A 54,767-nucleotide genomic window follows, 5' to 3' on the forward strand; every position below is an offset into this window, starting at 1 on the left:
ACTGGTGGCCAACCACCAGAGCCCTGTACATGTGGCATCCAAACTCAGGTGACATGTCATGAGTTTTCAACGACTACTATTTTTTATGTATTAACTACTTTTTTTTAACTATTTACTACATTTGTTTTTAGAATTTCGATAACTATTCTTGTGTAGCTATTGACTACTTTTATTTTTAAAATTTTTATGACCATTTTTGTTTAACAATTGACTAATTTAATTTTATTGTTGATTACTATTGCTTCAAAAATTTTAAAAATATATTAAGTGTTGTTAGAGATCTAGTGACTAATTTTTGTTTAGTTATTTACTATTCTTGTGTAGTCAATATTATATAAAAATAGTCATCAAAACTTTGAAAAAAAAATAGTCAATAGTTATATGAAAGTAGTCATTAAAAATAAAGACAGTATTGTCATTTCATAATATTTTAAAATTCTAAAATAGTATAAAGTGTCTAATTTGGATTTTGAAATTCACCTACTTTATTTATCTTTTAGTATTTTTAGGATATTTTAATATTTTTTTAAAAATCTAACTTTACATATAACAATAAAAAAGGCAAAAAAAAAAAAAAACCCAATGGATTAGTACTTAGCATCTTCCGAGAATCCAACAGGCACCGACGTTGTTAAGCTGTCGCTAAATCACGGGGGGCCCCTTTCCGCTGTTTGCCATCTTACCCCCGGTGTATCTTCTGTGGTGATTGATCTAACGTCTGTGACGCGCGCTACACTGATGATTTTCTTTTGTCATAACAATATTTTGGCAAAGATCTTTGATAGAATATTTTAGCGAAGATCTAGACGGAGGGAAGTAGAAGTAAATTAGATGAATCCACATTATTCGGTTTCTAAATTTTTTAATATAGCTTTTATATAAATTAATTAATATACACTGTCCCTCATAAAACCATCTTAATTTATTCCACCAATAAATTTTTTAAATAAAAAAAAAGAGAAAATCCTTTGTTAATGGAAACTGCTAAAAAAGAAAAAAGAAATAAGAAAAACGCAAACGCGGAAAACCCAAAATAAAAAAAAAGAAAAAGAAAATGGAAGACGGCGTCGGTATGCGACTTTCTATGGGGGATAGCGGACACAGAAGAAGGCGAGCGCAAAACCATTGGCGCCCAACTCTCTTGCGCCTCAGAACAATTTTCTTTTCTCGTCCATCAAAGACTCTTCTTCCCCAATTGTTTCCTTCTTCTCTATAAATAAATGGCCATCTCTGTTAATGCTCTCTTGATTCCAACCGAACCAAAATGGCCAGGCTTCATCTTTTGCACTCCCCTCTATCTCCCACCAAATTCGTCTTCTTGATATGGTGCGGCGCCATTCTGGGTGCCACTCTCGTTGCATCTTTCTTCTGGGCCTCATTCTCTTCTGTGTATATCCCAATTTCATCCAACTGGGTCATTGGACGCCCTGCCCATCTAGTTGTTCCCAATGCCTCTTCTATCCCACCTCCCAAGGTAAGCCGCGTTCTGAAATTGGATTTGTTTTCCCTCTACCCCTGAGACTTCGAATTTAAGCTTCTGTTTTACGTTGATGAGCAAGAAAATGAAACGAATATAGAGAGAGTAACGCCCAAGTCTTACTACATTGTGGTCGAAGTGCCATATCAGTTACTACATTGGATAGGCGCATGCAGCAACATTAGCAATCAATCAATCTTTAGTTGAGATTTCCGTTCTGTATCCTTAATTTCTTTCAAAATTATATGCCCTTATTGACTCTACATATATTTATATATAGAGGGCGCAAGGTCATGATTCTCACTCCCTCAGGAATCCCACTTCCATTTAATCCCCTCCCTGAACTAATGAGCATAATGAGCATTTTAACTTTTTTCGTTAGTCATGTGCGATGTTATGATTTTACAGGGAGAAGATACTATCACCGCGAGGAAGCTTGGTTCTGAGAAATCTCTACCACCAACTTTTGCCGATTTACCGGCACCTGATTTGCTCTGGGAGAAAATGCCACCAGCACCAGTACCTAGGTTGGATGGAGCATCTATAGTGATTGATGATCTTTTCTACGTATTTGCAGGATATGGCTCGCTTGATTATGTGAGATTTTCTTCCGTTTCTGATATTTTTGGCTTACTTGATGCATTACATTTCAACTGTATTGCCATATAATATCACTGGCAATTTAGATCCCCTTTTATCCATGACTTTGATATTGTATTTTTTTTTTTTCCAGTATTTGTTCCTGCTCGATTGATAGAAGAATCTACTTGAATTGAATGCATGTTTTGATTTGTTACAGAGTCAATTGAGTTTGTTTTCTTGTGAGTTTTAATTGCTCGCTCCCTTTAAAATTTGATGTATATATAAAATATTCTGTGAGCTAATAAACCTTCGCTTCTTGGATACCTGGGCGTTAACTTAGATGATTTAAGTTCAATAATCCTGATGGATCCTTTGGGGCCTATGTTTGTCTTCCAGGTGCACTCTCACGTTGACGTCTACAATTTCAGCACTGACACATGGGTAGATAGGTTTGACATGCCAAAAGATATGGCTCATTCTCATTTGGGAGTGGTAACTGATGGGAGGTACATATATGTGGTATCAGGACAATATGGTCCCCAGTGCAGACCTCCTACTTCTCGTTCCTTTGTGTTAGATACCCAAACAAAGACGTGGAAAAGTTTGCCACCATTGCCAGCTCCGAGGTTTGTTTTGCCTAGTAAATATGCTTGAAATATCCAACTGCAGATGTTTAACTTGCTCTTGATCAATATGTATTGCATTTTAGACTTTTTATCTTTCCACATGTGTATATGTATATGGGTATAACTATGTTCCGGTATGCTACTGCCTATTCACTTCATGATAGTTGGATATAACATGCTGCTGCAAACTGTGTATTTATCCAAGCTAGAAAAAGCAGCAGATTAATCTGAAGCTAAATTTATCAATAACTTTATTAACTTAGCATGTCAAAGATGAATTATAACACAAATTTTACAGGTATTCTCCTTGTACTCAATTATGGAGAGGAAGACTCCATGCCATGGGTGGCGGCAAAGAGAACCGCCATACACCTGCATTGGAGCATTGGAGCCTTGCTGTAAAGGATGGTGAAGCTTTGGAGAAAGAATGGCGGTCTGAAATTCCTATTCCACGCGGTGGACCACATAGGTTTGAGGACTAATCAGATTCTAACAGTAAACTTGGACTGTGTTCCTTTTCAATATGAAAACTTGAAATTCTGTTCTTGTCTAATTTAGGAAAAATGATTTTCATGCAATAAGACATGCGGATTTTCTTTTGAGATCCATTTATCAGGAAAGCCAAAACCTCTGTGGTCAATGGTCAACTGTGTGTGTCATATTTGAAGAATAGTGCCATATCTTTCTGTGCCTTCTGAAGGAGGTTGTATGACTGACTCTCATATGTATACCATTTTTCTGGCAGGGCTTGCGTTGTGGTCAATGATCGACTATTTGCAATAGGTGGGCAAGAGGGTGATTTTATGGCCAAACCCAATTCACCTATATTCAAGTGCTCCCGCCGGCATGAGGTATCAACAGCTTTTTTGTTGGCCCCAGAGCGAATTGAATCATTATGGCTTGATGTGGTCATCAGTTATACTTCGATAGTTAAACTAAGTTTGGACATTTGGTATGTGAGTTGTTTTATATCGTATTATAAATAGTCTCTTACACTACTTCTATGTGCCTAATATTTTCAGGTGGTCTATGCTGATGTTTATATGCTGGATGAAGAGATGAAATGGAAAACTTTACCACCTATGCCAAAACCAAACTCCCACATTGAGTGTTCGTGGGTAGTTGTCGACAATTCAATTGTTATCACTGGGGGTACAACAGAAAAGCACCCAGTCACAAAAAGGATGATCCTGGTCGGAGAGGTCTTCCGCTTTAATTTAGACACGATGGTATTATGCATATCTTTTTACTAGTGGTTTTATACCCGATGGCTGGTTTTTGTTATTTCTTTCCGTTCTTTGTGGGTTTAATTTGAAATTTATTTCCCCTCATTTACTAATGATGCAGACATGGACAGTGATCGGAAAGCTTCCTTTCCGTGTGAAAACCACCTTAACTGGTTTTTATAATGGATGGTTGTACTTTACGTCAGGACAGAGGGACAGAGGACCAGATAATCCACAGCCAAGGGAAGTAATTTCAGAGTTGTGGAGAACCAAATTAAGCATTTTAATGTAGCTCAAGGCATAAACATGCTTCAGCATGTCGAGCTTTCCCATTTTTGATTCAAGTTTGTTGCCTTCGGTCGATCAAATTATTTTTCCTCTTTTCAATATAGCTTGAATACCCCAATTTGAGTAGGAATTCCATAATTTTGTTCATTATAATGTACAGAAATTTATAAATAGGGAGACATGTAGTCAGTTGCATTTTTTTTGCCTATTGTTTATGGGATAAAGTTGCAGTTCCCCTTTCTTACAAATGAATCTGTGTCAATGTGTCCGTTTTGGTTCAAAAGTGTCAATGTGATCTAGTGACACTAATGGTATCGTCTCCCGGCCTCCATAGACTGTCCTGGTCCTTACTCATGAACGCCTCGCAGTTCATTTAATTACTTTTGACGCTCCCAGAAATGCATGAAGATTGGGATTTGATCATGGAAATCAGTGGGATTGGCGCGCACGGAAATCCAATTTATGGATAGAGATCAAAACGATGATGGAGCTGACGGGCTACAGCTGTTGGGACCTGATGCCTGCTTGAGTCCTGGAACCTTGCTTCAGGGGCTTCGGAATCTTTCCTGGCTATTTTTCGTTTTCCATATAAAAAAAAAAGGTAAAAATAAATGCACATGTGCCTGCACTAGGGTAGCAATGTAAATGCAGATTAGCTCGTGACAAGTTATGATTAAGTGAAATGGGTTAAAAAGACCCTATGTGATGACGAGTTAGTTTTTAGTCAATCTTAACCCGTTATTATAGGTTAACGGTTGACTCACCAACTATTATTATTTTTTTAAATTTTTTAAAAAATTTTTAAAATTTTTTTCTTATACAACATAAAAAATATAATGAAATTTTTATCTTTTTTTTAAATACTTAATTAAAAACACCAAATAAATAAATGATATAGGTTTTTTTAATTTTTTAGATAAAACAAAATATAATAATATACATATAATAATTAATAAAATTTAAAAAAAAAAAAAAAACACATTGTGGGTTGCATGGGGTTGAAAAACTTTGTTTTCTAACAGTAAGAGTTTTAATCAACTCTAACCTGTCATTTTTAGTTCAATCTTTCAAATGTATTCAAGAAACTTGAAAAAAAAAAAACCATCTTTCACGGTTCAAATTTGAAAAAAAAAAATAGTGATTACTTTTTCCCCCCCAAAAGCTACAATTTAATACATAAAATTAAACCAAATAATAGAATAAAAACTCATTTTGCAAACACTTTTTTATATTTCAAAACAAAAATAATAAAATGCGAATATTATTATATAGAAATGACTAAAACATAATAGTTAACACCCTTCTATTCTCATTCAATTAACTTCTAATCCTTAAATTTTACACAAGACTTCAATTTAATTTTTAGTCCTTTACTCTTAAAATCCGTTAAAAAAAAAATAATATTGAGATCTCAAATTAATAAGACATTATCAAATACTAATATATTAAGTTTAATTTTGAAAACAACAAAAAATTATCATTTAATATTAATGACTTCAAGATTATAGGACTAAAAATATGCCTTTTAAAATTAATAAACCAAACTGAAACCTTGTATAAAGATAAAAGACTAAATATATCTTTTAGCTTCAAAAAAAAAGAAAAAACATCTTCCATCTACCCCACCAAACGGAGCCTAGGACCCAACTTCAGGTGTTGGGACCAGATAGATTGAGACGGGCTAAAACCAAGAAACTGTCAGAAAACATATACACAATTGAATCATAGGACTTCTTGAAAATGGGTTCCATTTACAAAGCATGATTTTACCGTACATACAGCCAACCTCAGAATATCTGTGCAAACCCTCGATGAAGACAATTAAATCTTTGCTGGACTGGCATACTCCTTTGTTATCAGACTTCAGCAACACCCAAAGTGAAGGAAGAGCAAAGCAAAAACGCTCGGTTTGAGTTGCTTGTAAAACAGACACGAACCATCATCTATATAGCCAGCTTGAAGTCTTGCTTCGTTATCTCTAGGTGTCTACTCATATACCTGAAATGAGATATAATTATGTTAAATCCAGCACAAGAGGCCCCATCATCAGAGTAGAAATCAGCATCTCTTCGTCTCTTAAGCCATCGTTCAAATAAATGACTGGTGGTATCCTACGGCCCCAACATAGTATTTTCAGTCTCTATTTTATGCATAAGCCTTTTGAGCGTTAAACTTCACGGCCTCTGTCAATAATGGTGCCGAAACGCATTATGCATAAGCATCTACTTGAGCAGTGTGAAAAATGTAGAGACAGGGACACTGACTAGAATCCAGATAATGCTGATCAAAAGAGGACAGTAATTTCCTCTCACTAGTCGCCCGCATAATTCTTAAGTTGCTTTCTTGATCACCATCATTGTTTTCTTTTTCTTGTGTTTTGTTTTCCACTGATGCACCTGGGTTAGGCCTCCCTCACACTTCGTTGGAAGTAAACTCAGGGCTTAGAAAAGAAAAAAAGCAAATGCCGCTTTGGCTGTTCCCAAATGAACAGATAATTATTACCCAAAAAAAAAAAAACAAAAAGAACAAATAATACAATAAGCTTTTGTCTCTTTCCACCTGAAGCATTACCACTGGATCTATTGATTTACTTTGGAATAAGTAGGATAGGATAAAGCGACTTAGTTTTAAATTTATTAACTTCTATATGGAGTTCTATGATTTTTTTGGGACCAAAAGGAGTTCTATGATTGAACACGTTAGATTTATATTAACCAGATTTCCATCTAATATGATGGTTACAAATTCCATCACTATCATGAAACTTCTATTGTACTGACCTGGTTCATGTAGTTCATTTTGTAAAGATGTATCCAATCCATCACAGAGGTCCAAGACTTCAACACAGGAGATTCATGAATTTCTGCAGAAAGTTTATCTGAATCAATACAAATGTGATGAGGATTTTAACAATCAAAATGCATATGCATGTAGAAATGACCCGAGAGAGGTGGACCTTTTAATTCAATGAAGGCGCATAGGGAGCAGGGCATGGAGATATGCTATCATCAGGTAGTTGGTTAATCAAATCAACAGTTGCCTGCAAACACGCGTGGAGAATTTTCTTTTCCAGCCTAACCAGTTGTGCAGCAACTCGCTTTTTGGGATTTAAAGAACCATCTGCCAACTAATATAATATACAGATTATCAATAAAAGGTTGCCAAGTCATATTCTAATGCACCCAACTTGGTATTTTGACAAATCAGTACCAAAGACTCATCCTCAGCCAAGGTGGTGGGGTAGCCAGCCAGCCGAGCCTCAAAATAACCAACAAGCTGGTCCAGCACAGCCCGTTCCATACAAGGGCTCACCTGTAACGTAAAATAGGCATATGCCTTTACTTCAGTAGATTCATTCTCTGTTCAGCTGGTTTATCACATGATAACAGGGCAATAAAATCATGCTTTAATTATCAAATAATCACAAGACTTCATCACCAGAGGCTACAGAAATCGCATGAAAGCAATACACGAAAAGAGCAGAGACAAGAAACATGAGCAGATACTGAATTATGGTCTCTGGCAGTTTCAGAAACTCTTGGTCAACCAGGAAAAAGACAAAAAAAGAAAAAGAAAAAGACGAGACACTTACAGGACAAACTGGGCCCTGAGAGGACATGACAGATTGCATGTCAGAAGGATCTGAAACATAACCCAAACGCAGATAAGGAAGCATGTCTGAGACAGCTTCTCTTTCCTTCCCAACATAGACCTGCAGATAGGACGAACTGTGGAATTAAAGAGAATGACCACTCTGCTCCCCTCTCAAAGTCGATTTGACCAAGTGGCAAGTGGGAGGACCTCATCCTCTAAACCAACACGCCACTCAAATATTGACAAAGAGAATGACCACTGAATAACCAAGAACATGAAGAGTTTAGTAATAATACATGAAAAACTTGAACTGATAATTTTCCATTTCTTTGAGCAACCATTCGTTTATCTTGATATTGCGGATCTTCAGTATCCAAAGCTGCCTGTGTCAGATGTACCAGCTAGGTTAAATTAGAGACGGTAAAATACCAGAAGCAGGAAATCAAGGTTCCACCATATACCTTTACCACTAGGCGGTCATAAGAATTTTCTTCATCAACAAAACCATAGTTTATAAGTAATTTTGAGTTAGGCTGTGGGCCACACCTGAAAATCACCAATTTTAAATATTATAGTGAAGAAACCAATAAAGAAGAAAATAATGCAAATATTCTTTGACCCAGTTACAAGCTGTGATATGAAACAAGTACACACCAAACAGCAATAGGTTCCCCAGCTTTATATGGACGATCAACCACTAGCTGAACTTCACCGTCAACAGCAGCTAACATTGCTTTGCAATTACTTCCGTAGGCCAGCAAAGGAGGTCCAAGGGGAACCAACGCAAATCTCCGAGCTAAACTAACCTTCTGCTTTTAAAAGGAACAAAAGTTAAATCTGCACCATTTCATCTAACAATGGATCTGAATTATATTCCCAATTTAGGTTGAATTGAAATGTTGTGTAGCTCTTCATCTAACATTCAATTGTATGATGATGGAGAACTGCGATGCTTCAGAGAGTGGTATTTCCATGACCAAATGTGACCCTCTCATCAAAGTTTAAATAATATATAAGATAAAAATCAGCCAACAAACAAATGTACTTTATAATCATTTATGCATATTTCATGCACAAGAGAAGAAATTTACCTGTAAGTGGACAACACATGATTGAACTGCAACAAAGGCTTGTTTGAAAATCTCAAATGAAAAAGCCTCAGTAGGGATGTCAAACGGGTATTGCTGCATAGTGCATCATGCAAATAAGGTTAGACCAAACATAAGAAAACTTATGGTACTTCTATTGATAGCACAGATTGGTATTGCTGCATAACGCATAATGCAGATATGGTAAGACTAGACATTTTTTCAAAAAGATATTACAAAAAATTTTTTGGGCAGTTGTATTGCTAGTACAACTTTAATTATTACCTGAAACAGTGAACCGGCCATAAACCAGACAGTGTCAAGTTCATTATACTCTCTTCTAATTCCTTCAGCCCTTTCAAGGATTTCAGCCTAAATCATAGCCTCAGGAGATTAGTCTCAGGATATTTGAAAACATCGAGAATGAGAACAACAAAAAATATGCATCTCTCAGCACTATGGTAACAGTATTCATCTTCAATCAGAAGAGAGAATGAAGATAGTCACCTTTGTGGGACTGCCTGTAAGGTGAGATAGCTCAGATTCTGACCACAGAAGGGGTGATTCCACTGCCAGCTGACCCCTACCTCGCTGACGATCAAGTTCCCTGATATATGGATACCAGAAGGACTTCTTCCCTTGTTTTTTCTCATACATCAAATACAATGCCAAGCATGCCAATTCCGACAATTTGTTTGTAGTCAACAATTCAGCTGCAAGAAGGATGGAATATGAGAAACAGATTAAAATTCTTTGAATGCCTCCACAATATGTCAATAAGTAGCTTTCCGATGCTTACATAATAAATAAATCCTATTATAAAAATCCAAGCAGCATGAAAACAACTTTGCCCATTCTACTGAAGACTCCGCTGATTTAGCTATCATAATTCATCAAAGCTTATTTTAAGTTGAGAGATGTCAAAGCATAGTTTATCATGGAGTTTAACCACCTCCAACTAACAGCCACAAAATGGCAACCAGCTGAAACAAAAAACCTCAGGCAGCTACACAAGTCACATTGAATGAAACTAACACGAACAGCTCCGAGAATTCTATAAACTGTAAATGGTGTTAAGATTGCCGTTTGTCCTTATTTATTTATACCAAGAGTTCTGCTTTGCTCCTAGGATCTGAACCGCATTAAATACGACTATTAATATATGATGTTAGTAAAGAAGGTCAGCCACTAGAAGGCAAACATTCTTGCTCACAAAATCTCTTATACATTATGGTATTCTAAGTCAATCGGCCACATAAACCCAACACAAAACCCCTATTTTCCTTTTCATTTAGGGTTTTTTTTTTCTCTGAAAAAACCCAAGGACGCTATATCCAATCCGAAAATTTGAACTTCGGGACAAGACAAAGGCATAACCAAGTTAAAACTCAAAACTACTGCACCTTACCAATGGTCTCGTTTCCTAACACCCTCTCTAGGGTGACAACCAAGGAATCAGGAACCGAGAATGCAAGATCACCCGCCTGAAGTAAGATAGTTCAAAAATCAGGAAACCCACTACAAAAATGAACACCTCAATAAAGAAAAGGACAACGAGACCAAAATATTTGGCCAGCGAACCTGAAGATCTTCACTAGCAGCAACATAATGTATAGGCTTATGGTTGTCATTGTAGGAAGGCCGTTCCTTTAGAACAACCTTGCACGGAGGAAGCCCATTCTTGTGCATCCAGGATTTCAAATCACCAGAATCCTCCTCTTTCTTGCTAAGAATAACCTCGGGGTGATGTTTATCATTCTCCTTCCGCGATCCAGCAAGCAAAGTATCAGGATTGGGGGCCGAACAAGAACATGGTCGTCGAAAGGGTCTGACAGAGCAAGAAGCATGACCTGGGTTCTTGCAGAAAAACAACGAAAATCTGGAGAAAGGTGGAAGAGGATGAGCCAAAGAATAACGAATTGGAGGGGAGAAGCATTTGTCCGAAATTAGTGAGACTTCCATACGATTAGGGTTTTGGCGCGAATGACAGTAATAAGAGAATCAGTGATGAGTGTAGCAAGAAGTGGCGATCGTTGAAGAGAGATATTTTGGAGTGTATTGAAGAATCCACGATGCGGAAGATAAGGAGCGCGAGACGAATTGGGCTGATGCAGAGAAAACTAGAATGTGCTTCTCCCGTGCGTTGCACGGGGAGCTTCTCTAACCAAGATGAAAATTTCTAACGATGTCCAAAATATATTCATATAAATTATGTGATTCATTTTCAACAGTTACAAAAGCTAATTAGAAAAACTTGTATTTTTGTAAAGATAAAAATTACTTTCTAAATATAATTTAAATGAAACATAAACTTAATATTCATGTTGAAAAAAAAAACCTTCAAAACTTTTAGGAAAACAACAAAAATAAGTAATACTTAAATACAAAAAATTAAATGACACGAAGTATTTCGGAAGAAAAACTTGTCATTGCATCTTATATTTATTGTTTTCAACTTTTATAAAAATAGATTAAAGCCATCTGCATAATATAACAATCCAATAATATCAACTAAAAACATTCACACGATGACCGTAACAGTAGAAGACTTTTTCAAGCAGTCCCCCCCCATGGCATTGGGCAGTGTATATTTGCATCAATAGCCGTCTAAAATGCTTTTTATTACCATGTTCTAGGAACTTGCTTTTTTTCCATTTTCGTATGACAATATCCTTTTCCTTCATAATACAATACATCCATTCATTGAAGGATTGAAGAATTACCAAAAAATCTTAAAATTTAGCTTTATTATAACGCCAAAGGTGGTGAAAAATCTTAAAAGCAACCTCATCTTAAAATTTAGCATTATCTTCCCGATTATACTTATCATGCATATAAAAAATTAACAAATTTAATTCTCATTTGAGGCAACTTAACTACACATTACAACAAAACTGGAGACACAACAAATCATAAATGTGGCATGTAAACCAAAAAAAAATAAAGGTACTTGAACAGCAATAAGGAGAGCTTTCCTCCCACGTGCAACGTTCAGACCAAGGCACCTTCAACCTTGTATCATCATTATTTTCTCCAGTGGCTGTATATTCTACAAGTTCCTCTTTCTTCCCTGCTTCTTCCAATTCCTTCAACATCCCAACCTTTCGTTCAATTTCCTGTCAACTCCTCTTGCGACGAAGCTTCTATACCTTTTGCTTCCATTTGTCCTTGCTGCACAATGCACAACAAAAATACACACAAATTTGTTTCAGATATTCCCTTGTTAAGAAGACGCAGAGAAAATAATTTTTCACTTTATATGAAAAATGATGGTGAGTATGACAACTATGAAACAAACGAAAGGTGAAAACCCCTTACAACTTACAATTATTAGAGAGAGAGGCCGCAAGATATGTCTATAACACCAAAATAAAAGGAAAATGCAATGAGAACATCCAACACATAAGACAAAAGTTCCATTGTACATGTTTTAAATACCCCAGTAAAATTAATGCTCACTATCTACAAACATCTTCGACCATGGCCTGGGCACTTCTCCCTAAATAAAGAACTAAAGCCCACGATTGGAAAGACGGCCCCACCCCCCGAACTTGTATGTTCATTATTTTCATGCAATGGAATATATGCAAGAATTATAATAAAAAGAAAGCTGCAGGGCAACAAAAATACCATATGCAAAGTGATTAAAATGAAGACGATGATTAGATAATAGATACCTACAATATACAGTGAGCGGATGTCTGACCAATATATTCCCATCCACCGCTGCTCATAGTCATCTTCATTCTTTGCTCCCGTTTATCTTCCAGAAAGAACAGAGATTAGGCCCACCTTATTGGTGAAAAAACTATATAAAGAACAGAATAGATGGCTTATCTCACTCCAAAGGTGCCTTCTTACTCTGCTTCAACATGGATTTAACCCAAAAATAGAAAATCATTAAAGAGTACTGGCAATAGGAAATGATTACCTTGACTCAATAATTTACTGCTTTTCAATGAGACTGAAACAGCGGAGGAGAAATCTGAATCGGAGAAGAAAATAATAATCTGAATCAAAGAAACACTTTGTCTTCGCACTATTTTGCTCCAGGGCATGAAACTTACCGATTGGTTTAAGGAGATCTGATACTCCCCTTTGCTTAGACAGTCAGCCAAAACCTCACGACGTTGGCCTCAATGAACCCGGACTCTGTTCTTCCATCAACGTCATCCTCTTTCTCCATTCCTCATCACCATCTACATCCACCTCACCTATCTCCTTCACCGTAACCAACATTGGCGACCTTTACTATTCATGTCCAGCATCACAGTCGGCCAAACCAGAACAGAAGCCTTGCGAACTCGACCCCATCTTTTTCAATGATCACCAACGAATTTGCCTCCTTTGTTCCTCACCCTCATCATTTTCTTTCGCCGTTCACCAGCAAGGAGAGTTGGAAGCCATAACATTGAACCTGGTTGGGAAAAGAAGGAATTTTGTAGCATGAGAGAAAGTGAAAAGCTAAAGCCATAAGGAGATGAGAGGGGAAAAAAAAACCTGGTTGGGAAAAGAAGGAATTTTTAGATGTCGTCCATGCTTCTTTCAGGGTAAACTTGCAAATTGTAAATGAAGAATGAGAATGTATGGAGAGAGGGATGCATGAGATTTGAAGAGGACAGATAAGGATAAAATCTAGAGAGGTGTTTTGAAATTTGAAGGAAAAAATTTATAGAATAAAACTGTAAAAGTGACACAGATATGGAGGAGATGTATCAAAAAAAGACAGAGATACGGAGGAAGAAAAAAAAAGAGGGAAAGTGGAGAGATGAGAATTTTGAAATTTGAATTTGAAGTGTCATAGGAAAGCTTTGTGGACAACGAAAAAAGTGATAGAGATTTTGGGAGCTCCTTAACTTCATAGTTTGATAGCCGGCACCAAGCCATATGAATAATTAATGAACTGTGCAGCTGATAACAGAGCCCAAAGCCTTTTTTTTTTTTGGTATTGAGCCATGAATCTCTTGTGAACAGTGTTTTGAGTGTGGAGCCATGATTGAGCCGTCTAAAAGCATCGGCTTGAGTGGAAGAGAATTAATAGATATATTGATTGCGAAAATCGGATATGTGGAATATCACCAAAAAAAAAAAACGATGTGTGGAAACAAAAAGGGTGTGGCAATAAATTAGGGAAATTAAATTTACAAAATAGTCGCAAAATATAATGATTTTCTGAAACAAAATGGGGTGGGACAACAGATTCCTTTTATTCATTTGTTGTGCGATTTTTTTTTTTGATGATTGAATTACTTATATGAAACTTAATTTTCTCAACTTTCTTTATTAAAAGTAACAAGCAGCGGGTCACTGAAAAAGGCATTGCAAGTTAAGGATAGATTTAGCGGAGAATTGAAGTATTCGCGAATCGCGGGTGAAAAAAATAGTTAAGTCGCAGCCGCCTTAATTTGAATATGTCAACGTCTTATTTATTAGTGATGATCAGGCGCTCCTCTGTCCTATTTAACACGTATTAACAAAAACTTCAAAATTTTATTAACTTCTACTTCTCTGGTTCATGCATAAAATATTTTTAACATATTTTACGCAGATAAATTTTTTTAAAATTTTATCAATTTTTATTTAAAATTTAATAACTTTTTAACTTTATTCCTATTTAATATACATTATATCTCACATAAACAAAATCCACACAATAATAAATAAAAGATAAAATTATACATTTATACAAAAAAAAATTTTAAGGTCCTATAAATATAACAAAAAATTTCTTTTCTTTCTACCTTATAAATAAGACCAGATGAGTATATAAAATTTAATAACTTTTTAATTTTATTTTTATTTAATATATATTATACTTCATAAAAACAAAATCAATACAATAATAAATAAATAGTAAAGTTATACATTTATATGAAAAATATCTCTCTCAGTCGAACAAAAAAAATTTCCTTCTCTCTGCTTTATAAAAAGACCAGGGGAGTATGAAAGTCGGGTCCTATGTGATACATAATATTTTCAGCAAAAATAGTAGAAATTATTATTTTTTGTGAACAAATTATTATTTTTGAGTTAGGAAGGGATTGTATAATATTCCTCGAATGTCTTCCTTCATCAGGAGTTGTTTTGAGGTGGGGAGAGTATGAGAGTCGCTTGAGGTGTCTATAGAAGTAAACAAAAATGCAAATGACAGCAGCCATTTGGTTATTTTCGATTCCATATAATACAATTCAACCCTCACGTACCTGTATTTTCAAGTGAGAGATGATTTGAATAATCGGCATGAAGCCTTGACTTCAAATAAATATATACTGGATTCAAGTCATGAATCAATATAATAAGGAGCCAAGTATCGGGTGGGTGTTGACTGCTGGAGAAGGTTACTCTGCTTGTCATTTCACAAAGGGAATGCAGAAAAAGGTCAATGCATTGTGTGATCGAGAGCAGAGAAAGGTCTAAGACTTTGGAAATGTGGGGTGGCGGAAGAAGAAGCATGCAAGTGATGACGGTGGCACTGGTGTTGGTGGTGGTGGTGGTTCAGTTATTTGGAGGCTCTTACTCAAATGACGACGGCGCTGTTGTCATGGACGACAAGAGCTTCCAGACGACGACGATAGGAGTGGTACTTGATTTAGGGTCGCGCATGGCAAAAGAGCAGAAGACAGCCATGGAAATCGCTGCCCAAGAATTTAACGGCCTCGCACCTGGCCTGCTCTTCCATTTCCACCATTCTCACGGCAGCTCCGCAGCTTCTGTCGCCGCCGGTAACTTTAATCCTCTGAGCGAGAATAACTTCGGCTTTTTCCCATTAATCATGGATTTTTTGTTAGGTGTTTAGAATTAGCTTATTTTAAGTTATTTTGCAGAAGCACGTACGTAAAAAGAATTTTGTCCGTAAAACATAGAACTTTGTTTAAATGATCATAAGATGAGAGTTTGCCAAACAAGCATTTCAATTCTGCTGTCCTTCACATTGGCGCTCGCACCTTCATTTGATTCCCTTGTCTATGTTAGTTATGGGTCTCGCGCGCAGCAAGCAAGTGCGAGCTATCATAGGGACGATATCACACGGCGAAGCGACTATGGCAATTGAAACTAACAGCACATTGAAGAACATTCCTATCTTATCCCTGACTTCGCTCGCAGTGAGCAGAGACACAGAGATGTCTTCAACTCCATTGCCATACTTCATCCAGTTGGGCACCGATATTACCTTCCACACGCGATGCTTTGCCGCCATTGTCGGGGAATTCAAGTGGCCCAAAGTGACAGCAATCTATGAGCAAAATAACGGAGTTTTCTCTGATCCAAAGACATTAGCTCTCTTTTCCCATTCGCTTCGCCTTGTTGGTTCTGAGATTGTTGACCATTCAGCTCTGCCTTCTCTTTCTTCTCTGTCCAACCCTAGAGTTACTATTGAAAAAGAACTTAGCAGGCTCAAGAGCAACAATAACAGGGTTTTCTTGGTTGTTCAAGCTTCTTTAGAGATGGCGAATCTTCTTTTTGAGAGGGCAAAGCAAATGGGTTTGATGGAGAAAGAATCGGTATGGGTCATACCCGATGAGATTGCTGGTCTCATTGATTCGGTGGATTCCTCTGTTATTATTAACATGCAAGGTGTTGTTGGATTTAAAACCCACTTTCATGAAATGAGCGAGACATTCAGACGATTCAGATACAAATTTCGAAGAAAATTCTCGTTGGAGTACCCTGAAGAAGAGAACATTAACCCGAGTATCTTTGCACTTCGGTCATACGATGCAACTTGGGCTATTGCTCTCGCTGCAAAGAAATCACAAAGGAAGTTCTCCCAGAAAGAATTTTCAGAAAGCATTCTTGCCAGCAACTTTGAAGGACTAAGTGGCAAGATTCGCTTTAAAAATGGAAAAATATTGTGGCCACGAGCCCTTGAAATAGTTAATGTGATCGGGAAAAGCTATCGAGATTTGGCATTTTGGCCTCCAGCATTTGGTTTCTCTAAGAACCTTGCCAGACATCAGTTAATGGAGGTGACGAAAAATAACGGTTCTACTGGAACCTTAGAAACAGTTTACTGGCCAGGAAATTTACTTTCAGTTCCCAAGGGTTGGACTTATGGTAACGAGGGAAAGACATTGAGAATTGGTGTGCCCGCACAAGGTGCCTTTACCCATTTTGTGAATGTGACTTACGATCAGAGTCGGAATAAAACTTCTATCACAGGTTTCTCAATTGATGTCTTCAAAGCTGCTGTTAAACGTCTTCCATATCACTTGCAATATGAGTTTATACCAGTCAACTGCTCTTATGATGAAATGGTTCAGAAAGTCTACAAGAAGGTGTGATTGCCATTTATTATGCATTAGGAAGCTATTGGAATCTTTAATATACCACAAACCCATATTTAATATGTTAATTCTATTGAAAAATTCATGTGCTGATACAGGAACTTGATGCTGCTGTTGGAGATACAGAAATAATGGCATATAGATATCGTTATGTAATATTTTCTCAACCATATGTTGAATCTGGCCTTGACATGGTGGTAACAGTAAAGCCCAATAAATCAAAACAGACGTGGATGTTCACGAGTGCCTTCACAAAAGAAACGTGGCTGGTGATGACAGCAATGCACATTTTCATTGGATTTATCATCTGGCTGATGGAACGGCAAGTGAATGAAGAATTGAGGGGACTTGGGGCTATGCTTTGGTTTTTAGTCACTATAATCTTCTATGCTCACAGTAAGTCCTCTAACATGAAACCCGACACATTCAGTCTTTTTTCCCAGAAAATGTCAGTCTGACATATCAGTGTGAGCCTAATAACGTCGCAGACACCATCAGTTTGCCACAAACAATTTATCATCGCGGCTAAGATGGAAGTCAAAACCTAAAGTGCATTCCTATTCATCAAAATGCATGTGGCCTAGTTAATTACTCTCTTTCTTGACTAAGAAAGTTCTCTATAGATGTGTTCTAATTTTAGATATATTTCTCTGATAATCAGGAGAACCAATCAAAAACACTTTTGCTCGGATTGTGTTGGCACCATGGTTATTCATAATCCTTATTCTCACGACAAGTTTTACAGCTAGTTTGACATCCATGATGACCATCAGTCATCTTGAACCGTCTGTGTTGGACATCAAAACCCTTCAAAGGACTAATGCCCCTGTTGGGTGTAACGGAAATTCATTTATCGTGAGATATTTGACAGACGTACTAAAATTTAAGCCTAAGAATATTCGTAAAATTGATTCCATAAGTGACTACCCTACAGCCTATAAGAACAGGGACATTGAAGCAGCTTTCTTTGTTGCACCACATGCTAAAGTCTTCCTTGCCAAGTACTCATGCGCAGGCTTCATTAAAGCAGGGGATACTTTCAAGCTTGGAGGATTTGGATTTGTGGGTTTGTCTTTTCCTTGTCATTGTGATCACTTTAGGATTTGCTTGGTGAAGTGAATATTGGAGTCCCATAGTCAAGATTTTCATTCATTGCTAACTTCTATGGAGTCTCCAATTTTCACTCTTACTAAACAAACGCTTAAATTTGATGTTAACTTTTAAATTTGATGTTAACTTACACACACACAGGTTTCCTCTAACTATAGTTTGAAACCTCAGGCTTTCCCAAGAGATTCCTCCAAACTTGCTAATGACATATCAGAGGCAGTGATGAACGTGATAGAGGATGGAGAAACACAACAATTAGAAGATGATATGATATCCACGGCTAGTTGCTCCTCCTCGGATGACAAGATCCCGGGCAAAGGATCATTGGGAATTCAACCTTTCCTTGGCCTCTTTTACATCTCTGCAACTGTTGCTGTTCTTGCCGCTTTTGCATGGTTGTATTCCATCAAGGACTTGGTTACAAGCGAATTGCGGAACTTGATGAGTCAAATGCAAGAAACATTTTCACATTTCCGGATAATATTACTATGGAGAGGGACGAAAGCATTTCTGGCTCACATTTATTCAGAATTCCAAACTGGGATAATTAGAAGTTCTATATCAGGAACGAATAATCTAGAGGATACAGCTTCTTCTGGTAACGAGCAAAGCCTGGGGGGTGCCGAACTAGTTCATGCAGTTACGGTTCCTCATGCTCCCAGCTAAGTTTTTCATTTGGGGGGGGGGGGGGGGAACCTAGTATATAGACATTGAAGAGGATTTGATATGTACGATAGAAAATTTTATACTTGATGGTTTATGTACAGTTATTTGCAATCTGTGATGTTGTATATTAATCTACCTAGAAAAGAATTTCCGTGCGTTACCAAGGAATGACAAATGCTGTATTTAGACGTTATTATTTGTGATAAAGTTGCAGAATTGCATAAAGAGAGAGAGAGATTGTAAACTTGCGGAGTGAACTGAAAATTCGATTACAAGGAAATTAAAGATGGACAGATATATTTCATCAAAAAAAAAAAAAGATGGACAGATATAGACGGCAATTTTTTTTTGGGCACAGTGATCATTAAAAGGAAGGGGAATATTACATTTATTGAACAGATGGGCTATCAGAGGTTGACTTGGGATCTGCTTCCTCCTCTTTTTTCTTCTCCACCTGCCTATACACACACAATTTGATAATCTCTGCTTAGGTATGTATTTTTAAATTTTTTTTTTTGGTTTCTATAATTTAACCAATTCATTAATTTCATCCTGATCAGTTAAAAATTCGGAGTTGAATCTTTTTAAATTTTTTTAATCAAAGAATCTTTTTTAGTTCGAAATATGCAAACTGCGTTACTGTAAGACAAATATATATTTCGTTGCATAAGCAAAATTCTAGAAACCTTTATAGATGCCAAAATAAAATATATAAACATATAGACATACCTGTGAGCGGAGAGGTACCTAGAAAGCTGATAGAGTTGCACAGACTCGTTAGACATATGGCAGAGCATAAGATGAATGTTACGAGGTCGTACCACCCAAGCAAACCTCATGAACAACGCCGAATATCCACACATCACTGCATCCACTAATTTCTAATTATTAATACTACTAAATAACCTCCATGAATTATTTTCCGAATTAACATTAATATCATAATTCGAATTAAAATAAATTATCCATTAAATTGGAAGCACTATTCAAACAAGCAAGCAAACAGAACTTAACCTGCAGTCATGTTGAGAGAGATCATCTCTGGGGGTTTCTTTGTGTCCAGTGCTGCCTGTTATTTTATACCATTTTCACAGTCATTTCTAACGCATATCAGATTTTTTGTTCCTGGTGCATCCTATATGTGTGTGTGTGTGTGTGTGTATTTCATATGTTTGTCTTTTTTAAATTTCGTTTTGAAAATACAAACTTCCCCTGTTTTGGCCTTTCCTTTCGCATTCCCACCCATCAAAATTCAAAACAAAGTGCAGGTATAGGTGGGTATTTGTCGAGAAGCCAGTAAGATATAAATATAAGATAAAAAATTTTAACACAGAAGCATTTGATTTGAAAAATTAAAAGTCAAAGGTACAAAATGGGGCCGTACCGCTATGGGAAGGCTCCAGTTGAAAGTAGGACCCCAAAAGTGAGTCGTTTTTGGTCCGATGGGACTGTTCCAAAACTTTCGGAGCATTTCCATTTCTGGTATTCATTCATATATTTCATCGCAATAATTAAAAAATATATATATACACACAAAACAACAGAACTAAGATAAATGAAATCATCAAGTTTAGGCGTAATCTTCTCCTAAAATACACAACCCCGCAAGTGCCAAACGATCACGCATCTATAACATGCAACTCTGACTAGTTTTTTTTTTTTTTTGACTCTTCACTGATTGTTTTTCTGGGTTGTATACCTTAATTTTGAACGTACTCTGGAGGTTTTACAGATATATTTTTTTTTATCTGATTGCTATGGATTACGTAACAAGGGATATAATAATCTTTTTATCTCACAAATTTAAATCCGGTCTCTCTTGTAAAAACCTGCCACATGTTAAACAATCAGAAAAAAAATATTTCCCGATGATGTTGTGTAGGTATACAAAATCACAAAAAGATCATCATCGATCTACTCAGCACAATAGAGGTTTTTTCTTTCCTCTTCTTCCTTCCCTGTGCTGTTAGATAAGTGTGTGTATCAAAGCAATCATTTACCTCACCGTATCCCCCCGTTCAATGTGGATATCATCAGATTACAAAAGAAACGAGAAGGAGAACATTATAATGAGCGTAGGAAGTTTGGCCGTATTGACGTGAACGAGAAGCAGAAACGTACGTACTAAGAATCGCAGCAGAAGCAAGCAATACCTGGAAAAGATAATGAGATTTTGCGATGAGACAGATATGAACGAGAGAGAGATTAATCACAGAGGAACGCCCACGTCAACGCCTATATGTCTGGACAGTAAAAGGAAGATCGATCGAGCCGCCAAAACACGTTAAGATACAACGTCCGATCAGCGATGCAGGCTGAGGAAGCTGATAAAAAACTGGCCTTATCTAGGAAGTTACGAAACTATCCCTTCTTAAAATATTTCTGGCTTCGATGTTTGGTCTTAATTCTTATCCTGTATGTGAATCTCCATTATTCATCCCCCCTTGGCCTCTCCTCTTAATATAATAACTGTTTTCATGAAAATATGATTCTATATTGAGCGCACTAAAAAACAAAGGAAATGTGAGTAAGACGTTCTTATCTCTACCTTGCATTCTCAGTGGATAAGCTCCTCCATCCATGATCGCTGATCCAAAGCAAGTTACGTACCAAATTGAGATAAGGCCCCACAAATCTTTTCCTAGCTTCCTATATGCATGCTGATACAGACGTATGGTGGCCTTCAATTCTTGTTTCCGCCACTTTTATCCCCCCTTATTTATCGCCCGACTATGGGCATCGCACTTCACATAATCACATTTGATCATGAGATTGCCAAGTTTTTTTGTTAAAGAAAGAGATTAAACAATTGGATTTTTAAAATTTAGTTGAACCATCCAATTTAGGTTGAAAAAAAAAACATGGGCAGCGAACTCTGTCACGATCCAATGTTTTATCCTCAGAATAATTCTTTGGTTTTTATATTAAAAAAAATTCTTTAAACTTTCCATCAAATCTGTAATGATTGTATTGATAAGAAAAAGTTGCGAATTTTTTTGGTTCAATCCCGGGTCCATAGATGTAATTTGCCCAGGTTATTATCGTTCCTTTCATACAATCCGACGAAGTATCAATTCATATTCAACAAAATGATTCCTACGTCGAACAGCGAACACTGGTCATCATCATCATCGATATATATGGCTGCAGAAAGCCCACATTATTCTCACTAGTGAATAATAAGACTTGTAATTTAAAGATATTATAGAGAACGAATAACATTACCTACTTGGAATTTCAGTAGCTTCCCGTATACGAGGAGTCTGTCAACTGTACAAGGAACCTACAGCTGATAACTTGGCAGCGCCACATCTAACTAAGAAACTATAAACACAAATAATGATGTACAGTGAAATCGTCCCTAGAAATATCTACTAAAACCCCTATATTCCAATTAATCTGTTACTTCCAACACTCCTCTCGAATCAATTTGGCTGCAGATGCAATCCAGCAGTGTCGAGCTATCAGAAAGTTGCTCAACGTGTATTGATGTAGCATTGAACAGATGTAAGATTGGATCCAAAGCCGACGAATTTGAGGGTCCACTATACTAAAAGTCGTCTTCAACTACTGCACTTGGTGGGGTATGATCTCCTCCTACTGTGCTTTACTGTGAACCTATTGTGTCTTTCCTCTTTGCTACTACAAGAAACAAGACAAGCCAAGCAGCAAAAGAAACATAGAAACCATTAGCAATCATGCCTGTAAAAACAGTCAAGTAGTTCTACAATAAAGAAAGATCATCAGCAACCAATTGGCACAGATATGCATGCGTGTCTATATACACAAGACATAACAAGGTTCACCAAAACTTGCCAGCAAGTATATGAAAGGAGCACAGAGAAGCAACATTTGCAAGACTCTCATACATTTATTGATATTCAGAACTAAGTGCAGCGTACAGAGGAAACAAAATATAATGCTACGCAGTAGAACATCCTTTAAACAAACACCAAAAAACTCTTCTTTTAAAATTATAAATAAAGAGTCATATAAATTTGTTGCTTCAAGCAAATTACCTCCAAAATTTACCTGTGATTCTACGGGTCATCAACTCCAAAAGATTGATCCAGTTTTGGGAGCTTCTGGATGGAAATATCACCATAAGCATTATTTTGCCTTACATCCAAACAGCTAGTAGTTCTCAAAACCTGCACAATCGTTACACAGAGATAAATGCTACAAAATGTTCCTTTCCTCTTCTTCTGGCAAGGGTAGTGCTCAGAAAACAGCACTAAAAGAACCCACTCAAGAACAGTCAATTTCGAGGCACGATCACACCATGAACATACAGTTCTACTAACTAAGAATAGGCTGAAAATTCTCTTAATCTGTTTCTCCCTTGATAAAGCCATTGAAGCAACGACACGGTATAGTGATGACAATGTCACATGCTGCAACGTATGTTAAATCAATTTGTTTCACGTGACCAAAAGACATCGATGTCATAATAACTAAATGACGCCAAGAGCAAAAGGAGTTCAAAACAAATCACGTCATCAGCATTATAGATGCATATTTTCCATTATTTCAGATTCACGATCACCAATTGAAGGGAAAACAATGATTCAACTTTTCACAGATGTGTAGTCAGATAACATGCACCAATGATAATTGATGACAGATTCCCTTCCCTTCAAGAGGGCAAAATTCAAAATCCTAAGAAACTAACCCATATGCCTCATTCTGGCCAAGAATCGATACGGAAGTTTGCCACGTAAAAAGTCATTGAAGACATTGTTATGAGCATAAATGTGATTTTGAGACACAAATTGGTCATACCAATATTTCATAAAATAGCCTTGCACATTCTTTCTTGGCCCGTCCTAGCAGAACTTGGGAAAAATTCAGAACAACTTCTTCTCTTTGTTTCCTTAGATCCAGAAAATGTCTTTGCAAGTATCTGGCAACTTTCCTGTATCCAATAGCAGCCAGTCAATAGACAAATATTGCAAGTATCTGGCGACTTCCTGTATCAATATTGCAAACAAACATTAAATTATAGATCAATATAAAACATTCCAAGTGTAACAACTAACTTACGTGGTTCGCCTAGACCATCCACCTATAGTAAAGAAAAGAATCAAGAAACCAGGCCATTTTAGAGAGAGCACAAAATTTAACCAATAAAATTTAGCAAGTTAACAATGAAAATCTGCAAGAGTTCTTACATAAGTCTGAATTCTCAGTTTCAATTGAATTTGTCTCCTGACAAAAAGGATCAATTAGTTTGCAGCAAAATCAAGAACAAACGAAAAATAAACTAAACCAAGAATCTCTTAGCCCCACAAAGTAATAATTATCAATTGAGATTTGGATATTTAACCACTAAATTTAAAGTAAAGACTTGGTTTAAGATAACTTATTTAGATAGGACATTTGTCTCTGGAACATGTCATCCAAACTATTTTTCTTACAGGTTCACTCATGCTTTTTATTCTCCAAAGTGGTGGGTGCAATTTAAGAAGTCAATCGAGAGATAAAATCAATTTTTCCAAAGCAAATATTTCTAACAAACTCCAACATAAAAAACGCAACATTGCAAGATAGTTCATGGGTTGACTAGCTTGCAACTTATTTTAAACTAATGCAGTAAATCAACACAATTTTTAACATTTTCATAATAATTATTCTATACCTCAATCATCAAATCAAGTTCTTCATCCCTTCTAAAACATTGTTCTCCTGCCATGCTTGCATGTGGACTTGAAGTTTCCACGTTACCCTGCAAAATGGTTCATAAGGTGAATTGTAAAAATAATTACTGTCGTGTCTAAAACTATTACTACTACTGTGAGCCCCATGGGTATATGACACAATTTCCAAAGTTTCCATAATAATTATTCATTACCTCTTTCACCAGATGAAGTTCTCCACCCCTTTTCAAAGATTCGTCTCTCTCAACACATTCAAGTCGACTTGAAGGTCTTAAATTGTCTGAGTTTTGAGTTGTTTTGCTGCTTTGAAAATAATTTGGCCGAGATGTTGAGAACTGAGGAGGGGTATTTGGAGCAGGCCCACTAAGCTCTAGCTTGCCAACAGTTTGAGACTCTGATTCATCTAATTTCCTCGGGGTTTCCTCAATTTTAATGGAATTTAACATCTTGATTTTCTTTTTAGAGAACAGAATTTGGAGCTCTAATGAATCGCCTGAAGCAAAGAAATGTTAGTGAAGATAGCAGATTTTATAAACAAAAAACAAATGATAAATTTTGAACTCACAAGGCAAGAAAGATTCATAGAAGCGCTCAGGAAGACTGTAAACACGAGAAGCTTTCCAAGCAGGAGGTACAGGACGGGGAACTTTTCTCCGTTTGGAAATTAAGTCACTGGCATCATGTATGCTCTGTCGAAGCACCCTGAAACAGTTCCATATGATGGGGTCCATTAAGTCAAATTTCAAGGCATCACTATGTCAAGCAAAATCCTAAGAATTGAAAGTTCAAATCTGAATTTAATATCCATTAACTATATAACAAGTTAAGTAGCTGCTATGCAGTTACAGGTAAATCACATGAACTACAACTAGTGCATGTGAAAAAGAGGGAGGCTTCAAAGCAAACAGGTGCAGAGGTAGCCAAAAATTGCAAATGTCAGTATTCTCTAACCGAAAAAAAATAAAAGTAAAAACAGTGAATGGACAAGTTTTTCGTTCCCAGCTATTACTCAAAGTAAAACTAGTTGTACCTCATAACACACTCCATAACACATAAAAGATTATCGCCATTATCAAATAAAATGACTGCCATTAGATATCCCATTCAAATTTAGAGATGCAAAAGAACCTTGATTCCCAACATTATTATTGGCAAAACTCAATATGCATTCTAAATAGCTTATACCCCCAAGACAAATGCCAACTCTATCTTTTGATCAAGCTTTGTGCAAAAGAGACATGAATAGTATCTATTGCAAGACTTGTATTCCATAAAAAGTACTTCAAACATGAAGTAATATCAAGAGAAAATGGTTGAAAGAAGACAGGGAGACCGGAGAGTGTTCAAGAAGATTATCTAAATTAATTATCACATACTCATTAGGCAAGACTATCAATCCATCAAAAACACATTTTCTCTTCCTTGAAAAGCGAGCACGCTCTTTCACAGCTGGTGTAGAAATACGCATAGACTCTGACATAGTAGCACCTGCCATAATAACAGCCCCCAAAGCAAAAAAGGTTTAGTACGTCAATAAAGAATACATAAGAATGATTAAAATAATTCAGCTTTTGTATTTTCAGGGTTCTAAGCAGAATCGTCCTAAAAACCTCGTTTTGGTTTTGCAAGTGAATCATTCTGAAACTTAGTTTGAGGAGTTATCTCAGGAATGTTTGACTCCGGTGGAATCACAGGAAATTTTTCATCTTCAACTGAAGCTTCTTGTAACTTTAATCTGCCTTTCTTATGATGCTTTTCAGCAGACCCTTCAATGAGTTTTTCAATCTTCTCCCTGGAAGGTGTAGACTTATCAGGGTCCATGCAATCTTTTTTATTAAATATATCATCTTCAAGACTTTCCACGCTGACTGGTGAATCCCTTGCCTCACGAACTTCTTCAACTTCCAGATGCTTTGGGCATTCTGAGTTTGCTGTTTCATTAACTTTAATCTTCTCTTCATCAAATTTTCCGTCTTTTCTTGAAACTCTTTCTAGTAAATTTGGTTTTCCTACATCATGAAGTTTTTCAGCAGACTCTACCATAGGTTTTTCAATCTTCTCCTTGGCAATGGAAGACTTGCCATACTCCAACCATTCTTTTTTATTGCATTTATCATCTTGAAGCCCTTCCATGCTTCTAGGTGAAATTCCAATTTCTTGATAAATTTGGCAGTCTGAGTTTGCTGTTTCCCTCGCCTTAACACGCTCTTCACCAGCCTGATGGGATACAGCAAAAGAGACTTCAGGTTCCTCCTCCCTTCTGGAAAACATTCTCACATCCTCAAGCTCCTCTTGAGAGATCCCACATGATATAATCTTCTCCAAACTTCTTTCCTCATGCATACCATCTTCACGTGGTGCAGTTTCGGCAACTTTCTGCTCTTTGTCAATTTGTTGATCTTGAGATTTGATAGGTGCTGTGCGTACTCCTTCAACCCCAGAAATAGGGTCCAAATTCACTGGTTCCTCCTGAGAAAATAATCTCTCTTGAAATTTACCCTTTCCTACCTGTAAATTAATTGGACTATTTGGTGGGCTGACCTCATAGTTGTCCATCAGTTGACACAGTTGAAGACTGCAAGGCTTATTACACATCATATCAGTTCATAGGAGAAGATGAAATTTAAATATCCAGAATCAGCATACTATGATGAAATGGAAATTTTAGTTGTCCTCAATAAATTGATTTACGAAATATAGTTGACATACTCTTCCAGAATATGAGGATCAGCAGAGCAGGTATTTGGACAGAAATCAAACTCCTCGTATTGATACTGCAAGTAAGAAAAATGAAGGTATTGGGCAATGCAAGATTCCAAAAAAAAAAATAATAATAAAATAAAAACTACTTACACAACATAGACATAACGAAAACTATCCCTATGCAAAGGTAAACAATAAAAAATATGCCAATATCAACCATCAATAAGTGTCACATTATAGCTCATTTGACCAGAGTTTAATCTGTTATAAGATTAGCCAATGACAGCAATACATAATTTAATTAAGTCATTCATTGAAGATTCAGCAGTGGCCCTACCCGCTGCATGTTATTCCAAATTCCAAACTGATAATGTTACAGTCACCGTACAACATGATAACTTTATTAGTAAGCATAATATAAAACCATCCAAAATAATATTGATGCTTCAGAAGAGACCAAGTGGGAAGCATAAATTTGAATGAAAAGTAGGATCTATATACTTTTGATATTATTGCAAACAAACATTTCTGAAAAAATTGGTATAGTGGATTTACGCTTGCATGAGGTAATTGATAAATCGATTATTATGAGAATCAAAGTTTGCAAATGACAAGACAACCAATTTGCAGGTGCATAGGAAAGAAGAGAGGATTTTCCGACAAAAGGTGCATATATAAATCTCTAACACTTGAAAAATAAGAAACGCAAGGCACATTGTACATGTTAGGCTGAAAAGATTTGAAAAATTTTAAGAACTACTGAATGATATATAGCAAGAAAAAGGTAACAAATACCTTGTCTAGAGAAATCCGTCCAATTCCCTCATCTTTCCATAATACATCTGTAAAATATTATATTGCATCACATATAACAATAGAATAAGAAGAAAATGTGAAGGAAACTATATGACATGATTTTATATACCTTTAAGAGTGATGTCCTCCTTGGGAGCAATGTTGCCTCTGAATTAACAGAAGATTTAATGAAATAATTATAAATTCATACATTAAAAAAATCCATAACAAATTAAACTGTTATTCCAAAAGAATAGTTTACCCGCCCACATCTTCAACGATCTCCAAATCAAAAGCATCCAGTTCAAATCTATCTGGTACAGTAATAGACATACGCAAGGTTTCCTTGCGTGCATTCTTTTCCGTATCGATTGTAAATTTCTTAATTTTGATGAGCACCTCATTGCAATCATGGAAAAGATACTCAACCTTCTTTGAATATATTCTGACGACACCAAGAAGAAGATAAGAAAGCACTCTATATGAGTCAAAGTTCATTTCATTTTGCAAGATCTTGTCTGCATAAAACAGAAAAATGAAAAAAATGAATATATGTATAGATATATAAATCCAAATTTAGCCCACAAAGCTTTCCTAATTTTTCATAATAGAATTCAGTATAGTTTGCCAGTTGAACTAATATGTACATGCTGAAACTATAATATAGCTTCTGGCAGAGCCTCTCAAATCCCGTGAATGAACAGATTATTAGATAGGATTTACACAAATTTGTGCAGCTGGACGGAGGAAGATCTGTGGATTTCAAGTGTTATTATAAACACAGAGCTTAGTGACACTACCCAATCTTTCTTGCAAATGATATAAAAGCAGTCAATGATAATTCTGTTTTAAATTTTGCAATTACGAAGGTTGTCATGAGGCATAGATTATTGTTTTTGAAACAAAAATGTTGGCCGTTAAGGTAAACAATACAGTAAAATTATGCTCCACCAGTACGACCTAATTCAGTTTCATCATATTGTTTTCCATTTGTAGAGAACAATGCCAAAGGAGGTCAGCAAATATGCATTCATGCCTCACGGCTAATTAAAAGGCTATACTGTTCTGCTACTCCAAAGGGCAGCGGTTATTTGGAATCACATACTCAGCATCTGACACACAAACGAATGTATATGCTAATGCCTTCCATGGCTAATATCGTTCCTCACGGCGAAGTACAAAGACCAAAAAGGAGCTCATACTCATAAACGAGAATATATGAGACAGAAATCCAAATTAACAGAATTAAGGTAAACCCCATTAGAGGCGCCAGTTAAACAACCCCCCCCCCCCAAAAAAAAAAAACAAAGCAGAACAAAACAAAGGGACGGTCAGAATGCAGTGTCCCCGGTTAGTCTTCGTGAATGCTTGGGAAGCAGAAAATGAGCAGAACAAAAAACATTTGTATCTCTTCAGAAAGAATAATGAGAATACCTACCAAAAAAAAAAAAGGGAACGCTAAGCAAGGGCCAGAAATGAAACCATGCCAAACACTTCGGTTCTTCGAGTGAACAACTGTATTCTCTCAAATTTTTCCCCAAACCCCCAAAGTTGACTCGCTGATTTAAGATAAGGGAAAAGAGGAGACAAAGGAAAGAAGACAAACCGACGGAGGACGAAATGTCAGTCTCTTTGACCTGAGCTTTCTTGAGCCTTTTGAGACAATAAGCCGCAACCCAAATGGCACCTTTTCTAGAAACGAGGCACTTGGAGTAGCACATGTCTGTATTTTTGCCTCTCCAATTTTCCCTATTCTGTTTCAGACTTCGAGCTTGAAGTTATAGAAAGCCTGCTGCTGCTGCAGCTGCTTCATGGTATGAAGGAAATGGCTTGCTTATAAACGGTCGCCTGGGCTCCGTTGCGCCCCAGGGACCAGGGGGAAGCCTCAGGCCAGAAATTTCCAAAAGCGCCACCAAAATAAAACAAAACAAAATAGAAGTTTTTTTTGCTTTGAGCTAAAATTAAAATAAATAAATGAGAAGATTTGGTGTTAGGATTTTTTTTTTTTGGCCGGATTGGTGTTAAGTTCCTTTTTATTCCGCCCTGAGAAAAGCTAGATAATTAGTTGTATACATTTACTTGTATGTATTATATGAAGTTTATTTGGTCAAAAAATATCACATGAATTTTGATTTAGATGTGATATATTCCTCCTGACTCTTAAATTGTGCCTGTGTAAATAAATATGATGTTAATGAGATACTATTTCCGGTTCTAATTATAAGAGCTAGTTGATTAATTTGAGGATATAAAGGAAATAAGTTAAGTTAGTTATTTATAATAAATAAGTGTTGTTTTTCCTAAAATATTCTTACTAAGCAAGTATGTTGGCTAAAACTACAATAATTAAAAGGACTGTCTTGAAAGAAAAATGTATAAATATGAGTGACAAAGTGAATTGAGGTCTTATATTTAGAACTAAAATAAAAATCAAACAATATCTTATATTAACAATCAGAGATAGTATTATTTTTATCATAAGGTGAACAATAATCTTTATTCTGGATATTCTGCTTCTGCCTCTCGGGCCAGGGAGGACAATTCAAGGAGAGGATATCCATCGTGTTTGGTTCGGACGGAACCCAGGAAGTTTGATCGAATCTATCAATCTTTTCTTTTTAAGGGAAAAAACTGAGTTGTTTAACATAATTTTAGAAAATGATTTTACACAGGGAAAGCGTGATCCTTTTTTCTTTTTGTCACAAAATGCAATTTTGTTTGGAGAAAAATAAGCTAGCTGGAAACTCAATAACAAGTTTAAAATGATTAAAGTTGCATCGATCGACATACTTATTTTTCTTATCAATCATGAATGAAAATTCTAGTGATCTAATATAATGGTACTTCTTCCTCCGAATACTCAGGCGACGCTGAAGCTTTTTTAGACTTTTATTTTCGCGGTCTAATATAACAAATTGCAAATTTTTAAATCACAAAGTATACCCAATCAAGATAATAAAGCATCTTTTAACCTAAAATTCGACACTGTAGCTTTCTAAAGTGGCAATTTAGATGTTAAAATCCGCATTCCACGAGCAGATGGTGGAAGAAACCATACGAAGAGAGAAAGTAGCACATTTACAACTGACGGAGATCAAAATCTTTACAATAAAAAATTAAAAAGCAGCTTCATACTTTGAGAAAAAGTATGCTCCAAACATCCATACATCCTATGTATTCACATTAGTGCTAACTATATCCCTCCCTGCTTACTACACCTAGCCTCTCTTGTCACAAGTTTTATGCCCCTCACCCAAAGCTCGGCAGTTTCAAAACCCCCATCACACAAAAAATGCACTTCCCTGTTCTTCACAGTAACCACCCTAAATATTCCTGGATCGTCAGCATCACCTCTTCTGTGTCTATTTCTACGAAAAGATAAACTTGGTCCCAACTCTGCCTCACGGCATATCACATTTCTCCGGCTTGACTTACCCCAACAGAGCACTCCCACGGATCCCAACATTTGTATCTTTTTTCCATGAGGAGAACCCTTCCCTCCTTTGGTATACTTTTGCACGAAGGTGCCACCTAGTACTAACTTACGAGCAAGCTCGTTGAGTATGACAGCCTCCGCGTTGTTCTTACCTCCAGTGAATTTTCTTGCAAGTGAAAGTGCAGTTTCACCTCTAGCATTCTTAGTATTACAACGAGCCCCGTGTGAAATTAAGAGCTCACAAATGGAACCATGGCCTTCTCTTGCTGCTAACATGAGTGGTGTGTAGCCTTCCTGGTCAAGAACATTCACGTCATAACCCCTATCAGTGAGCAATTTCACTGCATCCAAGTCGCCACGGCGAGCTGCACAGTGTAAAGCATGGAAGCCAGCATTACGATTGCCCTTTTCAAGTGCAAATTCAAGCATGACCTTTTCAAATAAATCGTGATTATGGTTCAACTCAGATAGGGCAATCGCTGTTTCACCATATTTATTGCATAGCTTTACATCAGCTCCAGCATATACAAGCAACCGGAACGCTTCTACGTGACCCTTCAATGCAGAAACCATAACAGCAGAGAATCCGTTATCATCTTGATAGTCAAGATCGAATCCTCCATAAGCAATTACAGTTTTCAATGCGTCAGTATCCCCAACTTCAGCTGCAAAGTGAAGGGCTAAATACACAGAGATATTGCTGGATGTGGGTATCTTTCCTTTTCTGATTGTATCCAGTAACGCCTGCTGAAAACCAAGTGACCACTGGCTTGACTCGGCAATTGAACTTGCACAATGACCAGAAGTGTTGACTAAGCCGAGATCGGCACCAGCCATTGTGAGTACTTTGAGACAGTTTTCTTGTTTATATTTTGCACAGATCATCAAAGCTGTGTCACCAGCGTCTGTAATAGAGTTCAAATCACAGCCAAAAGCAATAAGGCATTGAACAATTGTTGAAAAGCCAAGACGAGAAGCCATGTGTAACGGACGGAATTCAGTCTTCTGAGTTGTTTTAACTGGGGATTCAACATCTGCACCGCATTCTAAGAGTATTTTCACACCCTCAACATTGCCGCAAAGAATGGCATGGTGTAAAAGGGTTCTTCCACAGTGAGGGTTGTTGAGGAAAACATTCTGCAGGAGCATGTACAGTATAGAACCATTTTTTTCAAAATACTCAACTGCACACCATGTGACAGCATAAGTTTCTCCCAGTCCAGCACCCACACGAATTTCTTCACCCGTTGTGACATCCCATGACCATGCTCCTAGCCTCACTTTGGTGTCTATCCTAGCACCTTTCTGTAGTTCATTTAATGTAAAAAAAAAAAAGCAAAGTCATATAGATTTAATGCCCCCTATTTTAAAAAAATAGATAAATAAACAAACAATTAAAAAAAATTATTGAAGACCATATCATCACGAATTATCATCATGTAACTAAGCATTTATGAATTATCATCATGTACTGTCCAATTGAGCGTGTTTCTCGAATAGAATCTAACCACGTTATTATAATAATGGAAATTTCAGAAGGGGAAAGAAAAGAGAATACCTGCAGTAGCAAAGCGACGACTGGGACCTGCCTATGAATCACAGCAGCAACAAGTGCGGTGCAATCAACATTTGTGTGGAGAGCAGGCTTAACTGACTGCAAAAGTACTCGATCTTCTGCATTGACATCCACACCACGCTGCCATAGAGAAGACAATCTTAAGTTTAGCACATGCAAACAAGCATTTAACAAAAAGTTGAAAGTACCATAAAGACAAATATTACTGAAGTTTCTTAGGAATAGCATGGAAAAAACAGATGGATGTACCATGTTTCTCTCATGAAAGTGTCAATTGGACAAGATATCCAATTTTAGGATCAAGACAATTCATAATATAAGTTTCCTTTCTAGCAAAACAATAGAGAACTAATGAAGCGTTATAGAGAGAATTTATGAAAACAACTGATATAGGCATTTAAGAAGTTTACAAAACCATGAAGAACAGGAAGAAATAACATCTGACCGAAGCAATATCTTCGAGATTATGCAACATTAATCAAACAAAAGAAAGATGCCCATGAGGTCGTCAATGACCTTTGGGTTTTAGGGGAAAAAAAAAAAAAGAACTTCCACCCCACCTCTGAAAGTATGTTTTATGTCATGATAGAAACAAATAAAAAGGGAGACTGAATTCTTGAACTTACAAAAACAACAAGACTCGCCAAATGTAAGCATCGTATTTTATTCTTGTTTTCGTTTATTCCTATTCTTTTTTGAGTTGATGTTAAATTAGAAGTTATGCAATATTGTGATAATAAAGAACTTGGGTACTTGCAAGTGGTATTTATATTCAGCCCTAATTAAGAAAGTAGAAGATAGGTTGAGGCCTAATTGTTCATAAATTTCAAATAAAACTGAAAAAGTAAGCTTGGAGTTTACTGTGTTATTTTTAAATTTTATAGTATATTCACTTTTTAAGTACGAAAAAATTAATTTGCTGATTAAGGTTTTGACCCCCCCTTCCCAGCCCCATTGAGCTCCTACTTGGAAGTCTGAAACTGTCGCTATGATGCCTCCCAAGATGTATACTGCAAACATATACCTTTATGAGAGTATCTACCACATTTACAAACCCCCTGCAGCATGCCCTCACAAGAGCATGTACAGCAACGTGGGGTCGGATTAAATCAGAGCTCATGAGCAATTCAGCAGACTTGGCTTGCCCGTGGCAGCTTGCCTCTAAAAGAGCTTCTTCACAAGCTGGCTGTGATGCCCCAACTTTGAGCAAGATCTCAAGAATATCAACGTGGCCCTCCCTTGCTGCTGCAGTTGTTGCAAAGCCTCTGAAGAGTTTCTGGTTTACATCAGCTCCCATACTCTGTCAATTAAAAAAAAAAAAAAAGTGCATTAAAAATTTTTATATGGAGACAAAAATACCAAGAAAATTTTCTTTCCCTCTGTCCTTTTAGTTATACATTTTCTTCCCATTGCTTTGGATGCTAGGATGAAAAATTACAAGAATGTAAGAAGAAATCAGAAACAATTTCTTTCATTCAGGACGAAAGCCTTGACTCCTTTATCATTTTCCCCTTTTACCTTTTTTATTGAATAGTACTATGTGTGTGCGCGAGCGATGTGATAGCCAAAGCAATAATTGGAAACAAGTAAAATCAAATAGAAGAGACAGAAAGGTTATCAAAAGGGAATGGGTAATGTATTGTAAGTGGTATCATGTACAATGGTTGGGGACAACACATTTTGGGACAGATAAGACGTGCTACAAAAAGGACCAAGAAAAATTGGATGACGCTCATATGTCTTTGGAGCAAAATGGCTAGCCATGCATAATGTAGCCCACAGATTAATTAGCAGCAGCAATAATTTGAAAACCTTAAATATTTAACATAAATTATCCTTGTTGGTTAAATTAAAAAAAGAAAAAAAAAGCTGTGGCTAATATTGAGAGTCCCGTTAGAAACTAAACTCGAAGAATCGAAGGTAATATATTTTAAAATCTACAAGTATATCTCATATAGATACAGGAGAAGTTTTCAAAAATATGACGAGGGAAAATTGACCAAAGTTAACATCTAAAAGAAATGAAGGATTAAAAAGGGGGTGGATGCGTGGGGGACCATCGATGACAAAAGCAGAGCATTTACTAGAGAAAAAAACACCATTAAAATCTGAACAGTTCGAAATTCAAATTGATCGGGCGTCTTTACTCTATTTTCTCAGAAGATCATATGTGCTTTTTTAGTTAAATTTTTCCTTCATAGTCGAATAATTAACTTCGAGAAGAGACTTAAGTCAACACTACCTAAAATTAAAAGAAACATCTGAAACCAGTTTTCGAAGAGAGATTTCAATTGTTGGAGCTTTCTTCAATCCTCCTCCATTTAAAAGAAGACAACCAAAATCCGAGGAGCAGTATAGAGAAGAAGAGGCACTATTGAAACTCTTAATTATCGACAAATGTCACGAGTATCGATTCAAAACCAGAGAAATAAAAAAATCGAAGACACACATTTCGCATAATGTCCACTTAAATTGAGTGTATGAAACATTTTAAAATCAGTACCATAAGTAACATCTCATTGGACAATGTTTTGAGAAGTTATTGACCAGAATGTGAGAAAACAATCAAGTAAGAGAGCGCGAAATGCGTTTTCGAAATGATAAATAACGCCTTGGTGTCAGATAAAACCAGAAATACCAATAGAGCAGCAGAAATTAAATCGATTACAGAGATCTGTGATATCACACAAGAATGAGTCTCCGAACAGTTCATTACCAGTAGCTTCTTCACGAGGCTCGCATTCCCCGTATGAACAGCAAGAAACAAAGCCGTAACGTCGGTCTTGAACTCTTCGAACTCGATGCGAACTTCGCTAGCCGATTCCTCGTGCAGAAAAAGCTCGGCCTTTCTGATCTTCAAGCTCACTGCGCCGACGAAGTTGACGTCCACGAATGGATCGGCAATGCACTCTAAAGCCAAGCTCTGATCCCCGGAGTGACAAGCTTCGAGGAGGCGCTGCGACACCTCCGCCTCGTAGTCAACCGGAAACACCTGCTTGCCGGAAAATACCGTCATTGTCCGGCGAACAGTTAGTGAGCTCGAAGCTTCAGCAGAGTCGCGCCTTCACTACTACCACCTGAGGCGAGGGTTCGCGCGTGCTTTGTACGACTCTCACTTCAGTAAAACGGAATGCTTTGTCGCTCTAGAGAATGGAAGCTCGCCGCTCTAGGGAACAAGCAAAGCACTTAAATAAAAAGGTGAAACAAGCAAGCGCCACGGGGGAAAGAAGCTCGGGAAGGGTCGCTGGTGCAAATACACTGGGATGGTTTAACTTTAATTCTCACAGTTAATTATATAAATATCTGGTAGTTAGACTTAGATCTAACTGAGCCTTTTTTAATTTAAAGTCAAATAATTAGCATAAACAACATGCTTCAATGTGACATTTGCATAATTTAACATGTGTGAGGGGGGGGTATGCTATATAAATTTAGGTGTCATTTCGATATTTGCGTATGTGATGTGTTACGCTTGCATACGACAAATACAGTGTACTGGATATGAGGTGAGTTTGGAACATTAAACTTCGAGGGAGTTAATTTAATTGATGGAATTTAAAAAATAAACAAAGGATTTAGAAGAAGCAAAAGTGGCATATTTTTGTTGAGGCATTTTCCAGAATGGCATGTGGGCTGCCACACAAGGTCGCCTCATGGCCCGACAAAAAACCTTAAATACACAGGTCGAGACCCACGATGCTGACGTGGCTGCCAACAGTTTGGCTTGTTCCTCAGAAATCTCAATCCCCAACGTAAGAGGAAAAGGCTTAGGAACCATCAACCACGCTTCCTTTAATCCTTTCTCTCGTATTTTGATGAGCAGCAATGCGGTCGCAGTAGATCTGTTTTTTTTTCCCCCCCAATTCGCTTTAACTGGGGTTTAATTTTAAAACCAAAATAACGAAGTCAGGGTTCTGAACATTTTAATTGAATTAAAAACTGGATTCAGATATCAATACTTAAAAGCATGCATATTTTATTTGGGACGAGACAAACAGATTCTTCAATGGGGCCATAAAAATTTCAACCATTCTAGAAATTGACGCCGATTATACGAAGTTGACACTTAAAATAACATAAAAATGAGATACAGTACCAGAGATCAAAGAAGAAGATCTCCCAGCTACAGCAGCAGCAGCAAAACCAAGCAGTGGCGTGGCGTGTTTAATTTGGAGGTTGCACTGCCATGCATGCGTTTCTTTGAAGCCAGCCCTGAACTAGTAGTTAAAACAATGTTAGATTTTGTTATAAATATAAGATATTAATTTATCTTACTCGTCGTGTTATTATTTTTCTCAAATTAATTTACCTAACTTGCAAACTTATACATAATACTCTATTCGGTTTTTATTATAAATTTTAAATAATTAATTCATGAATAACAAATAATTAGTTATAATTAAATAAAAACAATAAATAGGTTAAAAATAGAGTTTTGTTTTCAAATATGCTCTTATAATATATAAGAAAAAGAATGAAAGAGAATGTGTGGGAAAATGTGATATAAGAAAAATAAGTAAATGTAACATTAGAAAAAATGCATTAAATGTCAAGGAAACACAAGGTGAAGTTTGTAAAATGGATCGTATCTCTTCCCAAATTTAAAGCTTATATATAGAACCGAAAGAATATAATATTATGAATGATATTTTAGAAAAACTCATATGGCATATCTTAACCAATCTAAATCAATTAAATATCTCTTATATTGAACATGGAGGGAGTGTGTATATATATATATATACACACACACTTTGAAAGTAATTAGGTGAGTGGGTGCGACCAAGTGGGTTTAAAATGTAACCAGTTTGTTTATAAGTGGAGATGCCAGTAATAAGATTATGCACTCAGCTTGCCAAACGTTAAAGTCAACCTGGTTGGGGAACGTATATGGGACCCTATCAACCATTACCTCTTCCTGTCTTCCACGACAGAGACACCATTGATGCCCCGCCCTCCCTCGCTTCCCTCCCTTTCCTTCCCTTTCACAACAATCTCTCTTCATTCTCTCTTTATGCTTTGAATTTCTTAAACTACCAACTAACCCCATAATATTCCACCACCCTCCCGCTTTTTCGTGTTCTCACTTTTCCCCGATTAAATTTGAATTCAGTTTAACCAACCGTGATTGAGTTGAATATATAGAATGGGTTCAATTCTCTTCGAATCTCGTGAATAAAGATCATGCATATTCAATAATTCATATCTGAGTTTGATAATATTTGGATTTGACTGTGGATGGTGGCATGGTATATGTAAAATACTACTACCTCCGGTCCTAATTATAAGAGCTAATTGATTAATTTGAGGAGATTAAAAAAGAAGTTAAGTCAGTTATTTGTTATAAATAAATGTTATCTTTTCTAAAATTTCCTAAAATACATAAATATTAGAGACAAAGTAGATTGTGATCTTATATTTATGACTAAAATAAAGTCAAACAAGATCTTATACTCCTCCGTCCTTAATATAAGACCCATTTAACTAATTTGATTAGATTAAGGAAGTTAGGTAAGTTAGTTAATTATAAGAAAAGTGACACATTTTTCTTAAAACACCATAATCATCTTTCTTAATACCTCATCTCCCTCTTCTACTTAATTATGGCTGAGGGAGTATCCATAGGGGTAATTTAGAGAAAATTGATAAATATAAGAAATAGCTCTTATATTTAGGACTAAAACCAACTCAAGAATTATGTCATATATTAAAGACCGGAGGAGTATTAAGAACTAGAAGTAGTATTTGAAATCACTACCCAAACGAGGTTCGCGCTCATCTCTCATGTTCTCTCTGATTCATGCATATTAATGGGGGAAAAACAATTTTTTTAAATCTCACAAAAAAAATTAACCTACATTCTTTAATATTGTTATTGCTCACAACTAATGCCTGTGAGCATCTTCCTTGCATATTAATGAAAAAATATATATATTTCCTAAAGTTACAAAATTTCCTGCATTTAAGTCCGACAAAAGCTTACAAAAAAATGTCCGACATAATAGAGCAGAGGAATCCACATCAAACATGGACCCGTACTCCCAAACTTTGTTATTGTGATCATGTTTAATTTAAGGCGTAAGCATGATTACAAGATGATGGATTACTAGGCGACCCAATTTTCAAAACCACGCATCATTATATTGTGCCACCACTTTCCAAGGTCACCCTGACGTTTGTTTATTATCTTTCACATTTACTCACGCGTCTGCTTATGATCCACTAATATGTTTGTTTGTGATAATTTAATTTAAAGCGAGATCGAAGCTAATCATTCGTCCTTAATGAGTACGAGAGTGGTATGCAAAATTTATTATCTATCTGGCAAGACTTGTCCAGAGAAGAATTTAAACGGTGCTTAACTACCTCGTTTGTCAGAAAGTTAAGCAACCATCATGGTGTCTCGTTTTTGCCTTTGTCTAGCTAATTTAATTTCAGGCTGGAGGATAGTAAATCTTCTGGGATATCCAATATGATTATATTGTTTTCCCACCAACTAAATGATTCCTCGTATCGTGCCACGCCACTTTCTTTGTCAAAATTATGAACAAAGAGCAAGCAATGCGCATGAACACGAGGGCTTTTGGAGGATGGCGTGGACATAGCTGCTCTTCAAGCTTGACTTGAATTCACGCCTTTGTTTGGTTGTTTCAGGATTAACAATGCACACAGACACTGAATTACTAACGTGTGTGAAATAATATTGACCGTTTAGATGATAGTAGTCATTAAAGAAGGGCAACACTGATGAGTAGTAACGTAGGCTATGCGTGACGCGCACCCACCATATTTTATTTAATTTTTAATTATTTTTTTTATTTTTAACCAAAAAAAAAGATGAAATCATTATTTTTTTAAAAATATTTGACTGAAAGCACTACATAAATGATGTGGATTTTTTTTAAAAATTTTTTTGGATGAAATATGACATGTAACAATATAATTATAATAACTAATAAAATATATATGTGTGTATGTATACGGGGTTGGGGGCTTAAAAGGGCCATCGCTACAAAGAGGGCTGAATTTAATTTTAAATAATCAGAACCTGTTAATTTATACTGCGCAATCTATATTATCAACTCTAACAACATTTGATTCCAGATTTTTTTTTTTGGAAACAACATGGAGGAATGCGTACAAAAGTTTTGAGATGGTTGGATAAAAATAAAAATACAATTTTAAAAATAATTTTATAGAATTTGAGATAAGCATGTGATAAAAATGTTGTCCTGATTTATGTAAAATCATATTTTAAAAGTATTTGTGGGACTTCTCAAACACTCCATAGGGTGCTGGACGATGGCAAGAGATATTTCTGTAAATACAACACTAAACGTTCGTGGAAGTTATTACTCATATTTGACGACAAACGAATGTTTAAACATTTTTTACTGGAAAAAGAAAGAAAAAATGACAAAAAACAACTGAAAATTTGTAAATGTTAATGAAAATTTATGATCATTTACAAATTTAGTGTTATCAGCACTAAATAAAATATTGTTACCAAACCTAATTGGAGATTTATCAATTTTCAGTTTTTTTTTGTCATTGTCCCAAAAAGAAAAGGTTGTGAGAGAAAAATTAGCATTTATTAATGAAATCGCGGACCCCAAAATATCCTTGTCACGAGAAAGAAAACTTCTCTTTCGTTAAATTACGATTTTCAATGGTTGGCTCTGTCCCCGGCGAAAACAAAGGTTAGCTATGTCTGAAAAATTAAACTTTATTACGTGGATGAAATTATCTTGCAAGATTGGCCATTTAATTTTTTTGTTTCAACAAAGCTTCTTGCTTCCTCTATATACGCATGCTTACAAAACACTACCCAAAATTTTCTGTAAAAGAAAAAATGCTACCTTCTGTTTTTAATACAAATAAAAATTCAATTTGATTCTAAATATAAAACTTTAATTCATAATATTTATTTATTTTACCTGCAAATAATTTTTATGATAATTATATATGTTAAGAATTTTTTTTATTAATGAGTAGTTATATGACAGCATCTAATGTGACCTCTAGCGATGATTAAAAAACATTAAACAACATCCTTACATTCATATATTAATTTTGAAGAACTAGCGGATTTACATATGCGTTTTGGTTTTTCTTTCTCGTCAAACTAGCATTTCGGCTTTAAATGCATCTCAAGAGTTATTTCGTCTAGTACTTAATATAAAACTCAATCAAGTAATTCAAAAAATTTAAAAAAATTATTAAACTATTTAATTATAGCATATGTTATATGATATCTTTAAAAGATTTATGTAAATCATTATATTATATATTAATTTATAAATGAGACAAATTAGTTTGAAGAAAAAAAGATAAATACAAATAGTTTAAAATAATTTAGTAAATTTCTTAATTTTTTTAGATTAATTAACTGAGTCTTTGACAAAAAAATATTAATTAATTGAGTCTTATATTAATATAAATGGAAATAGTACAAGGTTTTAATTTACAATTTTTCTTTTAATTCCTTACCTCCAACATCTGTTTCTTCCCTTGTCATAAAAGTGGATGTCTTTTTTACCCTTTAATTAAAAAGCAGGCTGCGATTGTATAGGATTAATACAATCTTTTGTTTAATACATTTACATTAATTTTAATTTTAGTTTTTTAAATTTTAAATTATGAGTTTTGATCCTAAATCAAAGTAAACTCTGACGTCAAAAATATTGCATGTACAAAGTTGCGATGACCTGCGTTGCGATCCACACGAGTTATTAATTATTTACCCTTATACATAATATGACATCAAATTCATGATAAACTTATTATTCACCTGTCAAGGTGTGACTTGGATCATATTTCATGTAAAACACGAATTCTTCTTTTCCTAACATAAAAACGCAAATACACCCACAGTCTGTCAAGTTAATGCATAAAAGAGGGAATGATTTGTCCAAAATTTTTTTTAATGTCCAATGGATACTACTGGTTTTATAGAAAGGTAAAAAATACGGAATTAAAAGGTGTTTGGAACGCCCCATAATCACTTTTCAGAAGTATTTTTTCATAAATCAAGACAGATTCATTTATATATTTATTTCGTATATCGTAAAAATACTTCTAAAATCATAGTTTTATTTTTATCCAAACATTTCCTAAATATGATTTTGTCTGAAGTTATTTCTCGCATCCACTGAATGAAAAATTGAGCGCGACCATGGGCAAATCAAATGCATCGGCTTCATATGAGAATGTAGATATACATCGATATCAATGACTATATTTTTACAGTCATTCGTGCATTTGACCTTCAATAACTATATAGGAGTTTAAATCTCGTAATTATTATTTTTATTACATGTTTTATTTCTCTCTAAACATGAATCTAGTCATAATTTACGTTCGCTTAATTAACAGCGAAATGAGAATCTAGACTGCAAACGAGAAGTTGGATAAAAATGGTGGGCGACTGAAAGCGACATGGTTTTGGGCGCCTCGTCAAGTGTTTCCCGCATCCCCCACCACCAAACCCCGCCTAAATTGACTCCATATCAGCCTTCCTGTGTCAGCGGCTCAGACCCGCGACGAAGAAACACAGAAATGGCCTCCACTGCAAAAGATGACAAGTCAAGTAAGTTATTTTCTATTTTAAACATTCATGCTCAGTCAATTTATCCCGAAGTCATGTTTACTATCAAATGTATTCAGGTTCACATTCTGTTTAGTTTCTTAGTCAACTAAGGATAATTCAGACAATGTTCGACAGTTCAAGATTTATGACTTTGAAATTGATGCTTGGCAAGATGTTTTCCAAAATTTACCTTGCATCGGTTTAGATTTCAAATTTATGGCTCGGAATTTAGCTCAGGCAGTTGGCTCTAGACCCATATTGTGGCACTGTTTGAATTTTGAGGTTCTTTTTACAATTAAAGAAATCCTATAGTCTATGGAAGTAGGAAAAAATTACTTCATGATCGATACAGATGGTCATATCTTGTCGTCATGTGGCTTTGCAGGATCTGTGAAAAGAGTCGCTGTTGTTGGAGCTGGGGTAAGGTAATTTGGCTTAAATCTTTTTCTAGTTCAAAGCTCACTTCATAAATTGTCTAGTTGTCTTGATTAAAGAAGGAATGATAATGAGGCTTCTTATTCTCAAACCGGAAAGGAGTTGGCCCCTACTTAGCCCCATTGGACTTTAGGAGAAGAAGGAAATGATCAGACACAGGCCAAGCAAGTGTCCCTTGGATCAAATCAGGCAGAATTGACTAAGAACCTATATGTACATGAGGATATGACCTTCCTTGATTAACAGATTCCTAGCGGTGATGGATTAAAAGTATGAGAAGGGAAACTATAGCATCACCTTTGTAGCATAATGGCATATTATATCGAATCATATGAACCAATTTCTAGAGCTTCGGAGCTGTTTCACCTTTCCAATTTGGATAAATTAATATGATCAACTGTATCATACCATTTTTCCTCAGGCATTTATTTATCTGATATTTTGAACATTTATGGACATAACTATGGCTAATTTTGTTCTGTGATGCCAAGTGGGCTTGCAGCGGCTTACAAATTAAAATCACATGGGCTGGATGTCACTGTATTTGAAGCTCAAGAAAGAGCTGGAGGGAAGTTAAGAAGCGTTTCACAGGATGGCCTAATTTGGGATGAGGGAGCAAATACAATGGTAAATTTACCTGTTGCAATTGGATTTACGTCCTTTAAAATGCTGAGTGTACTTTAGATATGAATTTGTAAATGGACAGCAATTTATGAAAATGACTAATGGTCTGGTTTGTTACTTATGTATGGATCATTGCCTAAGGACATATACTCCGTGAAATATTAAACCATTGTTAATTTCATTATCAGTTATCGATGTGCACCATAGTCTGAAGTTCTTCTACTCTTGAGGAGACTGTTCCATAAAAATTTGAATTTGTTCCACACTTGCTTCTAATGGACATTCTTGCTATAAATTGTTAACAGTCAATGCTGCATGATGTTTGCTCTTAAGTTTCGTTCATTGGTGCAGACTGAGAGTGAAATGGAGGCTAAAGCTTTGATCAATGATCTTGCGCTTGAAGAAAAGCAGCAATTTGTAAGGATCTATTAATTAACTAGATTGCTATTTATCCAAGACCATGCTATCAGATACCAGAAAGCTTTCTGTTTTCATTTAATATCTCTTAAGGCAATTATTGGACGGGATCTCATGATGAATGATATTTTTTAACAGTTAATTGTTGATAGAGCATCATGATATTATGCAATTCATGTAGCTGATTTCACTTAGTGGGATAGGGTTTATTTTTGTTGTTCTTGTATTTAATGTCCAATACTTCAAAATATTTAGCTTGAGAGTCCTGGGCGCCTTTAATTGTAATGTTTACCAAAATTTTGTTGTGGAAGCTGAAAGTTTGAGAATAGTAATGGTTGATCTATTGGGAGGCTGTACTTTAATTTTGGTTTTACTGTGATATCCTGGACTGATTAGGATTCTGTTTACTGTCACAGCCAATTTCACAGCATAAGCGCTATATTGTGCGAAATGGCAGACCCCTTTTGGTATGTTTTGGTTATATAGGTTTTGTAACAGTTGTTGTTTCCCTGCTTTTGAATGTTTGGTCTTCTTAGATTTCTATTCCTTACAATTATAGCAATTTTTGTTCAGCAGTAATTATTGCCTGTGTTACATCAGGTACCAACAAATCCTGTTGCACTGCTTACAAGCAAACTCCTTTCTTCACAATCAAAGGTTTGTTTCAGGGGAAAAAAATGTTTTTCTGTCACTTCAGATCTTGTTGCCTTTGTTACATCCTTTTTTTCTTTTCTTTTCTTTTGTTTTTTTAGTGATGTTTGTTACCTGTTCAAAACATATCACAGAGAAGTCTTCATTTATCTAGATTACCGGTAAAAGTTTTCCCACTTTCTTTCTTTGCAGTTCCAGGTCATTTTTGAACCATTCATGTGGAAAAAGAATGATCCAGCTAATGTGCATGGTGAACATGCAGAAGAAAGGTATGGTAAACCTCCTTTAATGGAATCATATATCTAAAGAATTTTGCGGCTTTTTTTTTTTAAAAAAAAAATAAAATTGTATGACAAGAACAGCATCCTTAGCATGTTGATGTTTTCTTTCTGGCAGTGTTGGCAGTTTCTTTCAGCGTCATTTTGGTAAAGAGGTACATGTCATATTGTAATACCGACTCATTTGAAATCTCTGTTCATGATCAACGTTGTTGATACAGCACAGAACATCCTTCTTGCAGCAGAGTCTAAAAAGGAATCCTTGGAATAGAAATTTTATTTATATATAATAAACATCATTATTAATTTGAAGGTTGTGGACTATCTTATTGATCCTTTTGTTGCGGGTACAAGTGCTGGAGATCCCGAATCTCTTTCTGTGAGTAGTACTCTCTGTTTTCAAATACTTCTATAGTATTTTGTGCATTCAATTTGCTTGTTAAGATCAATATTGGTTAAGTGGATAATTGTTCCAATATTTCCATCATGATCTGAACTATTACTTTACCCAGAAAAATATATACTGAAAAGGGAATTACTTTTAGTGCTGACTGATTTAAGATAAACTCTGCTTTAAGAACGTAACATATTGTGATCAAAGTCCACCAAAGCTTTTCTGTTAAACTTGCTGCATTTATCTTGTGGGACACGATAAAATCTGAAAATTCATGACATCTTGCGTTGTGCTTGCTGAAGTCCAAGAAAGAATCAATTGGGTTCTGTAGCACTAGCTTTGACAAATTATGATTTCACAATCACTTCAATTTTTTTAAAAAGTTGGCTGTCATCTGAACAGTACTTGAACCCAAACTGGTTTCCAAGATTATGTGTTCAAACCTATATGTATTTTGTTCTTCTATCTCTTGCACTTTGTTGTTGCTGAGCCGTTTAGTGCCTACTCTGAGCTCCCAGTCACAAGAATCTCTTAAATTGGCTGTGCTTTAACGTTAATTGTATCAGTTTTGGAATTTGGCATATACTTCAGTTGTGATTTGAAACTGTTAGTGCTAATTAGTTCTTCGAAGTTCTAATTGCCTGGATCTTGTCTTTGATTATTTTCTTTCTTGTACTTCAATCAGATGCACTATTCTTTTCCAGAGCTATGGAACTTAGAGAAAAGGTAATGCTTTGCAACTAGTGCTGGTAATAAATTTCGATGGTAATACTTGAAATTTTTCTTAAAACAATTTTTCTCTAATTGAACTTTGTATTATAATCGGCAAGATTATTTGTTAAGTTTCACAAAATTGCATCATCGTATGTCTGTGCGTATACCAAAGCCTTACAGTTATAAGTGGTTGAAATTTGAGCATTGGAGCTGCGTGAAACTTTTGGGAATGAAATAAATTTGGTCTTGATAGGAATTCCTGTGTCCTAGGTTTGGCTCTCTTATAGCTGGGGCTTTGCAATCGAAGTTGTTTGTCAAAAAGGAAAAAACTGGAGGAACTAAGGGTGCATTGGGAAACAAGAAACCTAAGCGGGGTTCGTTTTCTTTCTATGGTGGCATGCAGGTATTGAATCTTTGTGCAAGTTTGCTCTTAACATACCTGGATTTTAGTCCTGATGTGGGTACATTGGCTGTATGAACTTGTTATTTATACCCCTAATGCATCACCTTGCATATGAATTCTGTGATGTATCCAGTGCAGACTCTGACTAATACACTGTCGAAAGAGCTTGGCAAAGATAACCTGAAATTGAATACAGAGGTTTTGTCATTATCTTACTGTCATGGCGGAAGTTCCTCATCAGACAAGTGGTCAATCACTTGTTCTTCTAATCAGGACACACACGTTGTAGATGCTGTAATCATGACGGTTAGTATGTTTTCCGTATTTATCCCTTTCCCCATCCTTTATAAAATAGATATTGCACATTATGCGTAAATGTCTATTAACATGATTAAAAGGTTGTGAGTACAACATTAAAGGTAAACTAGGAGATGACATGGATGGGTAATGATGTCTTTTTCTTTTCTTTTCTTTTCTTTTTTGGGGGGGGTTACATCCAGTAAAAACGAACACACACAACAGGGGACAGGAAATGATGTGAATGTGTGATGATGCTGCAACTGTTAAGAAAAGTCTAAACTAGGACAAAACTAACCCCCCCCCCAAAAACCCACAGAGAGAGAGAGAGAGAGAAGAGAAAAAAACTGCAGCTTATTCTGGGATAATCAATTAAACATTTTAGTTTAACACGCCTCAAGTTGTTGCATACTACTCATTGACCGTTGAACCTGGAATACCTTACGTGTCTGTGTCATTGGTTAAATTGTTTGTGCCGTTTGATTTTACTGAGAGTGGGGATCTTTTAGAGTATAGAGTATTGGAAATGATATTTCTCATTGCTTGAAATAAAGTATAATTTGTATTATGGTATTCTTGTGAACTTTACCAAAACCATGGTGTATATCTATGGGAATCTCATTTAATGGGATCTGAAGTCTAATATTGATTTAAAAACTCGCAGCAATTTGTGACTATAATCTCCTGTGACTTCTAAGCGGCGGTATTTGGTCATCAGTTCTTGTGGCTCTGTTTTCCTTTTCTAGAAATGGGATAAGGACCTTGTTCCACGGCTACTTAAGTTTATAAGTTTATTCTAACCTTTCATTTTTCTTATGGGTTCATGCTCACCGCAAACTGTTTCTTGAAAATCAATTTCTGACATTGGTTTGTATTGCCATAGGCTCCTCTATCTAATTTCAAAGATATGAAGATTACAAACAGGGGAAACCCCTTTTCACTTGATTTTCTTCCTGAGGTATACTTCATTTCAACTCAACACTTTTTTTTTTTAATGTACTTCACTCATTAATTTTGACATACGCTTGGTGATTTCTTCTCTTCCGCTGGCATAATTTCTCCTTTAAAGAGTTTTCAAAGAAAGCTTACGGCTTTGCTGCTTTGTAAGCAGTTTGTGAATGTGGAAGCTTCTTTGAGCATGATTTGGAGTTTGGCAGCCCTCACCCTAAGAGAATGTGTCCATCAAAATTGGCTGATTATATTGTGCCTTTTGTTAGTCATGGTTTTTCCAATGGTGTTTCATATTGCAGGTCACCTATATGCCGCTATCTGTCATAATTACCACCTTTAAGAAGGAGAACGTTAAGAGACCCCTGGAGGGCTTTGGAGTTCTTGTTCCTTCTAATGAGCAACAACATGGTTTAAAAACCCTTGGTAACGCATCTTAAGTCTATTTTCCAATAAAGTAGAAATAACTTCAAATTATTTTCTGATGTAGCTGCTCAATGCATCATGCTCTTCAGGCACACTATTTTCCTCCATGATGTTTCCTGATCGTGCACCCAGTAATTTATATCTTTATACAACCTTCATTGGGGGAAGTCGAAACAGGGAACTGGCACATGCTTCAACGTAATTTTACTGCAGTTTTACTTGTGCATATTTGGATAAACATGCCTAAGTGACACAACGTTTTCTTCTACTATGAAAATATACACAAACCTACTTTGAAGTCAGAACATCACCAAAATACCCTCAGCAATCAGATTTTCTTTTACAGAAAAATGAAACTTATGACAAATTATTTTTAGAATTTTCATTTATTTTGTGCTGATTTTTTCCCTAAATTCAAGAATTTGATTTGTTAATGTTGATCATTTGCATATCTAAAAGATTGTATATAATATAAGTGAAAAATGCGAGCCGTTTGGTTAAAATTATTGTAATTGCAACTCATCTTTTGTTATACAATGTAGCCAATCTTTTGTTTTCGGGGAAGGAGAATGTAATTTTTTGGAACAGAAAGGAGGATTATGTAATTTGAAATTCTTATAGCAGAACTGAGGGAGTGGCTTCCCTGGATACCTTGTGAAACGAGACATATTCCTCTCATGTTTTCTCTGTCCTTTTCTTTAACCACTGGCTTGTTTGCTTTGCTGCAGTGATGAGCTAAAGCAGGTTGTTACCTCTGACTTGAGAAAGTTGTTGGGAGCAGAGGGGGAACCCACTTTTGTCAAGTACGGCATTAATTTCTTTTTCCCGTAGTTCTTGTTCTTAGCAACGTCTCTGCTACTTCCTCTACGCCTGTCTAACTGTTCTTATGACTCTAATTATGCTAAATGGCAGCCATTTCTATTGGAGCAAAGCATTTCCTTTATATGGGCATAACTCGGGTCAGTTTCTAGAAGCAATTGACAAATGGGAAAAGGATCTTCCCGGATTTTTCTATGCAGGTAAACTGCTCAAACACAAGTCCTGGATAACCATTTATATCTGACCGAGAATGCCTACGTTGGGCAAGAATAAAGCTACTAACGTGAACTTTAAGTGGAGCCACCCTGTGCATTCATGCAGATTTCTTTTCTATATTCCTTAGATATGGGTAGAGAAATGATGAGAACATGCGCAAAGAAAAGAAGAGGAGATTTCTATAACTGTAGTTGGAGTGCTTTTATATAGAATATTTCTGAAGTTGTGAATATTTCGTATGATAGGGACACAACAAAGGTGGGCTCTCAGTTGGCAACAGCAATTACTTCGGGATGCAAAGCAGCTGATCTGTAATTTCCTACCCTAAACTCCGCTTCAGAAGACGGAGTTGCCTAGTGATTAGCAATGATAGTATTGTAATCTAGATTTCACTAGTTGTACGCGTGCTATTTTCCATACTGTTACAATTTCAGAATTGTTCTCCTTGCACCCTGCCCAAACTATTCTTCCCATTCTGGATTTGGGGTAGGAAGCGAAAGAAATCTTATGCAGAGAGAACCTTCCGCCAAACAAAAGGGCAAAAAAACAAGAGAAAAAGAAGGAAGAAAATGGGCCATCGTTATTTTAATCTCCTCCCCTCCAAAGAAAGCAAAAAATAAAAGAGAGAAAGAATCTGATTCTTTGTCTTTTTCGGATGCACTTTTAAAATGCTCTCGTCTCTTTATATATAAGTGTTTAAAATGTATTTGTTAAAAAAAAGCTATATCAACATTATTAATTGTATCTTTAGTAATTTAAACAACATAAATATCATCATTAAAAAAAAAATGGAATGAGTAGGTGGAAATTTAGGAAAAAACGACGGCTTCATTGTTGTGCGCTGACGCCGGCCTGCAAATAAACTCTGTGAAGGCGTTCATCTGTAAATCTGGAAGGGCTCAACACACGTGCCTCTATTGTAGAATTCAGAAGCCAGGACGTACTTGTTGTCTTCCTGAATCCTGCCATGCCATTTATTTTCACAAACTTCTAAACAAAAAGAACTTTATAGATAATGGTAATCTAAATTTGTATGGAGTTGATGGCTTCTCTTTCATACCCCATGATTTAAACAACCAAAATCAAAGAAGGAAAGGGACTTGATCTTTGAAAAAGAGATCTCAGCTCAAGCTCAAGCCCAAGCTACTTTGCTCAGCGTCTGAATTACCAGCCAGCTAGCATTCCATATTCTCCTCTGTTACTTTAACTAGGCCTTTAACGATAAAAGCTCATCCAGCACCAAATTTAATGGCATAATCATCCGTATAAACTTAAACCTACAATGGCTGATTTCATTATTCATAGGTGACTTTTGAAACCAGCTTTAAGCCTCATATTGTTCACTTCATTCACCGGAGATCATTCGGCACATTGAAATCTCTATCCGATTTTTTAAACTCATTACACTGTTCGTTTGCCCATCTTCTTCTGGATGCATCGTCATATATTATTCATGGATTGTCCGTGAAGACAATTCATGTACCGGGAACAATAAAAGTGGTCCTATATGCTTCTTCTTACAAGTCACATCATCTTTGGTCTATTTCTTGCGCAGAGGACATCGTTTCCACAGTTACCTATGTCGTTGGACTCCCCTAGAAAATTAAAGTTGTCTTTCAAGTAATAGATGCCTCGCATTTCAGTGATGCCACCAACACCAAATATCTCTCTTGAAAGCAAAAGCCTCCCTTTATCGGTGTCTGATACATGTCTCTGTCTTGGACCATAACAACCGGATCATGTTGCCTCTCTCTTACTATTCAATTATCAATGCCACCATAGCCTATAAATTATAATTATTTGCCGCCTGGGCTGTTATTTGACCCAATGTTAGACAGTTTTGTTCTCCAAGTTGGCTATGGTCAAATTAAAGAGTTAAAGTTGGTGGTATTGATTCAAAGATTTAACTTCTTTTTCTTTTGGCAAAGAGATGATATCCCATGATTATTATTTTGTCATCTTGTGTGTTTTTAAAACATTTCAGGATAAATCATGAAAAGGATATAGATTTGGGGGTATGACTTTTTAAAAAGTCGAGCTTTCAACTATTTCATTATGCTTAGATGTCCCCCCAAAAAATATCTAATTATGCTTCAAAATACTTGCATGGTTATTATGCACCTTTAACTAGGATGCTCATGTATATGATTTTGAGAAGTCAAGTTCATGTTTGAACAAACTGATCGATGACAAACAAATGATTGTTGGGGAACATGGCATGTTGAGGCCCAAAGATACAGGATTTTATGGATGAAATACGATGTCGTTTTCATGCAAAATTAGAGTGGGTGTTTTGTCCGCATCTAAGACGGGCCTAAACAGTGATAATTTATTACTAGATTTTATATTTTATATCGACGGTGACGCTTCAGTGTCAATTTTATTGCAACAATCATTTAGAACATCGTGCGGTTTACCAAAAAAAAAAAAACTCTATTGAACAACTTACAGAAGTGACTTTTAAGGCTTAAACATGATATTTTAATTCTTACTTCACGCTCACAATTTGTCAGTTCTATCAGAATAAATGGAATTAACCATGCTAAAAACTTTTCAGCACTGCTTCCCTGGGGAATTGTTTTTGACGCTGATAATATTGGCATTTAATTATTGATATCCTAAAATGGCACAAGTTTTTATGGACGCATTATGCATATGTCCCTCTTCTATGTTCATGATTAATTGTGAGCTGGAAAGATGTCATTAAATCCTCCCAAAAAAAAAAATCAATTCAACTACTCTCATTCGCTGTGAACATTGATGTAACTAATGACAGATGATTGAGTTGACTCAGCCGGTCTCCGAAAAACATTGGCATCATTCTCCATGGCTTAATCATGAAAAGAACTGCGTATAATATAAACATAATGACTCAATCAACCAGATATTCCATGCAATCTTCTCACACAATAAATCTCTTTTGTCATTGTGTTTGCAGTGAAAAAGAAAAAGAAAAAAGAGAATGATAAGTTATATTCCGGTATTATATATCGCAGTCATCATCTGGGTTTGAGACTCCCATAACATCCTCCAGTTTTTTTCATACCACTCCCTCATTTGTCGTCTTCAATGGCTCACAATCTCGGTCCATTCTCTTGGCTTGTCATCCTCCACTAGTGCCAGTACCAGTAATGGCTGAAGGGTCAATTAATACACATTGCAGTAAATGCCTCCTCAGTGTCCCTAGTACAGCCTTTTAATCTCAACTACCTTCCTTCCCGTCGAGTACATCTCTTCATATAGCGCATTCATTATCATCCCGAAATTAAACTGCATTTCTTTCTTGTTGACTCTTACGTGACCGTTTTGGTGGGTCGTTGTTTCTTGTTGTCTGATTAACATTCAAGTTCTTTAATTTGCGTCGTGGACTTCACGGAATTCTTCACATTCCCTTTTTCTTCCTCATGGTTTGGATTAGCTTGTTGGAGCATGCATAAAAATTCAGCAGCTTAGAGGAATCTCCGTTGCCTTCTCCAATAAGTGGGTGCGGAGCAGGCGATGAATTGCTGAAGTTGCTGCTCATGAATCTTCTTCCTGAGTAGGATTTTTTCAGAGTAATTTACTTTTGCAATGGGAATATTTCAAGCGTAGTTTCTTTTAATCATTTTCTATCAGGCTTCTTTTGTTTCTTTGACCATTAATAGCCCAAAACTTCTGTTAATATCGATGTTCGCCTTCAAAAAACAGTGTGCCTAATGCTCCAAACTGGTTCAATGAGACATTTTCACCTTCTTCTAGTTCTTTCCTGGTTTTTGTCTATCGAAAGTAGCTATGAACTTCAGGCTGCTCAAACTCAAGTCCTGTTACAGTTAAGGAAGTATCTGGAGAACCCTAAGTCGTTGGAAGTTTGGGAAAATTATTATGGAGACTTCTGTAACATATCTCCATCTGCACGTATGAGCATTAAATGTGAGGACAATTCTGTGAGAGAGCTTAAAATCATGGGAGACAAACCTGTGAAGGTCAAAGAGTTCAATGGGTTCGCAATTCCTAATCACACATTGTCTGAGAGCTTCTCCATTGATTCTTTTGTCACCACATTGGCCAGGTTAACCAGCTTGAGGCTTCTTAGCTTGGTGTCACTGGGGCTTTGGGGGCCGCTCCCTGATAAGATTCATCGATTATCTTCACTTGAAGTTCTGGACTTGAGCTCAAATTTCTTATACGGTACAATTCCCACCAAAAATATCTACAATGGTAAAGCTTCATACACTAACCATTAATGCCAATTATTTCAATAGCACTATGCCGAATTGGTTTGATTCATTATCTAATCTACAAGCTCTGAGTTTGAATAGCAACCGCTTGAAGGGTTCATTCCCCACTTCACTATGCAAAATTAAAATGCTTACTGACATTTCCCTGTCTCACAATGACTTGTCTGGTAAATTGCCTGATCTGAGTACTCTCACTGGCTTACATGTGCTGAATTTAGGAGATAATCATTTAGACTCTGAACTACCATTGATGCCCAAATCAGTAGTCACGGTTCTCCTAGGTAAAATTCATTTTCTGGCAAGATCCCCGAGCAGTTCGGTGAGCTGGTTCAGCTTCAACATCTAGACCTTTCATCAAATCATCTCAGTGGGATTCCCCCATCCCCATTGTTCTCTTTGCCTAACATCAGATTCATGAATTTGGCAAGCAACACGTTGGGCGGGTCCCTTCCAAACAAACTAACTTGTGGAAGCACGCTTGGGTATGTGGATATTTCTGGTAACAAGCTAATTGGGGGACTTCCTTCTTGTTTGGCAAGCATCAGATAGAAGAGTCGTGAAATATGGTGGGAACTGCTTAGCTGTTGATTCTCAAGAATCTCAACAACCAGACGCGAGGGTCTTACTGTAACAGCCCAGCGTGAAGAAGTTCCAGGCACTGAAAATAGTTGTAGCTGTGGCCATTGTTACTGGACTAGTGCTCATTCTTGTACTTTTTGTGTTTGGTGTTCTCTTTTGCCGCAAGAGATGCCATTTGAGAAAAACATCTGGGCAGCATGCTTTGCCAAAAAGAGTAAGAGATAATTCTGCCGCAGGGGTTTCCTCTGAACTCCTTGCAAGTGCCAGTAAGTATGTAGGTTAAGGAATATTATAGCGTATTGTTTTGATTCAGAATCAAGTTGTTAATGATGAAAAACAGCAGATATACAATAGTTATGTCTTGATTTCTATATCTTTCAGGATTCATTTCTCAGGCAGTGAAGCTTGGGGCCCAGGCTAATCCAGTCTGTCGAGTGTTTTCGATTGAAGAGCTGAAGGAAGCCACGAAAGATTTTCACGTGTCAACTTATATGGGTGAAGGCTCGATAGGGAAGGTACCATTCTCATTCAGCCACTCAAAACATGCTTTAAAAACTAAATATTTTCTGGTTTTTCGGCTTTTTGTTATACTTCAGAATGAACGAACAACGTGAAATGCTGATAAGATTAAGAAGCACCTTCGTGTATAAA

At 36.2% G+C, this 54,767-nt stretch overlaps 7 protein-coding genes and 1 pseudogene across 11 annotated transcripts; 4 read left to right on the forward strand and 4 right to left on the reverse strand.

Moving 5' to 3' along the window:
- The first annotated feature begins 1,113 nt into the window (after positions 1–1,113).
- Positions 1,114–4,447, forward strand: LOC114729004 (kelch repeat-containing protein At3g27220). The gene is made up of 7 exons (XM_028915944.1): positions 1,114–1,474; positions 1,886–2,074; positions 2,456–2,685; positions 2,984–3,154; positions 3,431–3,536; positions 3,708–3,914; positions 4,033–4,447. The coding sequence occupies exons 1-7, from the start codon at positions 1,265–1,267 to the stop codon at positions 4,201–4,203; spliced, it is 1,284 nt and encodes a 427-aa protein (XP_028771777.1). The 5' UTR covers positions 1,114–1,264; the 3' UTR covers positions 4,204–4,447.
- A 1,438-nt stretch (positions 4,448–5,885) lies between these two features.
- LOC114729005 (ribulose-1,5 bisphosphate carboxylase/oxygenase large subunit N-methyltransferase, chloroplastic) lies at positions 5,886–10,994 on the reverse strand. Its single transcript, XM_028915945.1, has 13 exons — positions 10,463–10,994; positions 10,290–10,365; positions 9,389–9,594; positions 9,167–9,253; positions 8,885–8,977; positions 8,448–8,602; positions 8,255–8,339; positions 8,090–8,176; positions 7,792–7,911; positions 7,410–7,511; positions 7,156–7,326; positions 6,980–7,062; positions 5,886–6,197 (listed from the first exon to the last, which is right to left on the reverse strand). Exons 1-11 carry the CDS (start codon positions 10,841–10,843, stop codon positions 7,159–7,161), a joined length of 1,560 nt encoding a protein of 519 aa, XP_028771778.1. The 5' UTR covers positions 10,844–10,994; the 3' UTR covers positions 5,886–6,197; positions 6,980–7,062; positions 7,156–7,158.
- Positions 10,995–15,382: 4,388 nt separating this feature from the next.
- LOC114728997 (glutamate receptor 2.5-like) lies at positions 15,383–18,956 on the forward strand. Its single transcript, XM_028915938.1, has 4 exons — positions 15,383–15,603; positions 15,854–17,157; positions 17,265–17,562; positions 17,828–18,956. Exons 1-4 carry the CDS (start codon positions 15,423–15,425, stop codon positions 18,283–18,285), a joined length of 2,241 nt encoding a protein of 746 aa, XP_028771771.1. The 5' UTR covers positions 15,383–15,422; the 3' UTR covers positions 18,286–18,956.
- A 143-nt stretch (positions 18,957–19,099) lies between these two features.
- LOC114728998 (mitochondrial pyruvate carrier 1) lies at positions 19,100–21,373 on the reverse strand. 4 transcript variants are annotated; one of them, XR_003738701.1, is made up of 6 exons: positions 21,096–21,373; positions 20,327–20,421; positions 19,957–20,011; positions 19,672–19,807; positions 19,275–19,400; positions 19,100–19,240 (listed from the first exon to the last, which is right to left on the reverse strand). XR_003738701.1 is itself a non-coding variant. In XM_028915939.1 (5 exons), the coding sequence occupies exons 2-5, from the start codon at positions 20,417–20,419 to the stop codon at positions 19,331–19,333; spliced, it is 354 nt and encodes a 117-aa protein (XP_028771772.1). In that variant the 5' UTR covers positions 20,420–20,421; positions 21,096–21,373; the 3' UTR covers positions 19,265–19,330. The 4 variants fall into 4 exon arrangements, 1 of the variants encoding a protein (XP_028771772.1); XR_003738703.1 differs by lacking the exon at positions 21,096–21,373 and adding an exon at positions 20,943–21,095; XR_003738702.1 differs by lacking the exon at positions 21,096–21,373 and having other exon boundaries at positions 20,327–20,933.
- Positions 21,374–22,039: 666 nt separating this feature from the next.
- LOC114728999 (sister chromatid cohesion 1 protein 2) lies at positions 22,040–29,973 on the reverse strand. 2 transcript variants are annotated; one of them, XM_028915941.1, is made up of 15 exons: positions 29,704–29,973; positions 28,360–28,615; positions 28,228–28,265; positions 28,098–28,144; positions 27,309–27,373; positions 26,210–27,174; positions 25,976–26,087; positions 25,165–25,301; positions 24,794–25,092; positions 24,581–24,667; positions 24,114–24,150; positions 23,986–24,007; positions 23,725–23,857; positions 22,962–23,093; positions 22,040–22,581 (listed from the first exon to the last, which is right to left on the reverse strand). In XM_028915941.1, exons 1-14 carry the CDS (start codon positions 29,816–29,818, stop codon positions 22,983–22,985), a joined length of 2,424 nt encoding a protein of 807 aa, XP_028771774.1. In that variant the 5' UTR covers positions 29,819–29,973; the 3' UTR covers positions 22,040–22,581; positions 22,962–22,982. The 2 variants fall into 2 exon arrangements, with proteins under 2 accessions (XP_028771774.1, XP_028771773.1); XM_028915940.1 differs by having other exon boundaries at positions 22,040–22,584.
- Positions 29,974–31,290: 1,317 nt separating this feature from the next.
- On the reverse strand, positions 31,291–36,217 carry LOC114729000 (ankyrin-3). The gene is made up of 4 exons (XM_028915942.1): positions 35,826–36,217; positions 34,134–34,409; positions 33,092–33,229; positions 31,291–32,838 (listed from the first exon to the last, which is right to left on the reverse strand). The coding sequence occupies exons 1-4, from the start codon at positions 36,123–36,125 to the stop codon at positions 31,291–31,293; spliced, it is 2,262 nt and encodes a 753-aa protein (XP_028771775.1). The 5' UTR covers positions 36,126–36,217.
- A 6,268-nt stretch (positions 36,218–42,485) lies between these two features.
- Positions 42,486–49,635, forward strand: LOC114729001 (protoporphyrinogen oxidase, mitochondrial-like). The gene is made up of 18 exons (XM_028915943.1): positions 42,486–42,698; positions 43,084–43,123; positions 43,625–43,760; positions 44,109–44,174; positions 44,591–44,641; positions 44,775–44,831; positions 45,018–45,094; positions 45,222–45,258; positions 45,417–45,482; positions 46,183–46,223; positions 46,482–46,614; positions 46,753–46,920; positions 47,795–47,869; positions 48,162–48,285; positions 48,375–48,483; positions 49,014–49,088; positions 49,198–49,304; positions 49,544–49,635. The coding sequence occupies exons 1-18, from the start codon at positions 42,548–42,550 to the stop codon at positions 49,633–49,635; spliced, it is 1,605 nt and encodes a 534-aa protein (XP_028771776.1). The 5' UTR covers positions 42,486–42,547.
- A 3,103-nt stretch (positions 49,636–52,738) lies between these two features.
- On the forward strand, positions 52,739–54,685 carry LOC114729003 (probable inactive leucine-rich repeat receptor-like protein kinase At3g03770; annotated as a pseudogene).
- The last annotated feature ends 82 nt before the right edge of the window (positions 54,686–54,767 follow it).

The sequence above is a fragment of the Neltuma alba genome, unplaced genomic scaffold, assembly GCF_004799145.2.
Source record: "Neltuma alba isolate B1F8T4 unplaced genomic scaffold, ASM479914v2 tig00012589_pilon, whole genome shotgun sequence".
NCBI classification, from domain to species: Eukaryota; Viridiplantae; Streptophyta; class Magnoliopsida; order Fabales; family Fabaceae; genus Neltuma; species Neltuma alba.

What these genes read in the sequence shown, in the direction of transcription:
- LOC114728998 (XM_028915939.1), bottom strand. Translation starts at nt 20,419, where the DNA reads ATGGAAATGCTCCGAAAGTTTTGGAACAGTCCCATCGGACCAAAAACG. An exon ending in ACTGGAGCCTTCCCATAGCG is followed by an intron (nt 20,012 to 20,326) that starts GTACGGCCCCAT and finishes ATAAAATAACAG; the next exon opens with GCAGCACTGGACACAAAGAA. An exon ending in AGGTACCTCTCCGCTCACAG is followed by an intron (nt 19,401 to 19,671) that starts GTATGTCTATAT and finishes GTGTGTGTATAG; the next exon opens with GCAGGTGGAGAAGAAAAAAG.
- LOC114729004 (XM_028915944.1), top strand. Translation starts at nt 1,265, where the DNA reads ATGGCCAGGCTTCATCTTTTGCACTCCCCTCTATCTCCCACCAAATTC. An exon ending in AGTGCTCCCGCCGGCATGAG is followed by an intron (nt 3,537 to 3,707) that starts GTATCAACAGCT and finishes TAATATTTTCAG; the next exon opens with GTGGTCTATGCTGATGTTTA. An exon ending in GCTTTAATTTAGACACGATG is followed by an intron (nt 3,915 to 4,032) that starts GTATTATGCATA and finishes CTAATGATGCAG; the next exon opens with ACATGGACAGTGATCGGAAA.
- LOC114729000 (XM_028915942.1), bottom strand. Translation starts at nt 36,125, where the DNA reads ATGACGGTATTTTCCGGCAAGCAGGTGTTTCCGGTTGACTACGAGGCG. An exon ending in GCCTCGTGAAGAAGCTACTG is followed by an intron (nt 34,410 to 35,825) that starts GTAATGAACTGT and finishes TTTAATTGACAG; the next exon opens with AGTATGGGAGCTGATGTAAA. An exon ending in TGGTAGATACTCTCATAAAG is followed by an intron (nt 33,230 to 34,133) that starts GTATATGTTTGC and finishes TCTCTATGGCAG; the next exon opens with CGTGGTGTGGATGTCAATGC.
- LOC114729001 (XM_028915943.1), top strand. Translation starts at nt 42,548, where the DNA reads ATGGTTTTGGGCGCCTCGTCAAGTGTTTCCCGCATCCCCCACCACCAA. An exon ending in TAGATGCTGTAATCATGACG is followed by an intron (nt 46,921 to 47,794) that starts GTTAGTATGTTT and finishes GTATTGCCATAG; the next exon opens with GCTCCTCTATCTAATTTCAA. An exon ending in ACATGGTTTAAAAACCCTTG is followed by an intron (nt 48,286 to 48,374) that starts GTAACGCATCTT and finishes CATGCTCTTCAG; the next exon opens with GCACACTATTTTCCTCCATG.
- LOC114729005 (XM_028915945.1), bottom strand. Translation starts at nt 10,843, where the DNA reads ATGGAAGTCTCACTAATTTCGGACAAATGCTTCTCCCCTCCAATTCGT. An exon ending in GTTAGGAAACGAGACCATTG is followed by an intron (nt 9,595 to 10,289) that starts GTAAGGTGCAGT and finishes TCCTTCTTGCAG; the next exon opens with CTGAATTGTTGACTACAAAC. An exon ending in CTCAGGGCCCAGTTTGTCCT is followed by an intron (nt 7,512 to 7,791) that starts GTAAGTGTCTCG and finishes TTTACGTTACAG; the next exon opens with GTGAGCCCTTGTATGGAACG.
- LOC114728999 (XM_028915941.1), bottom strand. Translation starts at nt 29,818, where the DNA reads ATGTGCTACTCCAAGTGCCTCGTTTCTAGAAAAGGTGCCATTTGGGTT. An exon ending in TTGATAGTCTTGCCTAATGA is followed by an intron (nt 25,302 to 25,975) that starts GTATGTGATAAT and finishes GAACTGTTTCAG; the next exon opens with GGTGCTTCGACAGAGCATAC. An exon ending in GGATGGTCTAGGCGAACCAC is followed by an intron (nt 23,858 to 23,985) that starts GTAAGTTAGTTG and finishes TATTGGATACAG; the next exon opens with GAAAGTTGCCAGATACTTGC.
- LOC114728997 (XM_028915938.1), top strand. Translation starts at nt 15,423, where the DNA reads ATGGACGACAAGAGCTTCCAGACGACGACGATAGGAGTGGTACTTGAT. An exon ending in CGCAGCTTCTGTCGCCGCCG is followed by an intron (nt 15,604 to 15,853) that starts GTAACTTTAATC and finishes TGTCTATGTTAG; the next exon opens with TTATGGGTCTCGCGCGCAGC. An exon ending in TTCAGAAAGTCTACAAGAAG is followed by an intron (nt 17,158 to 17,264) that starts GTGTGATTGCCA and finishes GTGCTGATACAG; the next exon opens with GAACTTGATGCTGCTGTTGG.